This window comes from Erpetoichthys calabaricus, chromosome 2 (assembly GCF_900747795.2).
Source record: "Erpetoichthys calabaricus chromosome 2, fErpCal1.3, whole genome shotgun sequence".
NCBI lineage: Eukaryota > Metazoa > Chordata > Cladistia > Polypteriformes > Polypteridae > Erpetoichthys > Erpetoichthys calabaricus.
In genome coordinates, this window is record NC_041395.2 from 106,900,393 (window position 1) to 106,957,790 (window position 57,398).

General features: G+C 42.0%; 2 protein-coding genes across 3 annotated transcripts; one reads left to right on the forward strand and one right to left on the reverse strand.

Moving 5' to 3' along the window:
• The first annotated feature begins 5,688 nt into the window (after positions 1–5,688).
• Positions 5,689–40,423, forward strand: tmem276b (transmembrane protein 276b). The gene is made up of 4 exons (XM_028794275.2): positions 5,689–6,441; positions 25,671–25,784; positions 32,102–32,239; positions 38,713–40,423. The coding sequence occupies exons 1-4, from the start codon at positions 6,063–6,065 to the stop codon at positions 38,955–38,957; spliced, it is 876 nt and encodes a 291-aa protein (XP_028650108.1). The 5' UTR covers positions 5,689–6,062; the 3' UTR covers positions 38,958–40,423.
• A 453-nt stretch (positions 40,424–40,876) lies between these two features.
• psmc3 (proteasome 26S subunit, ATPase 3) lies at positions 40,877–53,060 on the reverse strand. Of its 2 annotated transcripts, none has more exons than XM_028794274.2 (12): positions 52,977–53,060; positions 51,322–51,402; positions 50,401–50,526; positions 49,835–49,939; positions 43,687–43,749; positions 43,405–43,542; positions 42,703–42,846; positions 42,313–42,461; positions 42,025–42,121; positions 41,549–41,694; positions 41,218–41,299; positions 40,877–41,099 (listed from the first exon to the last, which is right to left on the reverse strand). In XM_028794274.2, exons 1-12 carry the CDS (start codon positions 53,010–53,012, stop codon positions 40,989–40,991), a joined length of 1,278 nt encoding a protein of 425 aa, XP_028650107.1. In that variant the 5' UTR covers positions 53,013–53,060; the 3' UTR covers positions 40,877–40,988. The 2 variants fall into 2 exon arrangements, with proteins under 2 accessions (XP_028650107.1, XP_028650106.1); XM_028794273.2 differs by having other exon boundaries at positions 52,971–53,036.
• Between the last annotated feature and the right edge of the window lie 4,338 nt (positions 53,061–57,398).

A 57,398-nucleotide genomic window follows, 5' to 3' on the forward strand; every position in this document is an offset into this window, starting at 1 on the left:
GATGTAGTCTCTAGGGAATACACTAGAGGACCGTTCTGCTCTCCCGGATTGCAAGGTCAGTGTGGGGTTTTTTTTTCACAAGCCATAGGAGCTCATCCATCAAGTGAAAGACTCCCCAGGCCGGCTGGGCAAAGTTGTCGGGGAGACGCTGTATCAGTAGGAAGCAGGCTACCTGCTCCACCAATTGGTAGGTGGTGATTTCCCACGGCTGTAGCCACCGCGCCACCTGCTCCCAGAGGGCCATAGCCTGCACCAGGATCGACCCCTCTGGATTGAATACCCAGTGATTTAACGCCTTTACCTGCTGGCCTGGGGGAAGCTCATCACTGACTGGGACCTTGGTCCCCATGGGTGGCTCACCTCTCTCATGACAGAGAGCGTAATAAGCCACTTTCATTTCCTCCCCAGTAACCAGCCCACGTCTGTGGGTCCCGTCTGCATTCTCCCTTAGGTAAGACCCAAGCCCAGAATTGCCTTTTTGGAGTGGAGCCTGCACCGTGTCTTTCCTGACCCTCAAACGCACTCTCCGCCCAGAAACTTGGCTCCGGTACTTTCTCACCTGGTTTAACTTAAGATTTTGTCCCGGTTTCTTCTGGGACGCCATCCTGCCAACTATGCCACTGTGAAAGCACAATACTTCAGACATGGTAAAGGTTTGGAGCAGCCACCCATGTAATCTGTTCCTGGCTGCAAATTTTAAAAATTGTAAGCAAGAGTAGTTTACAAGACTGAGTCCTAAACAGAACTGAAATCCAGAGGAAGGGAGTGAGGCTTTATAGGAAGTCTGGAGGAAGTAATGTCATCCTTAGGGTCGGGACTGGAAGTGATGTTGTCCTCGGAGATGGGACCAGAAGTGATGTGTCCCAAGTTGAGGCAATGGTTCCTGGTGGGATTTCCCGGGAAAGGTCGGCAGGAGACTTAGAAACAGACTTAGTGCACCCCGCCGCCCCCTGGGCAGATCTGTTACCATTAGTCTTTAAGCCCTTCAGCTGCCTCCTATTCGCATATGTGTGACAACAGATTATTGCACTTCCACCAGTCCACCAGTCATTGTATCTCCATTCTGTAAGATGACTTGTCCCTACTGCTAATGAGACCCACCATTGTTGTGTCATCATCAAACTTAATGACAATGTTAGAGCTGTATGTGGTCATATAGTCATGACTCAGCAGAGTGAACAGTAGAGGCCTGAGTACACAGCCCTGGGGGGCACCAGTGCTTAGCATGATGGTGCTGGAGATGGTGTTTCTGACATGGACTGTCTGGGGTCTCTTTGCCAGGATGTCCAGGATCCAGTTGCATAGGTAAGTGTTATAGCTTAACAAACCCAACTTCTCTATGACCTTCTGAAGTCAAGTCATTAATAACGCAGATTTAATTCATTATTGCTTTTTGTTTGTTTTTTTAAGTTGTCATCTTCACTGAACACATTTCTTGTATAAATATTCTTTATTCATTTTCTGTTTTACTTATTGGAGCTCCCTTTGATTACTTACAGGGTAGGCATTAATGAAACCTGCCACACTAAAATGCTGGCATGGTGGTGGTGCTACTGCCAGGCCGTAAGGAGAGTAGGGTTCATGTCCCTAGTCCTCCAGACATGGAGCTGCATGTTCTCCCTGTGGTGCCCTATCCAGGGCTTGCTCCTGCCGTGTGCCCTGTGTTTGCTGGGATTGGCTCCAGCTTCCCTATAACTCTGCTCAGGATTAAGTGAACATAGGAAATAGTAGGATATGTGTGTACTGAAAATACATCTGACCCTGGTAGAAGCAACAAGACGTTGAATCCATGGACCCCCCCGGCAACCTATTACTTTAACCCTTAAATGTGGGAGCTGATTCCCTAAAGTGCAAGCACGTGCAAGTGTTCATGTAATATTATGATTTATTTATTTATTGCAAGGCTTGGTAGAGACTTGAATTAAATCTGAAGGCAAGAAAAAAGGGGGAATTTTCATAGTTTTCATAACCCTTCAAATTCCTGCTGTCACTCATTTGGCCCTCGAATGTCCTCTGTCTGCAGTCTCTGAGGGTAGGTTTATAGGATCTCTACTGTCATGTGTAGAAAGCACAGTGAAATCCTCAAATGCTTGAAACTCTGCATGCCTGGCTTGTGCCAGGGTGGAAATGTCTGAGGTGCCACCAGGATGATCAAAAATTGGGCACATCTTTTCTGTCAGCATCATGTCATGGAGATCTGAGATGGTATGAGCTACCCAGGATTGTTTCCACTTGGCCAGTGTGTCATAATTTATTTGTCTCAGTCATCTTGCCCCTCTGAGATCTTCATAAAGGGCATTCCACACTGGACAGGGAGTAAGGGGTTCTCTCGGACCTTGTTGTGGACGAGTTATGCGTGTGTTTGGGTTGAGATATGAATGAGCACTGGGAGCCAGTGAAGTGGGGATGGATGAACTGCTGGGTGTCAAACAATTTGAAGTGCACTGTAACAGTGTAGCAGGTGTCCCCCAGCTTGTCCACCATCATTTCTGCAGGATGTTATTACATCCTTTTATCTTCCTTGCAAACTTGCAGAGATACTGTATTTCTTAAATTAAATCTGTCCAGTGTCACTGCTAGGTATTGTGGAAATTGATTATACGGAAGGGAAAGTATTTTTTAAAAACACTTTTCAGTCAGGGCAGCATGGTGGCGCAGTGGTAGCGCTTCTGCCTCACAGTAAGGAGACCTGGGTTCGCGTCCCGGGTCCTCCCTCCCTGTGTGGAGTTTGCATGTTCTCCCCGTGTCTGTGTGGGTTTTCTCCCACAGTCCAAAGACATGCAGGTTAGGTGCATTGCATTGGTGATCCTAAATTGTCCCTAGTGTGGGCTTGGTGTGTGTGCCCTGCAGTGGGCTGGCGCCTTACACCCTGTGTTGGCTGGGATTGGCTCCAGCAGACCCCTGTGTTAGGGTATAGCAGGTTGGACACTGACTGACTTTTCAGTCATAGCATACATTCATTTGCCATGGAAAACTGTGCTCTTAAGTGAAGCATTTTATATTAATTACTTCTTGCAGTTTAAAATGGTGTTTAAAGGGCATCAGTGAAAAGGAGAAAACAACGCCTTTAAAACTTTCCGAGTATGTCCACTTTTAAGCCAAGAATTTTCTTGTGTATTGATCCATGCCTTGAGATTGCAGAATTCTCTATGTGTGCGGACTCTACGTGTTGCGACATTCTGCCATCTTTAAAGAAGTGTGTGTCTCCTGATTGCTGGACTCCCTTGTTAATATAGTGACTTTAACTAAAATGAAGCCTTGAATTCTCCTTAGTCTTTAAGACAAGTGGACATAAATTAAACTCTTGAGAATCATCCTAATTGGTTCATCTTATTGTGGTAACTTTCAGCAAAAACTGCTCACCTATATAAGTATCTCAAATCAAAAAATTAATATTTATATAATCCATCCATCCATCCATCCATTGTCCAACCCACTGAATCCAAACACAGGGTCACGGGGGTCTGCTGGAGCCAATCCCAGCCAACACAGGGCGCAAGGCAGGGAACCAATCCCGGGCAGGGTGCCAGCCCACCGCAGGACACACACACACACCTATTTGTGCAACTGGTCTATTAATCTGATACCTACACCTACCTAATTTAATCCTGTGATCTCATTTTACAACATTTGAAGCAGGACAGGAACTAGCATGCCACACACACAGATATGGGTCCATTTTACTGTTGATAATTAACAAACAACTTTGCACTGCGAGAGGACAAAAACAAAAAACATAGACACTGGGAGAACATGCAAACCCCAAGCAGGAACTGATCAGGTTGTGATTTGGAGCTGGCCTACTAACCACTGCACCACTGGGCCACTCTAGTTCATTGTGTGTTCAACTCCTGCTACTGATACTGTGTGACCATGAGCAAGCCACTTCGATTGCCTGTGCTCAAACTGGGAAAAAAACAAAACAAAAGAAACATAACCAAATGTATCTCTCGATTATTTGTGTGCTGTTTCAGACAAATAATGATGACTTATATATTATGTTTCATAGCTGCCCATGTACAGGTAACTGCCTAGTGCTTCACATATGGTTGATTTCACTGTGTCTCTCTGTCTGTCTTGGACAGTGCCTTTTTTAAACCTATTTATCTTATATAATGCGCTTCAGATCTGTCCATTTATATTATACCATGCCTTTCATGTCTAGCTCTATTCACTTGTTAATCACCAGGAGCCAGTCCCGTGAATATTTTGCAGAAAGCAAGTACCTCCAAAGTATAGAGCGCCATGTACCACACATGTACCAACTCATGTAAGAGCAACAACTTTTCAAGGTGCCAGTGGAAATCCGCATAGCCAGAGAAAACCTGGGGCTCTGGAGATTAAAGACATTGGTGTTGAGCGCAGTTTCATTATGCCGCTATCTCTCCCTCTCCGGCTTTATATGCACATAAATTAACTTTAGAGGGTCTGCACAGTTTTGCTTTCAATTTGACTAAGTAAGGATTGTGCAGATCAATACCAAAAAAAAAACCAATAATGTTAATATGCCGTGATTCTCCCTGCGTGGAGTTTGCATGTTCTCCCCATGTCTGCATGGGTTTCCTCCCACAGTCCAAAGACATGCAGGTTAGGTGGATTGGCGATTCTAAATTGGCCCTAGTGTGTGCTTGGTGTGTGTGTCTTGCGGTGGGTTGGCACCCTGCCCAGGGTTTCTTCCTGCCTTGTGCCCTGTGTTGGCTGGGATTGGCTCCAGCAGACCCCCGTGACCCTGTGTTAGGATATAGCGGGTTGGATGATGACTGACTGACTGACTAATACGCCCTGCTATATGATATAAAATGTGAGCTGTCCAAGGTAGTTTCCTACACCTCTGTAGAGTGATTCCTTAGAACCAGTTTGGTTCCCAAAAGGTCCATTCACTTGAAGGCACCAGAAAGAACCTTTATTTAATTAGGTTCGTAACAGGCTCTACAAATAACCATGAACAGATGCCTACAGATTTGTGAAATAGATAGATAGATAGATAGATAGATAGATAGATAGATAGATAGATAGATAGATAGATAGATAGATAGATAGATAGATAGATAGATAGATAGATAGATAGATAGATAGATAGATAGATAGATAGATAGATAGATACTTTATTACCAATGAATCAGGAATTTAAAAGGATTCTCAATCCAAAGCAAAGGCTCAGATTTTCTTGATTTGCCAGTGTGCTGTTAGATAACCTACTAGATATTAAAAATGTCTGCTTTGTTCACATATTAGGAACATTTTCAAAGCCCAATAAACCAATTTCATACGCAAAGAACTCTTCCCAGAATGAAATGGTTCTTTGTCAGGCAATGGTTCTACAAGGAACCACCCATCCCACTAAAGTGGCAGAATCGACATTTTTAAGAGGGGTAAAAATATTTCGCCCTGTTACCTCTCCATGCAATATTAATAATTTAGTAAGAGAAGTGCAAATGTCCCATCACACGTTTTATCTCCATCCGTCGCTATAGCCGTGCGCGAGTTCTTCTCGTTCTGGACGTTAAGCTCGGTCTTCTCGGGATCATCTCTCAAAGCCCCCGCCTTTCCTGACCTGCTCCGTGGGTGTCAATACCAGTGTCCACTATTTCATGGCAGATACCTTTTCTCACCTCGCAATGTTCGGCAGCAGGCTGCCCATCTTTTGCGCGCCCCTCTTTTGCGATGTGAAGTGAGATCGCTTGAAGCCCCCATCTCAAAATGTGCCCTCCCCATCCGCCCTTTTCCGCGACGAGCTCCGTGTGTGAGAAAGTCCCGATGTGATGTGACATAAGAGGAAGAAGGAAGAATTGCATCATCAGCCTCTCCTCTCCTCTGCTCCGCTCTCCTCCCTCTTCCCTCCCTCCTCCCCTCATCCATCCTTCATCAACACAGACGATGCGAACACAGCACATCTGCCCAGAGGAAGCACAACAAAGGAGCGCGCTGCGGAGCGGGGCGCCGTCACCCCCTGTCGCTGCCACCCCTTCCTCCACCTTCGTGTGCTTTTGTGCAGCATCGCCTGAACGCACGTTGCCGCCGTCGGGCTTCATCAGAGCTCTGGCTCTCCGGAGAGGGAGAAGATGGCTGCCATGAAGATCCTGACAAGCGCCGGCCTCTTCATGGCTTTCTGCGCGCTGGGGCTGCTTGCCATGGCCATTTGCACTGACTACTGGTACGAGACGGACGCGCGACGCCACCGCGAGCGCTGCAAGAACTACGCCAACAAGAGGACTGACCCGGGTTACATTTACCACAACCACAACCTGCCTCTCCGAATGCCTCCCAGAGACGATTCGAGGAGGACGGAGCCTCTGCCCCGAGTTCGGCGGCATTTTACCGTCGGAGCCTTGGCCACCGAATCGCACTGCAACCGCCAGTTCAACTCGACCATCTCGGGACTCTGGAGGAAGTGCCTTCGGGAAGGCTTCGATATCGAGACCGAGGACCTCATCGATAAAGGTTGGCCTCGGCGCTCAGCGCAGCCTCTTGCCAGGGCGGTGGGGCTGGTGGGGGATGGGAGGTTAGAGCCCGTGCTGTTGTAGTACCCAGAGATGGTGGTCACCTCTGGGATGAACGTTAGTTACCACAGCCGACATGGAATGTTTAGGAACTGACAGCCGCCTGCCTGCTGGGTGGGTGAATATTGAGGCGTGTGTGTGAAATAAATAGACAGGCTTGACTAGGGTGCTTTAAATGGGTGGCGGTCCCGATTCCTCAGTGACCTCGTGGCAAAATTATTCATATTGTTAAGCCTCATAAAATGGTGTCATTAGTTGGTGGCAGAGCGGAAAAGAGCAAAAAAAAAAAAAAAAAGCTTTAAAGGGCCTACACAGTCTTGTCAGCTCGGTGAAGGTGGCTGGCTATGCGATTGATCTGATAAGCAAATGAAAGTTCTGTGTGAAGTGTATTGGGTGCAAGGGAGCCTTACTCTGTTTAACACAAGCTAAGCTCATGTAGGGCCATCTTATGGGAACGCTTTGTATATTGATTGCTTATAATTCGTGTCTAGCTTAGTGCGGTTACTCTCCAGGCAAACAACAGCAGGGGTTACCAGGGTTATCCATTGTGTCTGGTACAGCAGACATCCACTCAAAAATGACAGACGAAAAAGAAAACGTCTTGTCGATGTTGAGCACAATCTCTCACATGCAAAGCTCGGCGATCCAAGCGAAAGCCGCTGTCCGTGGTGCTGAAATCCGGCGCTGGCACGCACAGCGCGCTCCTCAGAGAGTGACGCCCAGGCGAGCGAATGCGTGCTCCGCACACCGAGCTGTTTACCTCCCCGCCCAGGGGGGCTGACGTAAAGTAAGACAACTGTGAAGACAAAGCGCAGGAGACCACCCGCGTCTACACAGGGTGCAAGTCCCGCAGACTTATAGGAGATGGGGAAGGGGGCTGGTGCTGTCCTGGGGGAGCGCTCTGGCGCCCTAGTGGTCTGTTGCATTTCTTCTTTGTAGTTAAAGAGAGATTTCTGCAATTATTTTTTTTAAATGGCCTGACGTGGAAAGGTGAATAGAATTCTGTAATTGTCTCTTAAAAGTTTAGATATGAAGACAGACAAATAATGCGGTCTTTAACAAGTCATACAGATTTCAGCATTTGTCTTTAAAAGTGTAAATATCTAGACAGATACAAAAATTTCTCAAATTGTCTTTAAAGGTCCAACTATTTATAGGCAGTTAAGTTGTCATCAAAAAGTCTCAATAGATTTCTGTATTTATTTATGTAGACTTGTTGGAAAGGGGATTTATGTATCTGTAAAATGTCTGCTTATTCGTTATTAAACCCCGGCAGGGCCTAACTGGTCTATTTAGGCAACTGTCTGTAGTAAGTGTGAGTAGATTTATGACAGATTTATGTGCCCCTCTCTAAAAGCTCAAGATAGACACATGTCTGCACTTCTCTTTAATCATTTTAGATAGACGTGTGTAGTTTTGATTAACATTTCTAGACAGATAGAGAGATTGACTGGAAATGCACTTTATAGGATATAGACAGACAGACTGATCGGCATAGCACTTTATAGGATTGATGAATAATCTAATAAGAAGCACAGGACAAATACAAAGGGTTGGGGCACCAGAGGTGAACCCTGTTTAATTGCTAGAACTTGTGACAAAAAGAAATGGTGTTTTTCAAGTCACCCATGATGAATCCATCTTGTGCTGACATGAATCCAAAACTGACTCGCTATATATATATATATATATATATATAGCCAGCTTGGAAGAAGAGGCAGGACTTCCGTGTGTGAGGCAGAAGTGACATCAGAGTTCCTCTGTTTGATAATCTCTGGGTAAAAGAGGAGAAGAAGTCAGCGACAGTGCCAACCCATGCTCCAGGGTGGAATTACATGTAGTACAAAAGCCCTGAGGATGTCCCCTACTCATGCGTGTCTGACACAAGATAGATAGATAGACAGACAGATTGGAAAGGCACTTTATAAGATAGACAGACAGACATTTTCTTACTACAGTCTTCAACTCCTACCACTTTCTTTTATGTGGACTAGTTCCCTGGATCAGTATGCTGCTGCTGGAGTATGTGAATTTCCCCTTGGGATTAATAAAGTATCTATCTATCTATCTATCTATCTATCTATCTATCTATCTATCTATCTATCTATCTATCTATCTATCTATCTATCTATCTATCTATCTATCATATAGTGTCTTATCTATCTATCTATCTATCTATCTATCTATCTATCTATCTATCTATCTATCTATCTATCTATCTATCTATCATATAGTGTCTTATCTATCTATCTATCTATCTATCTATCTATCTATCTATCTATCTATCTATCTATCTATCTATCTATCTATCATATAGTGTCTTATCTATCTATCTATCTATCTATCTATCTATCTATCTATCTATCTATCTATCTATCTATCTATCTATCTATCATATAGTGTCTTATCTATCTATCTATCTATCTATCTATCTATCTATCTATCTATCTATCTATCTATCTATCTATCTATCTATCTATCATATAGTGTCTTATCTATCTATCTATCTATCTATCTATCTATCTATCTATCTATCTATCTATCTATCTATCTATCTATCATATAGTGTCTTATCTATCTATCTATCTATCTATCTATCTATCTATCTATCTATCTATCTATCTATCTATCTATCTATCTATCTATCTATCTATCTATCTATCTATCTATCTATCTATCTATCTATTTAACAACTGTACAAGGACTTGCTTACTGTGGTACTTTGAGGCTGAGACTTTGTGAGCCGAAACTGTAAGCTGACAAATGACTTAAACAGAACGTTAGCCTTAGCTGCTCACCATAGTGATGCTCAGTTTGTTTATTGCCTAATACCCGGTGCTTGTTTGTCAGTATGGGCCCGAGGAGGATGCAGGTGTCTAAGGCTGAATTTATCCCTGGCACTTTCTTCCGAGCCATTGCCATGAGCAGTGCCTGTAATGAGGTGCATAGCTCTTGTGTTCTTCTCACTCCTGTCTCGTTTATTTTGGTAACAAAAGCTCACAGAGAGGCCATTCCATGTTGGCTTTTTTGTTTCCATGACTGAAAGGGCCGCAGCTGTTTCTCAATGAAACGTTCCTCTTGATTTTGATTACACTGCAGAATCGGATGCTTGAGTGTAAATCCCTGATGACCTGCCGTTTTCATGCCTTGTCTGCTGATATATTTTATACTTACAGACAGCACATTTTGAGCTGCTCACCAGCTGCGGAAATGTAATTTTGGTAATTAGAGTCTGAATGTGATTCTGATGTGATCTTAAAAGCTTTACACAGACGGGGCTTTAGCTTTGCTAAGATCCTTGCAGCCTGCATTTTAAATTTTGACATCATCCACTGAAAAGTGCTGCTGTAAAGATTCAGATGGTTTGCCAGGTTAGGAGTGATGATCTTTCTCTTTTTGACACCAGTCCAGATTTCTTTAATACACTGCAGCCGAGCGCTATGACTTTTGACCCATTTTGGGGCCCCCAGTATGATGCCCACTTTGTAAATAGCTTTTCACACTTTTAACTCATCAAATAAAGCGTGGTGATTGGCAGAGTAGAGCAGTGTGGTGGTACCGATCCCCCAAAGGCTTCAGCCACAAGGCTGCCACAGTTAATTTAGAAATGTCCAAATCCAAAGGAAACTGTTGTTGCTTTTGTGATATGGAGAAGCTCCAGCCTTCATGTGTCATGTGGCTGCGCCTCAGTGGCTCCCATGGGTGGAGTCATGTTTCACTCTTTTTGTGAGCTCTTTGTGCATTGTATTATGGTGGCAGAGACCGCCTACGGTAATATAAAGGGATTTCTACTGTTAATGACCAGACTTAATGTAAGGACCACAGACACGCTGGAGTGATGGACCTGCCTAAATTTTGAAAAGTGATCTCCTTTTTTTTTCCTCCTACCTCCTATTGTTCATGTTGCTCCTGCTTTTTCCTTGGGTTGTTTTATCAGAAAATCAGTGCTGTTCTTTTCCTCCCTTTTGTGTCTCCTGCAAGTTGAAGCTGAATACGTAACAGAGATAATCTGCTCACGGCTAACTTCCATGTGCTGGAACAAAACAATCAGCGTGTTGTGCGGATGATAAATCAATTGAAGGAGCACAAGAGTGGAAGAAACACCCCGCAGGTTTGGTGATGGGTCTGAACACATCAGCCCCCGGGGGAGATTTACAGTTTGATTTTAAGTATCATTTTGGTCCTGTGTTCATGTCATTTTCTCCAGGGAGTCCAGGGTTTCGTCTAGCATTCCAAAAAACAAAAGAAAATGTGCCTGTAAGTTTGAATGATGAATGCATTTCAGCCTGTTGTGAGTGAATGTACTCTACAGGGTTTGGCTTCGGCCCTGTGTCTGGTGCCGCAGGTTAAGCTGAGGTTCTTCCCTGCCCAGTGTTCCATTATGGATGGATGGACCAGGTAGGGGATGAACTCAGGGACCCGTGGTAAAGAAAAAGCTTCAATCAGAATAAACTAAGAAGGACTGGCAAGCCGTTTAGGTTTGGTTCACATCTTGTACCCATTGTTGCAGAGCTCTAGGAGGGGTGACAAGTAGAAAAAGATGGCATAAAAGTTTTAAATGTGTTTAATCCAAGTCGAGGTAGGAGGTGCCCGAGCCTTTCCTGGCAGCACTGGGCACAAGGCAGAAAAATGGTCACGGACAACACTTTAGAGCTTCACAGTTCCCTCTCATGCAGCAGAAAATTTGGAATCATCAGTTAAACTGACCGGTATATAGAAGAAAAATTCCCTGAGTCACAGGGAGAACATGCAAACTCCTCATGGACAATAGATTTCAAGCATAAGGCACTGGATCCTTGAGGCAGCGGTAATAACCGCTGGGCCAGTGTGTACCCCATCATGTGAAATATTGTCCCACTTATTACATGCTCAGCTCTTCTGTACTATTCTGATTTTATTATATCCATCCATTTTCCAACCTGCTGAATCTGAACACAGGGTCACAGGGGTCTGCTGGAGCCAATCCCAGCCAACACAGGGCACAAGGCAGGAACCAATCCTGGGCAGGGTGCCAACCCACTGCAGATTTTATTATATTATTTAAAAAAAAATAAAAATGGGAAAAGCGGTATTTATAAAGCAGAGAGCACAAATAGTTGAATCGAAATTGATGAGCCATGTTGGGATGAGTTGTCTGGAAAACCAGGAGCCGCTATCTGGGTGAAACTCTTCTACCATGTCCATTCCCAGGCTCTGCTTGTCTGTTGTTCTGGGTATAAATGAGGGGAGAAATCCATTCTTATAAAGTATCCTGGCACCCCAAAAGGTTTTTTGGCCTCTTTTGCCATTTTTCTCTCATCCTGCTTTTGCTCATAGCGCACCCATTCCTGTCAGCTCAACCCTCCTCTTCCTCTCAACCTGTCCATTGTCATCTCTGTCCTCCAAGTTTCTCTGTCCCATTGGCTTGTCTCACTTCTGTACTTCACTTCTAGCTAGTGGTTGGGCCTCTTCAGAACATTTGCTTCTGCTCCAGTCTGTGTGCTTACAGACAAATAGAGCAGTTTCCCCCAGCACACTGTGGCGCCATCCTGTTGTCAATAAGAGAAGCCATACACCGGATCCCAGTCTCCCCAGGCTTTTAGTCACAGATTAATTACTTTTCTTAAAAGCTCCCCAGATCCCCCATGGGGTTGGTGGTGCATATTATTTACACATTTCGATTTATTTTGGTCCCTAAGGGACTCACACAGCTCATCCACATCTAGTGGAGCATGCTCCACGGTCTTCAGTAGAAGGAGATGCAGAAATATGAGGAGACCTGGTCTTTAAAGAGCCCAGGAAGTGGGAAGAAAAATGCCCAAATGTAAAGGAGGTCTGCTTCTTATTACAGTTTGGGGGATGCCAGCTGCACACCATTTCATAGTTATTGCTGGTCCAATGGTCAACTGAGTCTGCCAGAAGGAGTTATGGTCAATGGTGACCCTTGCAAAGATCAGTCTTCAGTTTTGTGGAGCATTGGACTTCATGAAGATGAGTTGTCATCCTCACAGTAAGGTAAAAGTCTTTGACTTTGGTTTTCTTTGGATTGTGAGCTTTGGGGATTTAGGGTGAGGTGTGCACCCAGGGAGACTTCTGTTTGCAAGGTTACCACACTCCCAGTCCAATAAGCTGAAGCTGCTAATGCCCATTCAGTGCTCCTTGAAATTCTAGTCAGATAGTTAGGTGGTGGTGGTGGGCATTGAGTAGCCAGAAGCCACTGTTGAAATGGAGTTTGCAAATATCCAGATACCCTGGTTTTCCTTTCACATCATAAAGTTCTGCATGTTAACTTTATTGGTGACTCTAAATGTGTCCAGTGTGGTGCATGTGTGTGTCATGTGTGAGAGTACCCTGTAGTGGACTGGCACACCATTCTTGGTTTGTACCCGCCTTCTATTAAGTCCTTCTAGGAATCCAGCTCACCTTTAAAATAGGTTGAAATCATAGGGAGTTCAGTATAGTGTGAGAAGAATTGATTGAATGATTAATTATCAGTGTTGTCTTTGGCAATACCAGTTGTTAATTAAAAAAAAATAGTAAGACGCCCACCAATGGATGCCAAATTAATGTAGGGATTGTGATGATTTTAACCTCTGCCCAACTCAGAGGATTTCTATTTCATCTTTCAGCCGGGATGCCATACAATTTATAAATGAGGTTCATAAATTGGTGAAAGTCTACTTTAAATGCTTTCACTTCCTCTGTTTTGGTCTGGTTGTGGCAATAGAATTAATTTCAACAAATAACCCAATCATGCTTGTTGCTACAAACCAAATAATACAATTTATTTATCAAACAAGGATGTTAGAAGATATACTTGCATATATCTGTACAGAGATATATATGTATTTCGATATATATATATATTTGGACAAACAACAACAACAACAAAAAGCGCAAAACAAAATTCTGATAGCTTAGTGGATCTCTGCCTTCTAACGGAAAGGTACACAACTTATGAATTCTATCTCTTGTCTTAGAACTTTTCCTCTCCTGTATAAAAAGGCACACAATTTATGAATTCCGATCTTTCAGCTTATCAAAATGGATAAGTTCTTTATCTAGTTATTAAACTTCTTTTGCCTGCACTGTGGTGTTCATTTGCTCACAGCTAGTCTCCACTGGGTCACTACCACCTCCACAGTTTCTGTTTGTGCATGTGAGATGCTCTTCTGAAATTGACTGGATGTAGGAAGAATCTTATACAGTAACAGATTAAGACTTACCCTTCACAAAGTTTATTACTTTTCAGTTACAGTGATACCAAAAAGCAGAATACATTAGCTGGCTTTATCCTAACTATTAAGCTACAATTAATTCTTCTTGGAATCAAATTAGGTGTACTTATGGTTTGGTGTAGGTGATGCTTTGATCGACCTTTCTCCAGCTCACAAGAATGGATGTTTATTGTGCTTTTCTTTCTTTGTTTAGGAACACCTTCAGGTTGTGAGCAGTACTGCAGTTTTCTCTTCCAGGTTTTTACACACAATGTCCTCAATTGCTAGTAAAGTTGCGCCTGCTGGGCAGCTGGTGATCAGTCAGCCTCCATCATTAGCAAGAAAAATACATGGCATTTATTTACAATCACATTCTTGCTTGTGTACTTGCTTCCTTTAGCAAGGTTAGGACTTGTGGTCCTCTCATCTAACTCCACTACAAATAAGATTTCCACCTTTTCAGTCCTGCACTGGTTATCCTTTGAAGTAAAAGGGTTGGCTCCAACTTTTCTTACGGCCACACCCTATACACCATGGGAGTCCTGCTTTGTACAGCATACGTTATCGCCAGGCTGAAAGTGTTGTGGAGAAAAGTTCTTCAGAAAAAAATACTCAGAATCTCCAGATAGGCAGTCAGAATAGACTTTATTGTACAGCACAGAAAACCATTGTAGAGCACATAAAGCCTGTCTCAGTTCAATGAAGTGAGCCCCGTGCTCTGGGCGAGCCTTATATTTATTACAATTCTTACCTCAAAATATCCCTGCTCCACACCATTTCTCATCATCTGCTTCACATGGCCTCTCATGATAATGACCTTGCCCCATACCTTTCCTCATAACAACCACCCAATCTTGTAAACTTTATCATGACAGTAAATTTGCCCTTAGACTTCCCCATAACAATCTCCTTCCCAGTAGACCTTCTCCTAACAATTTCCTTCCCAATCTACACTTTCTCATATCAGCCACTTTGGCTCGAAGGATGTATTTGCCACCTGGAGGTGAGCATCACTCAAGTACCCTTCCCTTCGTTCTCACATTTCTAATCCTGGGCTGTTTAAGGATAATGGCCTTTTAGTTAATCAGTTCTCATCATGAAGTTGGAATCATGGGAACCCACATGTGAAAACTGAACTGCTCGTTTAATAATTACTTGTTGCACGAACATCCCTTAAGGCTAAAATCATAGGCACTTGTGTCAGTAAGCGAAAACGCGCAGCTTCACTAATAAGGGGTTAGGTGCAGACGGCCTTGAGCAGACAAGCATGTTGCTTTGTGGCTGCTTGAAAGAAAGAAAAAAAAAACTACAAGCTTTTAACAATTAATCTTACAAAGCTTAAAGGTAGCTAATTTAATACATTTTGCTGTAACTTGATTTACTATTATAATGATTCATAAAGAAGCATTGACATATAAGCTTAAATGCTGTCTAAAATATATATGTGTGCTGATGTGAAAACCTGCAGACACAGGCAGCTGCACCATTTGGAAGTGGCACACAGCCACACACTGTCTCTGACTTGCCAGCAGAGGGGCTCAGCTGCTGAGAATGGAAGCAGGCGGCCTTAGACTCACAGGCAGCTACTTAAAAAATAAACAGAGAAACCCCAGCCTTTAATAATCAACTCTTAAGCTCTTATATAGCTCAAACTAGCTAACACAATGCATTTTGCTTTAAATTGATTGCCTAAGGTATTGATAAGCCTTAATATATAAATTGAAATGTCATCTAAAGTGTTCATATGTTTATGTGCCAACATTAGAGCTTGCTTAGTTTTCTTAAAATTAAAGGCCTGTGAACACTTGTGGAAGCTTGTTCTTTCATTCGGAAGCCTCAGCAGCTGTCTTCCCACAACGAAAGTCTGCTTGCTCAGTTCCCTCAGACAACACAACATCCTTGACTCACAGAAGTTCAAAGCAAAGCAAGTGAAAAGATGGGCAGGCCGTAGAAGATAGCAGCCCAGCACCCCTTATGCTAAAATAAATGATGACCATTTAAGCTGCTTCAGGCATAAGTTTTTAATAGCTAAGAGTACTAAATCTAATAATAAGGCACATTGATCCTTAATCTAAATTCTCAATAAAAGCAATGAGTTTGATGAAGAGAGCAGATTTGGGGTGGGCTGGACTCTTGCCATTGGTTTCTGGAGTGCACATAAGCCCAACCTTTTGGTTGACTATTGGAGCAATGTTTTGTCCATCAAGGTTGCCAGTCATTAAGTTACGGCTTATTGTTTGAGCCAAATGGTTAAGACAGGTCTGAAATGTCATTTGGTAGTGGATCATTTTATCAGATAAAGCGCAGAGGCTACATTCCAAAGAGAGGCCAAGTCAAGATGAAGCTGATATTAAGAGTGTCCTGCTGCAGCTATGTAAGCCAGGACTTGTGTTCCAGTCATAGCTGAATGGAAAATGCCAGTCTGTCCTACAACTAAATGGACTACTCATGCTCATGTGATGCTAAAGCTTTGGCATACACTTCCAGAAGAACTGTCAAGTGGAGGCATCACCGGGTGCTTCCGGGGATGCCTAATGTGACAAATTGTTTCTTCGGAACAAGCAGGTCATTCATCGGTGGTTGATCGAGAGTTCATGATGGGCGGCAGCTTGAAGCCACTTTGATTCATTTCATTTTCAAGAGCGACTTGTTCACATTTAATTGGCCAGTGCCTGGCACTTTGTAATAAGCCGCGTGCTTCTTATTTTAATGAGCCTCCCTGGCTTCTTGTAACTTAATAAATTAATCATAAATACCTTGGCATGTGTGAGAGCAGAAATCTATAAAGCACTGTCCTCGTCACCATTCTGTGAAATGTCATTTAATCCGGCATAATTGTGCGAAAGCCTGGAGTGTTTTAAGTTGAAACGCTGCCACCTAGAGGGAGCTCAGGCTCTATGAATATGCATTTCAAAAGGCAGGATTGTGCCTGGGTGGGAAGTCGCTCACCCCCTCCACTTGTGCACCCCATGCCTGGTGACATTACCCCACTACATTCTTGACCTTGGGTTGGCGGATAAAGTAATTCTCAACTCAATCGCAGACCAGACCGGTCACTGTGTCCCCAAGAAACCTCCCTGTGTATTTCAGAGATAGCCAGTGGTCTCAGGGCTGAAGGTTTTGATGCCGAGAGGCTCTTAGTTCAAATCCCAGCTCAGTCACCGAAGCTCCACGCATCTTTAAGCCAAGCAAGAATGAAGATTTACTGTAATCTGTTTCCATGGCAGCCTGAGCTAGGACATGATTGACAGCGCGCAGGGCCGCGGGACGTCGAGGCAGCGGGGAGCGAACAGGCAAAAGCAACATGGAGAATAGGCGTTTGGCAGGGAAAACTGGCAGGCTAATTTTCATTCCTGTAATAAGAAAATGGAATACTGTATATTTGGATAGATGAGCAGGTGGATTAATGAGTGCATGAGCAGATGGGAAGATGGATGGGTAGACGAGAGGATTGAGAGGTGAACATCAAGTTACATGAGTTAATGGTAGAGTGCCCCAGTGGATGGGCGGGTCATTTTCTCCTGACTTTTGATTATAGTCCATCTCCTGCTGGCCAGTTTTCATTTATCATTCAGGCCGCCTCACAACTGCTCCACAGTTGTATTAATCTGGTGCCTACTTTCTGTGGGCTTTCTGTTCTGTGGTGCTCATAGAGTTGTCACGTTCTTCTAAATCAGTGCCAACACCTACAAAGCATTTACAGACCCTTAAAGCATAACATAGCAGTCAAGCCTGCTTAATGGCTGGGCTGACCTCAATGGGGTTTGTCCTCTCCCAGCATTCAGGAGGGAGAGAGAGGTTGGGAGCACGCGCTGATTATAGTGCGTTGTTGCACCCACCACACAGCAAACCACCTGGATTGAGATCCAAGTGCAGCCATACAATGGATGACACCCTAGCACCACACTGAGGTTTTTTTACAGTGGCTGGAGTGCCAATTCTGCCACCAACCCCCAAGTTTTCATGTGGACTGGACAGATTAACATCATGCTCAGAACAGAGCAGTTACAGGTTTAGGGCCTTGCTCAGGGGCTGAACAGAGTAGAGTCACTTCTGGCGTTTTATGGGATTCAAACCAGCAACCTTCTGATTGCCGGCACAGATCCCTAGCCTCAGAGCCACCACTCCACTGCAAGCGCATTCTGGAGTGACAGATAATTGGGTGTACTTCTCAGCATCCCCACAGCCCATGCACGCGTGATGGTTCATAAATGTTAAGATGTCAACAGAGCTCTATTTAAAGTATCGTCTAGTTTTTGGACACTGCATCTACCATGTATAGTCACCACTGCTGTAAAGAGGACAGCATGGAGCCCCTAAAGCTTTTCAGCACAGAGCAGAGAATCTTGAGGCCAGCAAATAATTAATTGAGCTCCTGATCTTCATGAGAGAATCCTGAGATATTACAGGATGGGTCTGAAATGATGAAGATGCACAACACTGTGATGAGGCAGAATCCAGTTTTGGGTAAAGCAGAAGGATTGTGACAGGTGACAGACTCTGGTGGCATAAAGCTGCAACATCATGATGAAGTAAAGGATCAGAAAAGGATCGGGTTAGCCAAGGCAGGCTGACAGGACCAGACACCAATGCCAGTGAGCCAGAGCTGGGTGTGACAAGACTGGACTTAAGTGAAGCAACACTGCAGCATACAGGGATGTGACAAGACAGTCGTACAATGGCTATAAAAAAAATATTCACACCTTAGAAGATTTCACATTTTGTTGTTATATAACACTGAATCACAGTGGAATTAATCTGGCTTTTTAGATACTGATCAAAAGAAAGAACCCTAACCCTAACCTGGCAGGATCTAATTAAGCACTTAGACTACTATACTACTCTCAAATGTTTTGCTCTGGCTGTTGGCCTTTCTCTCTTTCTCAGCTCAGGGTGGGGGTTGAATTGAGTTTAGTTTTGTAAAGTTTCACTTGATTGTATGGAATGTTACATGCTTTAACTAAATTCAATAAAAGTTAAAAAAAAAAGAAAGAGACTCTTGCATGTGAAGATGACAACAGATCACTCTGTAACACAAAATGATTGAACACATAAATAACAAACAAACATTCCAAGCAACTCAAGCAAAGGATGGAGACAAGAAAATATTGAAGTCACTGAATATTAAGAGATGGAAAGAGTACAGTACAGCCGGAAATCTGCCTAGATCAGGTCATCCACAAACAAAGTGAAGTCTACTACAGAAGGACAACAAGAGGCCTATAAAGGAGTTACAAGCTACAGTGGCTAAGTTTGGAGCAACTGTGCGTACAGCAACTGTAGTCCAGGAGCTTCACCAGTCATAGCTTTATGGGAGAGTGACAAGAAGAAAGCCACTGTTCAAAAAACCCACAGGACATCTCGGTTAGAGTTTTCAGAAGACACCTGGGAGACTCTGAAGTCAGCTGGAAGAAGGTTCTATGGACAGATGAGACGTAAATTGAGCTTTTTGACCATCAGACCAAACACTATGTGTGGTGCAAGCCAAACACTGCACATTATCAAAAACACATCTGTTCACTCATGATCCCCTTGAAACTTAACGCTTGAACAGTTTTGTAAAGAAGTCAGGAGAGAAATTGCAGTGTCCAGATGTGCAAAGCTGACAGAGACCTGTGCAGACAGACTCAAGGAGATCATGGCTGCCATCTACTAAATACTGACTTGAAGGGGGTGAATACATCATGACATTTTCTAACCTGCTTAATCCAGACCAGAGGCGCGGTTTCTGGAGTCGGTCCCATCTAGTATGTGGTGCAGAGCAGGAACAAGTCCTGGACAGGCTGGCAGTCCACCGCAGGACAAACACACATGGGCCAATTTGCTGTTGCTAGTTCACCTAACCAGCATGGCTTTGGACAGTGGGAGGAGACCTCCTCAAATAAGGGGAGAACATGCAAACTCCATGCAGTGAGGACCCTGGACACAAACCCTGGTCTCCTTACTGCATGAAAGCAGCACTGCTACTGCCTGACCGATCAGTTATTTAATATTATATTTATAATTCATTTAGATCACTTTATTGAATCTTTTCACGTTGATATTAAAGAGCCTTTTGTGTTGATCAGTGTCAAAAAAAAAAATTAAATCTGCTGTGTTTCAATGTTGTGTTAGAATAAAACATGAACACATCCAAGGGGATAAATATCTTTTAACCTGTAACCTGTAGGACACTGACATGTGATGAAGTTGGACATGATTGGATCAAGACAAAAAAATTAAAGGACAATAAAAAGTGACAGGATCACACTGATAACAGACTGCAGGACACTCATGTGTGGCGGGATCAAAAAGACTCCAGCACTTTGACAGAAGACAGGATCAAGCTATATAGTCAAAGTCGATGGGATTGCAATGCTAATGAGATGTGACTGAGCCAGAATGTATTGAGTAAGCAGAATTACATAGAGCCAACATGGTTAAAATATGTTAGGTAAAGATGTAGGCTCCTAAGCTTTAACAGGAAGGACATTGAAGTGTTATGTGGTCAGAAAAGCAGCAGAATGTAAAGGGGAGAAACAGTCAGACTGGGCAGAGTAAAGATTCATGATAATGAAGTGTGACAGGATCAGACCATAGGGCTTACAACACTGAGGTGTAACAGAGCTGACTCTGCTCAGACACAGTATCTATGTAACAGGATCAGGCTCTAGAGACAGTATGGTGTGTGATACAGAGACTGCATTGGATTGGCCTCAGAGTTGGTAATCATAGAGAGCATAATGGTTAAAGTGGAAGGTATGTTTTGTGACAAAATTGGACTACAGTGATGTAGAAATACAGAATATTGCTGTATAACAGAAAACTACCAAGTAGAAGAAGAAGTGTGCCAGGATCAGCCTCTAGTGACAATATAAAGATAGGATGAGACTTTATTCGGCGAAGGTGATAAAGAATGATGTGTAGAAGGACCAGACCACAATGGTGAAGAGTGTGAAAGAAATTTAACAGGCATCCCCCAAAACTGGGTATCCCATATAGGCAGTAAACACAGGCGTGAGAAAGAGCCAATTCTCCTTATTTATTATCTGAGTCTTGCAAGAGGCAACATAGCTTATCTTATTAGCAAGTGTTACCAAGGAAAGGAGCGTCCTCTGTGCTATATTTATACAATTCATTCATTCATTAGATCACAATTGCAAAGAATTCATGACATAATCAGAAAACTTTTAACATGATTGGCTACACCCAGTTGATAATGTGCCGTGACAAACATTGATACCTTAAATAACCACAATTAGTTCCGTCCACCAGGTTGATTGGCAGGCCTGTCAGCTTAGGAGTACGTGACTTTTTAAATGTGTTTATGACCCTGAGATTTTGCACGTTTTTCCTGTTCTCATGGTTTGTCAGATAATCTCCTTCTTCTTTTGTCTGCTCCCAATAGGGGTTGCCACAGTGGATCATCTTCTTCCATATCCTTCTGTCCTCTGCATCTTGTTCTGTCACACTCACCACCTTTATGTCCTCTCTCACCACATCCATAAACATTCGCTTAGGCCTTCCTCTTTTCCTCTTCCCTGACAGCTCTATCCTTAGCATCCTTCTCCCAATATACCCAGCATCTCTCCTCTGCATATGTCCAAACCAACGCAATCTCGCCTCTCTGACTTTGTCTCCCAACCATCCGACTTGAGCTGACCCTCGAATGTACTCATTTCTAATCCTATCCATCCTCGTCACACCCAATGCAAATCTTAGCATCTTTAACTCTGCCACCTCCAGCTATGTCTTCTGCTTTCTGGTCAGTGCCATCATCTCCAACCCATATAACATAGCTGGTCTCACTACCATCCTGCAGACCTTCCCTTTCACTTCTGCTGATACCCGTCTGTCACAAATCACTCCTGACACTCTTCTCCACCCATTCCACCCTGCCTGCACTCTCTTTTACACCTCTCTTTCACAATCCCCATTACTCTGTACTGTTTATCCCAAGTATTTAAACTCATCCACCTTCACCAACTCTACTCCCTGCATCCTCGCCATTCCACTGACCTCCTTCTCATTTACACACATGTATTCTGACTTGTTCCTACTGAGCTTCATTCCTCTCCTCTCTAGAGCATATCTCCACCTCTCCAGGGTCTCCTCGACCTGCTCCCTACTCTCGCTACAGATCACAATGTCATCAGCAAACATCATAGTCCACGGGGACTCCTGTCTAATCTCGTCTGTCAACCTGTCCATCACCATTGCAAATATGAAATGGCTCATAGCTGATCCCTGATGTAATCCCACCTCCACCTTGAATGCATCCGTCACTCCTACTGCAGACCTCACCACTGTCACACTTCCCTCGTACATATCCTGTGCAACTCTTACATACTTCTGTGCCACTCCCAACTTCCTCATACAATACCACAACTGGTCTACCTTTTATATAATCCAGTTGGGTCCATCAACAGGAAACTTAGCCTAAGCATTACAAGACAACAATTATTATGCATTAAATATAACCTTTTTGTCTTAAGCTTTATACAGTCATATGAAAAAGTTTGGGAACCCCTCTGAGCCTGCATAATAATTTACTGTACTTTCAACAAAAAAGATAACAGTGGTAGGTCTGTCATTTCCTAGGAACATCTGAGTACTGCGGTGTTTTCCAAACAAAGATTTTTAGTGAAGCAGTATGTAGTTGTATGAAATTAAATCAAATGTGAAAAACTGGCTGTGCAAAAATGTGTCTCCCCTTGTAATTTTGCTGATTTGAATGCATGTAACTGCTCAATACGGATTACTTGCAACACCAAATTGGTTGGATTAGCTCGTTAAGCCTTGAACTTCAGAGACGGGTGTGTCCATCATGAGATATAAAGGTATTTAAGGTGGTCAGTTGCAAGTTGTGCTTCCCTTTGACTCTCCTCTGAAGAGTGACAGCATGGGATCCTCAAAGCAACTCTCAAAAGATCTGAAAACAAAGATTGTTCAGTATCATGGTTTAGAGGAAGGCTACAAAAAGCTATCTCAGAGGTTTAGATAGATAGATAGATACTTTATTAATCCCAAGGGGAAATTCACATACTGGCAGTTTCAACAGTAAGTAATGTAATCAGGAAATGGAAGGCCACGGGCACAGTTGCTGTTAAACCCAGGTCTTTCAGGCCAAGAAAAATACAGGAGCAGCATATGTGCAGGATTGTGAGAATGGTTACAGACAACCCACAGGTCACCTCCAAAGACCTGCAAGAACATCTTGCTGCAGATGGTGTATCTGTACATCGTTCTACAATTTAGCACAATTTGCACAGAGAACATCTGTATGGCAGGGTGATGAGAAAGAAGCCCTTTCTGCACTCACGCCACAAACAGAGTCGCTTGTTGTATGCAAATGCTCATTTAGACAAGCCAGATTTATTTTGGAACAAAGTGACTTGGACTGATGAGACAAAAATTGAGTTATTTGGTCATAACAAAAAGAGCTTTGCATGGCGGAAGAAGAACACCGCATTCCAAGAAAAACACCTGCTGCCTACTGTCAAATTTGGTGGAGGTTCCATCATGCTGTGGGGCTGTGCGGCTAGTTCAGGGACTGGGGCCCTTGTTAAAGTTGAGGGTCGGATGAATTTAACCCAATATCAACAAATTCTTCAGGATAATGTTCAAGCATCAGTCACAAAGTTGAAGTTACGCAGGGGTTGGATATTCCAACAAGACAATGACCCAAAATACAGTTCGAAATCTGCAAAGGCATTCATGCAGAGGGGAGAAGTACAATGACCTGGAATGGCCGTCACAGTCCCCTGACTTGAATATCATTGAAAATCTATGGGATGATTTGAAGCAGGCTGTCCATGCTCGGCAGCCATCAAATTTGACTGAACTGGAGAGATTTTGTATGGCAGAATGGTCAAAAATACCTCCATCCAGAATCCAGACACTCATCAAAGGCTATAGGAGGCGTCTAGAGGCTGTTATATTTGTAAAAGGAGGCTCAACTAAGTATTGATGTCATATCTCTGTTGGGGTGCCCAAATGTATGCACCTGTCTAATTTTGTTAGGATGCATATTGCATATTTTCTGTTAATCCAATAAACTTAATGTCACTGCTGAAATACTACTGTTTCCATAAGGCATGTCATATATTAAAAGGAAGTTGCTACTTTGAAAGCTCAGCCAATGATAAACAAAAATCCAAAGAATTAAGAGGGGTTTCCAAACTTTTTCATATAACTGTATATTTTGCTATAAAGTCACTAAAAATGCCTTTATCATAGTTAATAATAAATAACACATTAAGCCTGTAAGCATAAGCTCAGAAAATAAAAATATGAAACTCGAGCACAGACTTAGCAGATAATAAAGTTAGGCTTCTTTTAACAATCACAGGTCACCTGCTAGGTGCAATGCGAATCAGGGTGCAAATTCAACTCCTACAAGAGGTGAACCGGAGACGAGAGTAAAGCAGTCTCCAGTTTAAAGAGCAATACAGAATCAGATTATGGGGGTGAAAATGACAATACTGAGGTGTAACTGGACCAGACTGCAGTACTACAGTACTGCAGAATGCTGAGGCATGACAAGATCAGACTAAATGCAGAATAGCATTGACTCGAGTCAAAGACAGCAGCAAAAGAGCAGCATGAGGCAGGATCCACTCTAGTGAGATTTAGTAGTGAGATGTAGAGAGGGAATTGGGTGGGCCTCTAGTCTGGCCACCTATGGAACTCCAAAATGTGGCTTGATACAGGCTGTAATGGATGAAGCTAGGCAGGATCATTAATGGTGAAATGCAGAACACTGGGGAGATGTTTGTTCAGACCCTGTTTGCTTGCCCTGGACACGTGACTGGGCCAAGCTGTCCTGCATACAGTTGATGTGTGACAGATTGAAACGCCACTGCTTGTGAGATGCAGAATTCTGTGGTGTGATAGGATCAGACTGTCGTGCGATAAAGCAGCAGACTGCTAGAGGGTGACAGGATGAGTACAGTAGAAGGATACTGGTGTGACATGATACATGTACAATGTCATAAGTGGGATGTGAGAAGATCCACCTCTGTTGAGTTATCTATCTATCTATCTATCTATCTATCTATCTATCTATCTATCTATCTATCTATCTATCTATCTATCTATCTATCTATCTATCTATCTATCTATCTATCTATCTATCTATCTATCTAAGCTGCAGTTTACTGAGACCCGGCAGGGTCAGATTGTATTAAGCAAAGCTGAAGCAATCTGAGATGTGATGGGGTCAGAATCCTGTGGCGTGACAGGACTGGAGTCTAATGAAATAAAGACGCAAAATACTGATGTGACAGGATCAGACTCCAATAAGAATAAGCTGAACATGGCAGGATCAGGCGCTGCTTTTTAAACTTGCAGGATACCTAGACATGGCTGCAGCAGGCTGTCATGAGTAAAGTTGGAGGATACCTGAGATGACGAGCATAGCATCAAAGTCTAGTGAGGTCCAGCTGAAGCATACTGAGGCAGGATTAGACTGTGATGGTAAAAGCTGCAAAACATTGAGCCATGACAGGATCAGACTAAAAGGCAAAGCTGTGGAAAGCTGACATGTGTAACAATTAAAGTGTTGTTGATAACGTTGAAGGAGACTGCGATGAGACAGGATCAGACTGTATTAGGTAAGGATACGGGGTGTAGGGATCAGAGCAACGAGATGTAATCTGTGACAGGATCAGGCTGTAGTGACATAAAGCTGAAGCCTACTGAGATGTGAACAGAATCATTAAGGCTGCAGAATGAAGGGATGTCATGGGATCAGGCACAAATGATGTGGAGCTGCCATTCACTGAGGTGAGACAGGAACAGAGTTTACAGGCAGAATCTTAAAGGATCAGTCCCAAATGAATGTGAGCTCCAGAGAGCTGAGCCGTGTTAAGATGAAGCTGTCGCAGCATGATGGTGTTTAAGCCACTAACCAAAATGGATCACAACAGATTGTGATGATATTGTGTTTCCCATAAGCTTTACTGATTCTCCACGTCCTTTTGTTTTATTGCAGGTGTGGTGCAGCGCTGCACGCCAGTGAAGTACCACTACTCTTCCTCTACGCTTCCAAGGAATCTTCCCATCAATGTCACCAAGACAATCCGACAGGATGAATGGCACGCCCTGCGTAAGTACACAAGTATATTGGATGCTGGAAGCATAAGGACTGGCTGTACTGTAAGGGGCTCCACTGACTCCTGGGAGTTTCTCCTGCCGCTTAACTCCTCTAACGTCCTGGCCATTTCGTTGAAAGTCCCTGCTGTGTGAGTTTGTAAGTGCGATGCTACTAGTGCCATTAGATGTGCTGGTGCCATCCTGTTCAGAGGCCAGCCGCTTCAATTACATGACACAGACAGACGAGAAGTGCTCAGAATGTGTTACTTTTAAAGCTAGGGTCATCCTTTAGGGGTGGCAAAACCTCAGCTGAGCATAAACTTTAAAAATGACAGGCAGATGTCCTTACTTAATAATCATAAGATTAACAACCCTACCTTGAAACCTTCAACTGAAATAACTGCTTCACCGTGAAAGGTTTGTCTTCCCTACCTGACAAAAGATTTTTTTTTTGGCCCATCCCTTGTCATGAACACCAAAACAATTGACAGGTGGGTAATTCAGCAGGTTGTTAAAGGTTCTCGGAAGACAAATTAGAAAGGACAAACAAAAAAAAAATCAGAAACATAAAGAGTACAAGTGTGGATGTGACCAAAAGCTTAAGAAAATGGAGTCTTCATTGGCAAGTGACAGGAGCGGGTGAGGTGATGACAAGCCTGAGTCCACCAAAGGGAAAAGACCAAGTATGAATGAGGAGGATCAGAGGTTCAAATTCATACACTGGGCTATGACTATTGCAGTCTGTCCTGGAATGAGGAATGAAAAAAGGAGCACAGTGATAACAATTTAGATATAAGTCAATCTAGTTCTGCAAAAAGACAAAGTAGGAGTGATCATACGGAGAACCCAGAGATGAAGAAAAAAAAAAAACGTTAAATTAAATCTTTGGACCTTCTTATATAGATTGGTACTCTGTTTGGCCATAACACATTTATTCTGCAATCATTTTTATTTCTGAAAAAAATCAGACAGTTGTTAGTAAATAATAGAGAGCACTTAACCCATTTACTAAAAAGTGTACATTAAATGTCATGAGGACAATACAATAGTAAGAGGTCAATAACACCCCTAAGCCCACCAACACGTGGTCAGGTCCTATAGTTAGCTATACGTGGACAAAAAAAACTAAGAATGTCACTGCGCTCTGAGCATGTGACAATAATGACTCGGTCAACGTCTGGCCGAGCTACGGTGTAAACAAGGGAGAGGTGGATTATGGGTAATTCCTGTTTGTGCTCTGACTGGCATTGCTGCTACTTGTAGAGTGCAGGGCCCTCTTAACAAATGGGCACAACGGGCACTGGCAGGAGGCCCCAGGAGCATACGAGACTGGAATGTTTCTGATGCCCATCGGTGTTTCTGTTTTGCTATCAAAGCAGGATGGGGCCCAGCACACTACTTTGCCCGGGGGCCTATGATGTTGGTATGGCGGCCCTGGCTAGAGTGCGTTTGTATTCACATACTTAAACCGAGATATGGTGAGCAACTCAGTTGGGGCAGAAATCTGTTTTCTTTAAAACCTCTGTTTACATGCGAGGGGTCAGTTTATGGATTTCTTCCTTGGCAATGTCATAAAAATGTGCATAAAATAAAGCTTAAACATCGTTAAACATGAATCTGATAACATGCATGGTCCGTTTCTCCCAGTAGCTTAGTTACATTGCTCATTACTTACAAGAAACTAAATTTGTTATATGTTACTTCTTATAAAATGTAATGCGCTAAAAACAGTACATTACTTGTGTTGCTTTTTCTTCTTCTACATGAAAATCTGTACGTTTGACTGGACAGAATTTGTTATTAAATCTTAAGCTCACACAGAAAACTTCATGAAACTTACCAGTGCCTCAAACATGATCATTTTCTTGTATTTTATACTAGGGGGCTCTGCCCCCCTGCTCGCTTCGCTTGTCCAACCCCGGGTTTCGTTTACCGGATATACAATTTAAAGCGATTGTTATTTTTATGGGAATTGTTGCATATGCATTATTTTCACTTTTACTTTAAAACTTTAGTAAAAACAATATTTGTAATTAACTTTTCTTCAAGATCGCATTGAACTTTGATTCCATGTTTGGACTTACATCATGACAACGCAATGTATAACTTGAGTGAATATCGTTTCTTTCTCTCTAATGTATAAAAAGACTTTTTCGAATGTTTTTCCACGCTCTTTCTTCTTTGCTTTGTCATTGACGTGTCATCTAGAACGTATAAAATTATTGTTCTGATAAAATTTATAAGAGCTGAGAGCGCAGGAAGTGTGTCAGACAAAAGCATTCACACGACTGAGGTTAGATGACCGTGGTCTTGTTTGAAAATAGTTGTAAATAGGGTGTGACTTGAAAGGATCTCATGTTAAAAGTTTCCATCTCACGGGACTTCATACTGCGCCAGTGTTTTTGGAACCTTTTAATTCTCACTGGCAACACGAATTAGACGATCTACAAGTCTCCGACTTAAAGTTTAAATCTGAACAATATATTCGATCTCTTTTTTCGCTGTTCTGTTATTTCACCGAGTAATAATTTCCGTTTGTTTGCGCTAATGCGACCTTTCCTGTCCTTTTTTTGAGACTTTCAAATTTTCGTACTTTCATTATCTCTAACCTGCTCTGCTTGTGTACCGCACCAACATTTTTGAATTCTTTACGACGTTCTAATTTGTTATCTTCTCTTTGTCCTTTATTTCTGGCCCCAGGCATGGTTAAATCTCTTTCTCGCGGGATGTAAAAGTGTCTCTCTTCTAAGATTTTTTTTATAATAGAGAGAAATGTTTCGACCTTCACGTGCTTTGACATAAATAACATGAATCCTCTGACCTGAGATGCTATGTTTCTGGGAGTTCTCTAGATGCATATTGTCTGTTGCCATTCACATGACCCAGAAGTCACATGGCATGTTGAGCCATCCTTCCTTGCCCATATAAGGTTGTGGCACGCTGTATTTGGTATCCGAGTGCTGTGTTCTTTTCAAAAATATGTGCATCACTTTGTTACGAGGTAGTAAAATAAGGATGATCCAGCGACTTTTGCAGTGTGCCTTAGGTCTACAAGTTTGCCTTTGTTTTTTGTGCCTTCCCTAAGCCCTGCCTGAATTATAACTTCTATTTTAGTTCTCCTCCACCATGTTGTATTGGCATCAAAGCACTGGTGGGATTGCTTTGCATGTTCCCCACCACACTGAGGTGCACCCAAGCTCTCCTCTTGTCTGTAATTCTCTCTCCGGGTGTCTCGTCCTTCCCTCTCTCTAAGCCATTGTCCAGCTTCAAGTTCCCCTGCTAGGATGGGCCTTCTGACTCCATCCCAGGTTTATTTATAGGCCAGTCTTCCTCTCAGGTCGGCAATGGTCTGTGCAACCCCAGAGCCTCTCGCTTAGAGCAGCATCTAGTGGCCGCTGCGGAAAAGACACCCTTAAGCAGCAACAAGTTAACAGGGCAGATTGTGGGCCACATGGCTCAGTCTCTACTGCCTCCTGTTGGCTGTTTGTCCAGGATCTCTGCCTCACTTAGAGGCCTCACTGGTGTTCCCTGCCTTCTTATACTTGAGCTATAAAGCACAGTGTCCTCCTACCACAATGAAGCACAAAAAGGAGTGCAGGCCTCAAAAAAGCACACAAAAGACCAGACCAACCCTCATTTTCTGGTCTGAGTCCATTTGAAAAGCCAGAACCTCAGGCTAGTCTGCTCAAAACTCAAAAGGCAGGCTTTTAGGCCTGCCTAGGCCCCAAAAATGGGGTTAATGCATTTAAAGTTCAAAAAATGAAGCATAATAACAAAAAGGAGAGAGGAAAAACATAAAAAACAAAGTTAATTGAATATTGAACATTTTATTAAAGGAAAATAGAATAACAAAAGACAAGGCAGAAAAAAGAGCAAAAATATGTTTTGCCTGAAAGCAAACAAATCCAGAAAATGAAAAAACACAAGACAGTATCTTATGAACAAAACGCAAGAATCGGATCAAAAACTGAAAATTGAAATCATAAACCAAACACACAGGAATCCAACTTAATCAATGCAGTGGGCTCCACGAAGAGGAGAGACACCAAATAAACCTGCATATTCTTAACATAATATAAAATAACAAAATATTTCATAAGCAATACAATATTGCATAAAAAACATATAACACAGAGTGTATAACACCAAAAAAGACAAAATAGGGCCAAAGACATGCAGGTTAGGTAGACTGGCAACACTATGTTGAATCTACTTAATGTGCGTGTGTGTGTGTTTGTGAATGAGTTCACCCTGTGATGGACTGGCACCCTGCCTTGCCCCCTATGTTTGCTGGGATAGGCTCCAGCCCACCCCACAACCCGTGACCGTGCTCAGGATTAAGAAAAATGCTAGAAAATTATATGATTTTTGAAAAACAATAAAAACGTAAGCAGGAAAAATCTCTCAAGCGTGGAAAAGGACTTTCAGAACCGCAGGCTGCCGTTGTGCATCTCTGTCTTTGTGTCTGTGTCAGAGAGTCAAACATTTCAGATTGTGTTGTGTGTGCTTGACCACTCTTCTATATTTTGATGCATTGACACTTTTTTCAGGTAAATGCAAGAAAACAACGGTACACCACCACATGGGCATTCACATTCTGCAGACGGTGACCACATTTGCGGGTTAGCAGGACTAAACCATAAAGTGCAGTGGATTTAAATTGACTGGGACACTATGTGCCCAGTTATTATGAAAAGGCATTCAGAAGGTTGTGGACACCATTAAGAAGTGTCCATCCTCCCCTCTGTAGTCATCCGTTTATCACATCATTGTCTCATCAGAGCACACCCAGTCAGGAGGGCACATTGCATCAACAAACCCCAGGGGTTCACTCGCTAATGGGATACAAGGGGTCAAAGGTACTTCTGCTTATAAAACTTTGGAAAAAATGGGGATCAGTAATAAAGGCATGTGGAGTGTCATTTTAGGCTATTTTGATGTTGCTGATGTCCGAGTAAAATTCACAATGCCAGTTCAGGACGGGTAGAGTACCTTTATTGACATGTGTGGAGTCACGTGGTACATGGAAAGAGGTGGCTGAACTACAGCTGTTGATTACATTTGATTACAAATGCATTGTTCATTGCACAAGTTTGTGATTAGCTTCATTTCTCATATCCTTGCAAGTTACTGATAAACAGACCCTTGGAGTCAGAATTCTGCTAAATTAGATTATACTGGTTCTCTTACCAATACTTAATCTTGTGCAAAAGTAACAGCGGGACTACGTCACAAAACACCTAACAAGGATATAAGTCATTCAATATAATTTGTATATATAAAATTCAGTGTCTGTTGGTCTGTATGTATGTATGTCTGTCCTCTTTTCACGAGAGAACTGCTTAATGGATTTACATTGGGTGTTTTTCTATAATTTGTTTGAACATTCCGGTTGATTTTGTGACTTCTCTAAGTATCAAAGTTATTTGCGTGAATCGGAGAGAAAGGCTGCGGGCCGAGGGTGGGGTGGGGGGGGCCTTCCTCACTCACCGCCTGCCTCCGTTCAAGTCGGTCTACCTCTCGCCACGTGTTGAGCATACCTTGCCTCCGCTTAGCTATCGACACCTGTTTGTTCAAAAGACATTATCATCTAGAAATTGTTAAGGAGTAACGTTTGATGTTTTTGAGAGAGAGATCAGAGCTACGTGTGTTTTAGAGGGGAGCTGCTGATTGCCAGAGAAATCACGGCAATGTGCCTTTCTCCGCACGTGGGGAACACTCTCCCATCAGACCTGAACATGATCAGATACAGTGCCAATGTTTGACATTGGAGCATACCTACCATCCACTTGGCAGAATTTTTTAAAAGTTTGTTCCGTTTCACTACTATGTGGGTGGAGCCGCAGGGGACAGCTAATCAATATATAATCAAATAGTGAAAATCATATTTAACAGAAAAAAACCCCACTCCGACACTGATCACAAATATGGTAATATTTTTGATATTTGATTCTTTACCATCTCTGCAAGCCACTCCCAGAAAGATAAAAATAACACATTACACATTTCAAACATAAGCATGTGGGGTAACATTTTAGACTACTTCAAGGTCAATGATTATAAATATGATGTTATTTTTGATTTTTGACCATTTACTAGGTGTCTAGTACCATGCGAGCATCGATCAAACAGTGAAAATGACAAGTTTCTATTACTTTCAAGAATATTTAGACTGGAAATATTTAAATTCAAGCACACATTTTACTATTTCAAATATCTGACATATCTATTCTTGTTTATTATGTTCTTCTACCTTAATAAATAAATCATTGCATTTCTTATGAACACCACAAATTAGGGCACTAATTCAGACATTTTACCTTGTTGTAGATCTGCGCCGGATGACAGCGGGATTCATTGGAATGGCAGTCTCCATCATCTTGTTTGGATGGATCATCGGAGTGTTGGGGTGCTGCAAGCAACATGACTTAATGCAATATGTGGCTGGCCTGCTGTTCCTCATGGGAGGTGAGTGGAGTCTCCATTCCAGATGTGTACATTGGCAGGTGCTGTGCATTAGCAGTGTGGAGGACAAGCTGATGCATTCACTCTGGAGTTGTGTCATCAAAGTGTCTCCCAAATTCCCATCCATTATCTGACCCACTGTTTCCAATACACAGCTCCTCAGGACCTGAGTCCATTCTGACATCAGTGGGCCTTGAAGATGAGGCACTGAGAACAGAGGGGCGAGCGCCTTGTAATGGAGAAAAGTTGAGAGGCCTTTCTGAGTTGGCATATTGGCGTTACGGGGTGGCTGTGTGTGAGGAAAGCCACAATAAACACAGCGAGAACAAGAGAGCCTGAGCTCTCACTGAAGTCCAAGTGTGATGAGGTTGTTCCTTTCATTTCTGAGATAAAATGCTTAAAAACACAGACTGTGGACCACACACTGCATTGTTCCCAACTTCAAGGCTCAGAGGTTTGCAACAAGTAAACTCTTATGTCTGTTTATTCACCCAGTAATGGAGGAGTGTGTTTGAAAAAAGGGAAAATGGGAGACTGAGCATGAAAGAGCAATGAATGCTCTCAATGTGTACTCCGGTTTTCTTCCTGCATCCCAAACATGTCTGCGTGTGTCACTTTAAGTGACAGTTCTACGCCGTCTGTGTGCAGGTGTGCCCTGATGCCACGGACTGAGCCCATTGGTCAGTGTGGTGTTCAGAGATGTCAACTGAAAGGCGAGGGTTAGCCACTGGCTTTATCATAGGAGTACCTGAAAATATTTAATTTGCATTTGGCACTAGAAATTAAAGTGAAGATGAAGCAGAGAATCACATCTTCATGCAAAGAGTTGTGGCAGTCTTGAACAAACAATCAAGCCATGTAGTTGAAGTAGAAACCTTGACAACCTTTGAGAAGTATCTGGAGGAGATACTGGGACTGCATAGCTAGAAGCTAATCAAACAAGCCTGATGACGTCAATAGTCTCCTCTTGTTTGTCAAACATCTTATGCTCAGTGCTAAATATATGCTACTCTCCTTATCTGACTTCTGCTGAGTGAATCTGCAAGTGAAGCACCCATAACTGAGCGTCTGGGAGACAGTTAGTGGTCCCAGCACTGGGTGTCAGTGACAAGTCCTCAGTAGATCTGAGCCTCAGTGCCTGTGTATCAAGGAGAAGAGCAGATGCATCTATTGGCATTACTGGAAGACAAAGTCGGAGACCAGGACACTGAGTTACATGTGTGTCTGAGGCTGAGAGTAACTGTGATCTGGAGAGTCTGTGGGACAGTGGAGCACTGGGGCCTTTGTAAGGTGGAGTGTCACTGTGCTCTGTATGTGAGACACTCTGGCATATAGTACACTTTACACACTATCTATCTATCTATCTATCTATCTATCTAATCGTGTCTTATCTATCTATCTATCTATCTATCTATCTATCTATCTATCTAATCGTGTCTTATCTATCTATCTATCTAATCGTGTCTTATCTATCTATCTATCTATCTATCTATCTATCTATCTATCTATCTATCTATCAAATCGTGTCTATCTATCTATCTATCTATCTATCTATCTATCTATCTATCTATCTATCAATAGCGCCAGGGAGTGGTGATGTGTTGCCTGTTACTCCGACATGCAGGTAGAGTGTGTCTGCCCTCTCTAAACATGACAATATGACTGCTTCTACTGCTACTGCTGCTAACGTCATTGGCCCCAAGCATCAGGCTGTCTGTGATGTGCTGCCAGGGCTCAATGGTGGTTTCACTCTGCTCTGCTGTGGCTAAGCTGCTGTCCTCCTGCTAGTACAACACTGCAGATCTGAAGCTTTAATTTTGTCACAACATTATTCTACAAGTGATTCTTCAAATGTGATTATCTGCTGTACGGTATCCACAACATCTGTGATGTTCTGTGTCTGCTTGGCTCCATGGATCTGAGCAGATGTGAGCCGCCTGGTGTTTGCAGTTGAGTCACAGTGACAGCGGGGACTGAGAATTGTTGTTGTTCTCTGACTATCCATGAATCTGGATGTCTTTTGCTGAGTATCTACACTGAGCCTTTGCGACACACAATCAGAAGAAGAAAGTGTTACTCACAGGATAGCCCATCACCCACAATGGGCATTCATCACATGGCCACTGAAATCTCTGATGGTCACTCTGTTCCTCTCCGAGTATCTGGAACTCATCGTATTGAATGTGGAAACCCAGCGTGTCCAGCTCCGATCCTGGAGGGCTGCAGTGGCTGCAGATGTTCATTCTAAGCCTAATCTTAATTGGTGCTCAGTTTTTAGTGCTAAGCAACTCCTTTGCTTTACTTTTACATGATTTGCTATTTAAGACTCATGTGCCTCAATTGTTTCTTTTTTCCTTAATTAGCAGCCAAACAATAAAGAGACAAAAAATGAGCCAACACACGTTCAACTGACCCGTGCCCATCATATAATATCTGAAAACAAAGAAAGGTGAGGGTGTCAGTAATGTTGATTTGCTCAGGTCCACAAAACATTTTGATTGACCTCTTAAAAAACATCAGCCTTTTTTGGAAATGTTTGCTGTGGCAGAATGAGAACATTAAAAAGCCATGACATTGAATAACAGGTTTAAATTAACAACAAGAATTGACTTTGAAGTAGGAAACTGGAATTAAATTGTTAAGAGTTTGAGGCCTCGATTTAACTGGTCATCTCATTTTTGTTTGGCTGCTATTTAAGGAAAAAAGAATCAATTCAGAAGGTCAAGTCTTAAAAACACGGCAATTAGAAAAGCAGAAATTGGTCAAAGATGAAGAAACAGGAAGAAAAACCTGCAGCCGCATTGGCCGTTCAGAATTGGAGTTGGCCACCCCGGTGTCAACTGGCCGAGTTACTCGGTGATTGGATGTCATATCTTAGTATTCATTGGCTGTCCACAGTACGCAGAGTATTTGTGGCGGTGCACCTGCTGCTCCCAAGTGTGTTCGGCTTGAAATTTGTGAGTGCAGCTGTCTTAGTCTTTGCATGTTCTCCACAGTGACTACATGTGCATAGCACGTATGAGCGTTTAGCACTGAGCATCTGTAGGAGTACAAGTACTATGTGTCACTCACCGAGTATCTGCTACTCAACACTCAGAATGTACACACAGACTAAGGGTCCTTTACCTTAAAGAGCAAATGCAGCATTGAGTAACTGGGACTGCTTCTCGGGACTCACTGAGTACCTGTCGTGTAGAGTATTAGTGACTAGCTACTCTTAGCATACAGGTATGTAACTCCATGTACTTTTAACTGATTGAGTATTTAAGATTGAGCATCTGTACGCTAAAGTACTACAACAGTGACAGTGCATAACTCAGAATGTACATAAAGACTAATTTGGTGTGCTCATGAAATACTGAGTGAGACTGCGCTCTTAATACTCTCTGAGTACAGACTCTGCACGACACTCTGAGTGCTACTCTGTAACTTAGTAGTTGGGGTTCTGAGTGTCTCCAGCTTTAGAATCTGCTCTGTAATGAATATTTAACTGATTGAGCTTTTAAGACTGAGTATCTGTACACATAAGGACTATGTAACTGTTACTGACTGGGTGTGTGCAGTTCACCAAGCATCGAGATGCTGAGGATCTGCTACTCATAGCTTAGAATGTAAAGATGGACTAAGAAAGTGCTGCTTGGTGTGCTCGTGACATACCGACTAAGTGAGACTGTGTTCCTGGTGCTCTCTGTCGTACTCGCTGTGACCGTCTGTGTGTTACTCTCTGTGTAATTTAGTAGTTGTGGTTCTGGATGTCTCCAAATTTTCACTGTAATGAACATTGTAATAAAGAAAAAGGACAACCAAAAAGGATTGTGCAAGCCTTGCCCATAATTGTTGAAAACAATAGGGGAAAAATAATAATCTTTCAGAAAGGAACATCCATCCATCCATTTCCCAACCCGCTGAATCCAAACACAGGGTCACGGGGGTCTGCCGGAGCCAATCCCAGCCAACACAGGGCACAAGGCAGGAAACAATCCTGGGCAGGGTGCCAACCCACCGCAGCAAAAAGGAACAAAAAAGTAATATATTTCCAGACGGGAGTTCAAAGCTGAACTGCCTAAAATGGCTGAACTTGCAGTCTTTGCACTTCCGGCGGGAAGGAGCTGGTCCAGGAGGCCAGACACCAGATGTGACATCAATCTTCTGGTCTGCAGAGGGACAAAAAGAGAAAAAGAGAAGTACACAGCGCCAACCTCTGGTTTGGTGGGTAATTACCATCAACTGAGCCCTTAAGCTGTCTCCCAAATGCACAAGCGTGACAACATGTCACGACTGAGTATTTAAGACTGAGCATCTGTGCACATAAGGACTACCTAACTATCACTGACTGGGTGTGTGCAGTTTGCCAAGTACTGAGACGCTGAGTGTTCTGCTACTTATAACCCAAAATGGACTAAGAATGTGCTACTTGCTCTGCTCCTGAAGTACCGAGTGAGTGAGACTGTGCTCACCGTACTCTCTGAATGTCTGTAGTAAAAACTCGGTGCATCCCTCTGTGTGTGACTCTGTGTGTAACTTAGTGGGCACCTCTGACTGTGCTCCACAATGAACATGTCACTGATTAGCACTGAGTGTCCATCGTGTGTAACTGTCACTGATTGAGTATCCACTCCTCACTTCCTGCCTTCTTAGTTCGGTATTTGTGGCGTGTTCCTCTCAGTATGTGTAACTTTGTATTCGGTCTTCTGAGTGTCTCAAAGTTTGCATCTCCTCCGCAATGACTACGTGTGAAGCATCACATCTTCAGCACTGCCTCCACAAGTCCGACGTGCCTCTCACTCACAGAGGATCTGTTGCTCACTGAGCATCAGTACCACTCTTTGTTTCTAGTATTCTATCTGTAAAACGCTATAAACTGGCTCACCAAGTAAATGTGACATTTTTTTTAAGCATCAGGAACTGAAACTCTGCAGCTGACTGCCTGCTCCTCACGGTGAATGTGGGATGGAGCTCACTACGCATTACATAACTGCCAAGTGAATGACTGAGACGCTGTGATCAAGATCAATGTAGGTGGGCTGTCAGTAGTTAAACGTTGATGTGATTGTTACTTGCCAAGTATGTCTGTGACTAAGTACTTGCTACTCAGAAAGTACTCAACATTCACTACAAACTCTGAAACTCTGGTAATGTCCAACGCTCCAGCTTACACCAGCTATGGCTAACCCACCAAATTGTTACTACCACATCTGTGGCCACACTTGGTCAGATCTGAACTTGCTGTGCGCATTTATGTCGCTGTGGCTTCCTCAGTACCTTCTCATCAGGGTGTTGTTGACCCTGTGGGTCAACATTCAGTCTCCTGACTCTATTGGAGGTTGTAATGTAATATAATTTATTACATTATAGCAGGTCACTCAGGAAAAGTGAGAGGGGAGCTTTGTGAAGTCTGCATTGTGACATGGTGGCAAACACTACTAGATGATGGAGACGCGGCTCTTCTGTAGTTGCCATTTTACACAGATCACTTCTTAGGGCCTACTCTGCGGGACCCAGATATTAATCAGCCATGTGGACTGTCTGCTGGAAAGCCACGGGTTCTTCCAGGTAGTCAACTAAGGTATTCAGTTAGTTAGGGGCTGATGGTACAGGAGATTTAGGCAGCGGGTCCATTAAACAGAGGTTTGTGCATTTATAGGGTCACTATTGTCACTTGTAGAGTACAGTGGAATTCTTACTTGTATGTGCTAAAGAACTTTCAGTATGCCACCAGTCTCCAGCACCGTGATTAGCGATAAGCACAGATAATTTTCGATTAGAAGCAGGCCAGGGTGGGTGACAAATATGAGGAAGATGCCGAGCTTACCATCTCTGGGTAGAGGCAGGAATGGTGCAGAAGGCTGTCAATGGTGACGGTGTCCTTGGTGGCCATGCCACTCTGGGTTAGCCAGTATCTGGGCCAAAAAGTGAAGTGGAGCAAATTGAATGGGCCTTGAGCATGGGAAAGGTGCTATATCAATAAAATGTAATATTATTATTTTTAAATGGGAGTACCTGGTCAGTAATTGAAGGAATTCCAAGGTGGTCTTAGCATCAGCAGCCATGAGGGACAAGGTCAGACAAAAAAAAAAACATCAGCTATCAACATTGGCAGTGGCAGCATGAACAAGAGAACTGAAGAGATCCTGTTGATGGAGGTCAGTGTCAGCTAGTAGGCAGGTTGGACCACTGTACGTATACTGTACCAGGATAGCAGAAGGGTGCAGGGCTTTCAGGGGTCAATCATGTCTGAACTGATTAGTCTGGCCCTTGGACCCTCGGCTGTGATGGCACGTCACACTCCATCCCCATCTCCAGCTCTTACTACCACTGGCGAGTCAATATGTCACAGCAGGTGACAGACGGGATCTCCTGGTGTGCTTGTCATGGGCTTGTTCTGGGTTTAGAGCACCAGCTGAACAGTTGTTGGTACTCCTCAGGTGAGTCCTCTTGTAGATATTCTGACCCTCCTTCTCTCTTTCTCTCCACAGGGACCTGCTGCATCATCTCTCTGTGCACCTGTGTGGCCGGGATCAACTTTGAACTGTCACGATACCCACGGCAGATGTATGGACTTCCAGAGGACATCAGCCACGGCTATGGCTGGTCAATGTTCTGTGCCTGGGGTGGGCTGGGCCTGACCTTGCTAGCCGGCTTCCTTTGTACATTAGCCCCATCTCTCAGTGCCCCTCGTACAATGGTGCAGAAACCGCGGCATGAGAATGGCACTGTCTGACACTTGAGCAGCAGCCGAGTGGCCACAGCAGACTGACGCCAGGCCATCCAACACCACCAGGATGCGAAAGGCTGTCCAAACAGACCTCAAACTTTTGCCAAGCGCAGGCGACTACACCAACGAGACTTTCATTATAATGGTGCTCTAAGAACTTTTCCCACTTCAGTATTTGGACTGCATTGTCTTGTGCGTGGACTTGGATGGACTGTCCTGTGTGTGTTATTGGTTTAAAAAAAAAAAAAAAAATTAAAAAAGCAAAACACAGCAAGCAAGCAGGGAAGCAGAGCGCTATAGTGGGGTGAAGCCCTGCTACTCTCGAGACGACTGTCTCCCCCAATTTACAGACAGACCTTTTTCATACTTTCTGCTGCACCCCTTTGGCGAACTCTTTGGAAATGTGCTTGTTGGATTAATGCAGAAGAGCAGTGCAAAACACCGATGGAGGGGACCTCTGGGAGCCCTCTGCATGCCGGTCCACCCTCCCTGTGGCACTGACAAGAAGCTTGCCATTCAGGCCTAAGCAGGCAGGATTGCAACACGTTGGACATGTGGAGTCCCCAAGGGTTGGTAGAGCCTTGTCCCGACAGAGTGGTGTCTACGGGGCAAAAAGGTTCAAAATAGTTTAACCTTGGTCTCGTCACCCACTGAGATTCTACTAGCCGACGAACCATTAAGTCTGGGACCCGCAGGAATTTAGTGCAAATCCAAATCCTGCATTGACAATCTGTCCAGGTTGCCCACTTAAGTCCATATGCTGCCACAACTGAGGAAGACAGACTGATGTCTGTGTGAGCCATTCTCTCAAGTAGGCCAGCACACAAGCTTGGGTTTGACATGAGAATGTCGGGAATCAGTTGCACAAAAGGTTTCACATCATAATAACTACAGCATTTCCAACTGGTGGCGCTGTGTGACCACCCCACCCCTGGGGTTTTGACGCTGCACATTCTGCCAAATACTCTTCTTCAAATTCTTCCCTCAGCTTTGACGCCACTCACTATGCCATCACAATGTGTGTGCGCTTCGGGAGTGTATGAAATCGATCTAAAGAGGTCAAAAACTGAGAATCTGAAGAAGTTACTCCACTGGTAACGCGGAAAGCACAATTTTATAAACAATGCAAAACGACTGAAGGAGAAAACGCCAGCAAGTTCATTTCAAGGCGCCGGTGTGCAGATCACAGAGGAGAGTATTTTGTACAGAACTGCCTAACCGTTTCGCATTTATATGGTGTCATGATGCTTTATTTGTACAAATATTTCAGAAATAGATTTCTTGAAATACCATAACATAATTTGAACTTTTTTTTTTATTTATTATTATTTATTTATACCATTACTGGAAAAGGACATTGGCACTGCCAAGCATGAGAACATGAGGAAATTTTATTTCAATGTATTAAGAGCTCATTTTTTAAAAATTTTTATTTAAAGATGTACATTCTATTAAAATGTTAAATTAATGTGCGAGTGTTGGTGCAGCAATTGTTTCAAGGAGGATCTCCAATTCTGAATAAACACCAAAAAAAGGGGAAGATGAAATCAAGAAAGAGAGGCTGTCATGGCATAGAGGGTCCCAACTCTATGTAATCTTATCCCCCATGGGACAGGAGAGATAAGTATCAGAAAATTCAATCCTGACACTGCAGCCGCCACCCACAAGCCCACAGTAGTAAGAGCTGGCACACAAAGAGTAATTTGGTTTTATCCTTTCAGAGGAGAGAAGGGACAGCGAATCTGCGTTGCACAAAAGCATCTTATTGTTCAGCAGACACTTGGCTTATCTCAAAGCAGTCTAGCTGCTGAACTCCTTAGTGTGGTGGCCCTCTCTAAATCAGCAAGCATAGCTGAGACAGAACAGATCTGCCAGCTTATTTCAAAAAAATAAACCAATGTGTGCAGTATGCAAAACTACACCAGTAAATGAAAAAAATTTATTTCTGAATTAATGATAAACAATGACAGAACTATACAAACGAGACACGAGCGTCCCCAGGAACAAGGCCAAATGACTAGGCCGTGGCATGGCTGCTTAGGCGTAGTACTGCAAGTTGGCTTTCTTCTTGGCCTGTACTTCCAGTATACCTTCCATGTAGTCCTCATGGGTCAGTTCAGTAGCACCTCTGCGCAAGGCAATCATCCCCTAAAAAGGAAAAATGTTACCTTCTAGCTCAGCACTGTGCCATTTTTTTTTCTTATTAAATATACAACAAAATCACAAAACACAAAATTCCCCAAAACAATGCCTCAGTGACACTTACAGCCTCCACACACACAGCTTTGCACTGAGCTCCATTGAAGTCATCTGTACATCGTGCAAGCTCTTCATAGTTGACATCCGGGCTGGAAGACAAAGTCGGACAATTTACTGTTGAACTGTGGGCTTTCAACATAGCACTGTATGACCAGATAAACTGGCCAGAGAGGCCACCATGATGGGGAGGGCCAGGGGGAACAGTATACACAAAGGCAAAAGAGCTTAGTTCCCTCACTTAGGGGTCTGTAGTCATACTGTGCATAGATGATTCTGCAACACAAAGGTTAACCAAAATGTACCTGAAGATTTATACCACGCTTCACAGACAACCATACCTGACATTCATCTTGCGAGAGTGGATCTGCATGATTCGAGCACGTGCCTCTTCGTTTGGCATGGGAAACTCAATTTTTCTATCCAGTCGGCCAGACCGGAGCAAGGCAGGGTCCAGAATGTCCACTCTGTTTGTTGCTGCAATGACCTGCATAAAGAATATACACTCTTAACAGGGATGTACAAATAGCAATTCAAAGAATGCAAAAAACACAATAAGAATTTTACACATTTACCAACGGTGTCACACACTTTAGTTCTGTTGAAGCAAAGCAGTAATGAGTTGGAGAGTACAAAGCATGAAAATGGAGTTCAAAGATTAGTAGTAAATAGCTGCACAACCTCTTTTGAACAAGCTGGTGTTTACAGTGTGCTGGGAGAAAATGAACTTGCCTAGATACAGTACATATTCGACCACAATGGTGAATTCCACAGGACATATGGGTAGGATCTCCAGTTCCAGTACAGACGGACTCACCTTCACTTGAGTGTTTGGCTGGAAACCATCCAGTTGGTTAAGCAGTTCAAGCATTGTCCTCTGCACCTCACGGTCTCCAGCTTTCTCACTATCAAATCTACACAGAGAACAGAACCAATCAAAATAGCATAAGCAGACAGACAAATAGCCACACTAAGCTCATCTCCCCAATGTATTCATAGTCTTGATCTAAAAGTCAATGATTAATTCAAACTTGTTTAGTTTCTTAATGAGCAAGAAAGCCCAGGAGAGGCAATCACTACCAAGTGAACTTTATGCATTCCTTACCGTTTAGTCCCAATGGCATCTAATTCATCAATGAAGATAATGGAAGGTGCCTTCTCCTTAGCCAAAGCAAAGGCATCACGAACTAGCTTTGCTCCATCGCCTATGAACATCTGGACAAGCTGTGGACCAGCCAGCTTCAGGAATGTGGCCTACCCAATAAAAACAGGACTGGAAAGTGATTCAGGAACACCAGCCAATTAGCCAAGTACTACATTAGGGAATGTTTGGTGCTGATCAGTTTAGGTGAAAGGATCTATTTTCATACAAACAACACCTTTGGTATTCTTTAATAAACCATTAGACTCGGGATGTAAGTTGGCAGGGAGAGAACCGCTAATTGAAAACACTGCCGACTTCCTCTTTGGAAACCCCAACATTACCCAGCCTTACTTTGGTTTGGGCAGCACAGGCCCGTGCTAACAGCGTCTTTCCAGTCCCTGGAGGTCCATACATCAAAACTCCTTTTGGAGGTTGAATTCCAAGATTTTCAAATTTCTCTTTGTGGTTCATCGGCAGTACTATTGCCTCCACCAGCTGAAAGAAAGCAATTTCTTGGTCAGAAATCAGTGACTTCCTACATTACACAGTTTCAGGACCACAAGCAGTCCATGAAGCCCTGCAAGGACACTTCGTACACACCTTCCAAGTATTAACAGACACTGGAGGATGCAAACCGCTTACATAATGAATTGCACGACTAAAAAATAAAAACCAACTAGGCTACACTAAGTTTGCAAGATATTTCTTAAACCCAAGGTATTAACATTGCTGATTTAGTAAATAAGAAATCTTGCAAACATTTTCCACAAACATCAACTTTAATACAAGGTGTGCAACTTCTCATTTAAAATAAAAAAAAATAAAAAAAGACTGACTTTGCTACCTAATGTAGGCCATAATTTAGTTTTAAATATGCCTTCATCTGAAAAATACATTCGGGAGAGTGAGTAAATAGGAACAGACACATTGCCAGATGAAGGGTCTAAACACGTGCTTAACAGAAACTTGACTACAGACGTTTCTCTGAGACTGGGAATTCCTAAGTGTGTATTCTGGGAAATTGACCCAAATCCTTAACACAGATGAACTAACCTCCTGAATCTGCTTATCCAGTCCACCAATGTCACTATACTGCTCAGTGGGTCGTTCGTCTACTTCCATGGCTTTGACACGGGAATCATACTCTGTGGGAAGTGTCTCCAGAATCAGGTAGGAGTCCTTATTCACACCCTGATGAGAATGAAGGGGAACACTGGTAGGGACTACTAGCACACAGTATTTTGCATATGAAAACAAAGCACAATTTAAAAAGGTGAGAAGAAACTCATAGCATTTCCATCAGGTCTGGTAATAACATATTTTACTGCTACTCACCACTAGATCCCCTGGTTTTAATTTCTCGGCATCCACTAATCCAATCACTGGCAGAAAATAAGTCTTTAAAGAAGAAGAAAAAAAAAAAAAAGACAGAAAACATTAGGGGAAAATGATAGTTCCAAAAACATCAAAAGACAACTTCTTTGAATAAAATCTTAAATTGACAGTAAAAAATAAAATTCTGAGTGCTTTATCACTTAAATACCCCAATCTAATCATGTGCTTTTTACAGAGTATCTGCAAATGTGTTACTTGTATTGCTGGACTATCCACTTAAACAATATCAAATATTTTAAGTATTTGCAATGTTTAGCAACATTTTAATTTGGAAAAATTGTATGTTTGCAATGTGAACAACTGATTACATTTCTTTAAAGACAATAAATAAAAACCTACTCCAAAGTTACAAGTAATTTGTGGCTTCTAAGCCTGTTATTATACAGTGCTATTTCAGCAGAAGAGCATGTATTTAAGTTTGGAATACTACTTGACCATCCCGAAGACAAAAAAACAAGAAATTACATTTGACATATATATACTGAATAATTTACAGAGTACTTCTTTGAAATTAAGGAATTATTAAGGAAGGTATTTGGGCATCAACAGACAAATGTGGCAACACCCCTACAACACGACCGATTCCTGACTTTCTAATTTGATCAAGGCTGCTGCTTCTGATGCCATAGCTAATACAGTGGAACCTCTAGATACGAGTTTAATTCGTTCCAGCACTGAGCTTGTATAGCGAATTTCTCGTATCTAGAACAAACTTCCCCATTGAAAAAAATGGAAATCCAGTTAATCCGTTCCGCACCCCAAATATATTAACATAAAAATCAATTTTCCTAACAAATAACACTGATAAATTATATATACTGTAGTCTACCTTTAATAAATAACACTGGTAAATAATATAACTGATTATTAAAAGAATCAAAACAGGTGTCCAAAGTGCAGTAGAGCATTCAATAAATCTTTAAATAAATAATCCTTAAAACAGTTGTGAAGTGGAGGTTTAAAATACACAAGAATAACAATCCTTTAACACGAGGTTAAAACGTCAAAAGGATGCAGTCTTTAAAAAACAGATGACAATCCCCGGTGCTTCTTCTCTGTTAGCATCTCACCTGCGGGCTCTGCAACAGGCGAGACACTCTTAATGCAGCGGACCTTATCTACACCGTCCTGCTTCAGCTGTTTGGCTCGCCTGTTCAGCTACACGCGAGCCTGCACACACTCTCACTCACTCTCTCTCTCTCTCTCTCCTTTTACTTTTTCTCCCCCTTAACCGGCTCGCGCTTCTCTATATATGCGGGGAGGACATGGCAGCTGCAGCCCATCAGCCACAGGAACAATCATGGATGTGGGCAGTTTCCCACCTGTGCACTTAAGTGAGAAACGCAGACACCGCAGATCGCGGCTCGCAACTGCTACCACGCCCCCTCGCTAAGCCGCGAGCTATACCCACAGCCTGGCTCGTGGCTCGTTACGCGAGCCAATGCTCGCATTTAGATCTGAATTTTTCGCTCATACTTTCCTCGTATTTTGAATTTCTCGTATACAGAGGTGATCGTATCTCGAGGTTCCACTGTAGTAGATAATAATAAATTAATAATATACAATAATTATAAATTAGGTCATATTTAACAAGAGTTCCTCTCAACAGGTAAAGCCAACATAAAAAAAAAGTTAAAACTAAAATGTGTTATGAAATCCATAAGCAAAAGATTAATATTTACAAGTCTCTGTTATTAAAAGCAGATTAATAATGTTTTCAAATTGCAAATGATTGGACAGTCACAATGTAATTAAACCTCATTTTATGTCAAAACATTTGCTAAGGTAAACAAACACAACATATACAAACATTCACATCAATATAATGCAGTTCTATGATTGCTCAAAACAACTGTAACCCTGTTCAGCTGGTGCTACACCAGTAGGTAAGCTCTTTACACAGCATCACAGAAAAATAGTGTTACACCTGAAAATGTACAAAAGACAATAGTTCTTCCATATGTATACTTTTACATGTTAATTTAACACTGGTGACTTTGCTGGGTATGTCCACAGGTGCATGAAGCAGAAATGGAAACTGAAGCGCACTAGAGGACAATAAATACAGTAAATGAGACTACTAATTCAGTGTGGAATCTGAAATGGAATGGATCAGAGCACATGCGGGTGGAGGTATTGGCATTCTCAGGTAACAAGTTACAATCACTTTGTTATTATTTAATATTGTGACTGCAACCTAAACTCACTTTTAGCAATCACTTTGGTGTGCTGTAACATGCATATAACTTTGCATGTTATACATGCAAATATAGCACTTTAAGCACATTATCTATTATGGATGTGAAATGATAGTTTTTCTTGCCATTCAGCATTGATCTGGAAGGCAAAGGAGAATGCAAAAGCAAAACCAGTAAACTGTGCAATTGCTTGTCACACTGCATAAGGTAATGCTTTCAATCATCTACAAAGATGTAGGCCCTTTGTTGATCACCCAGTAACACCTAAGACTATGGGCCAGCAACTAACAGCGTAGGGACTCCACTCACAGCGCCTACAGAGACATTTGTCACTAAATGCACCATCACCAATGGGGTCTGAACTGATGTTAGGCTTCAGTGCCCAGAACTGCAATAGACCTACATCAGGCCATGCTCAGTAGTTATGTCTCATTAATTTCTTAGAGGCCATGAATATTTGATTCATAAAGCAAATAACACAGACAACGCTGCCCTCCGGATAATATTTTAAAAAGATATCCTTGTAATACAGCAGGTGTGACAACATGGAATGACATTATCTGTTATAGGAGGTTTCTAGCCTTGCTGGGGCAGTGCCATCACACGATGATATGCCAAAGAGAGTCCTTTCACACTTTAACTACTTGTTAACATAACAATCTTGTCAGAATTTCCCATTTTCCAAAGGGGCATTGTCCGACCCACGTGGCTGCCATATGGTAGGAATTCCCATGCAATATGAGCATTCTTCCCTGGCCAATGTGAGCAGTCACATTTCTGCATGTATGGCACACTTTACCACACAAGGGGGACCCAAACATTACCAGAATTGGTGGTCAGTAACATAGGAGTAAGTTTTAAATTATTGGATATGCTGCTAGGTATCATACTCCTATAGTCTGAGTAGTTAGAGTTGATTGATTCTGTATTTCTGGCATTTATTCTACAATCACACAGGTGAATTAGGCAATTTTCTCTCCAAACACCAGAGCAGATTTTCAAGAGACAATGATGATTATTATTTTCCACAGGGACATGCTTTTTTTCCATGAAGTATTTGTTTCCTATAAACAGACTGTTAATATGTGTCATTACACTGAAGTGTTGAAACAACAGCGGGAACACATCAGGAAAAAACATCTAGAGAAGTGGAGCATCCAAAACTGGATTCTGTACCATGGCTGTACACTTGTATACAGTGCATTATCAGTCAACTGGTTTTTGATCAAATAGGTGTTGTTTCATGACCCCTGTATTTGTCTGATCTTGCTCCCTGTAACTTTGTTTTGTTCTTGAAATTAAAACTGAGACTGAAGGGAAGATGATTTAGTACCGTAGAAGAGATATAGGAAAAAATACAGGATGTTCTAATCATGTTTAAAAAAAATGTTCAGAAAATGTTAATCAGAATGGGGTAAACACAGAGATAAGTGTCTTGCATCATAAGAAAAAGTATTTGGAAGGTGACTAAGAGAAAATAGCTGTAAGTAGCAAAAACACTCCATATTCTTCATGAGCCACTGTCTCTCTGAAGAAAGAGTTGCTTATTGTTTGGCTAGATGTGGCATAGTACACCAGTTAAAACCGGTGACTCTGTAATGCTTAGCCATTTGCCTTGCTAGCCATGGAGGTTTCCCTAGCACTCACAACACCAATGCATAGCTCCACTCAAGTTCAATAACCTGTTCTTTTGTCCACTTGTTATGGAATCATTACTTTGTTCAGTATCACCTTCTCTGTGTTTTCTTAAACAAACTGAACCACATGTGGTGAAAGTAGCCAATAGAATGTGAAACTGCAACTCCCAGCAGTCCCTGCAGTGGCTCTGATTGGTCTTCTGCTGATGGTGCTGGGGCTGTTTGGGGTCAAAAGATGTCAGCGTGGCTTTTAAAAAGGGGGCTGGTGACCAAAAGCAAAAAAAAAAAAAAAGTATTTGTAATTTGTGTTTCAAGTTCCTGTCTGTCTGCCTTCTCTTGGGTTACCTGTACTTATTCGTTTTGTCCTGGATCGTTTCGAGGTTGGCGTCTGGATTGTCTGCTGTCTGCCTGTGTACACGAGGACTGTAAGTGGATTCATGGCCATCCTGCAAAGAAAGGAGCACTCCTGAACCCGTCCACCCATCTTTACCATTTCAGGAACTAGCGGTAGGACTATCTTTACAATCCCATTCAACGTACGGATCTCTGGACTATCTATTTTCATCATTACATTTCATCCATTGTTTTTCATGAACGTTTTTCATGATTTACTGTGTGTGTTTTGTTGTATTTAATGTGTAATCGCCATAAGGGGAACAGGGGTAGTATCGTTGTTTTCATTCGATTACCGGTTTGCTTTGTTTTGTTTTTGTCTCTGCGAGTGCATGCGGGCTGGGCCAAGGCTGGGTGCGTCCCTGGAATCTTCACCATAAAAATAAATAAATCACCGTCTTCGACAGTGTGAATCTTAGCGGCACCGGACCGCTGCAGCATTATTCGTTTCTCCTTGGTGCTGATCGACTGTGATGCATCCCCAGCTGAGTGTTCTTGTGTTTTCCGTTTTGTTCCTCTTAACCCTTAAACTGCCACACCCAGTTATAGTCATTTCCCAGTGCCATTTGCGAACACGTAGACGCTGATCAGTCAGTGCCGTACATTCGTTAAGTAGCCAGCTCAAGACCACTGCCAGCCCCTTGTGAGCAGGGGGGCTGAACACACCCCTAGAAGACATAGACGCTCCTCAAAAAAACCCTCTTAAAAAACACGATAGACTACTTTCACATTGCTCCGTTACTTGCTGGGCTTACATGCGGCTGCTCTGTTGCGTCATATGCTTCTCACACAACTCTACACATACTTAAAAGCCAGAGCAACACCCGTCCTTTTTGGCTGATTGCTTTGTTTCTCTCTCCTCCCCCTGACATCCTCTGCTCCTGTTGGGGATCCCGCTCCCATTGTGCTCCTCTATGATGTTTGGCTATTCTTTTAATTGAGAACTAACTGCATACTGAGCTCATTTTACTTCTGAAAGAGACGTGTTTATTTGAGTAAAGTTCCTGTCTCTACAATCTCCTGTGTTTCTGTGCAATTCTGTGACCCAAGCGTGACACCCTGCAGCCTCACTGTCCCTGGGACTGAGCCGCTGCACTAGACGAGCCTGCCAGTGTCAACGCTTACCTCTGTGTACTTGAGTGCGGCCAGTTCAAGTGTAGTTGGCTCGGTGATTTACTGAATTTCATTCATGGCATCAGTTGCACCTTGTACATATTGTTCCAGTAGTTTTTTTTTTTTTTTTTTTTTTTTTATAAATAGTTTTTACAGTTCATTAGCAGTGTGTAAAATGATCAGTGTTTCAGTAATTGTGATGCTCTTTGCATGAAAAAAAAATGTGTTCCATTAAAATTTCACTTTTTCTTTGTGAATTGTGACGTTTACTTAAAGTGCAGCAAAAACATATTGGTTTGCAGCAAAAACATATTTGGTTTCCAGGGATGCATTAACCCCCAAGTATGTGGCAGTTTAAGGGTTAAAGCCCCAAGGTGCTGTTGAAACGCCCTGCACCGTCTAAGGCTTCTGGCAATGAAAACGAGCTTGCATGAATTACAGTACATATAGCGGTAACCTCGGTATTTTACATAGCATGACATAGCAGTACAGTATACAGGTTTACCTTTACATTCTTTTTTTATACAATGTATTAAGCTGAGTTTGAAATTAAAGTGTTTTGGGGGCATATTTAGGGTTTAAACTCTAAAAATGGGCATTTTTTTAGCCACATCCAAAATTCAGTTTTTCACAATTCGCGGGTGCTCTAGGAACGTAACCCCCTGCAAATTTTGGGGGTGTACTGTATATTGTGAGCATGTGTACTTCAAATGTCCAACCCAAATACTTCTGTGTCACAGCACATACCTGTCTAGTTGAGGTTTTTATTACTGCACATTTGCCCTTCCTCTGGGAGTCTAAATCAATATTTGCTCCATCTTCTTCTTGATCATTTGGATCCACATCTAGTAGCTGGGAAAGACAAGACAGTTTTATTTTGAGGCACTTCCTTTAAGTAAAACATAATTTTGAAGAGTAAGAAGCTCACAGTCAGGATGGAAATATAACATTCTGAAACCTGCTTAGTCAAACTGAAGTTTGAAGGGCCAGAGCCTATCCTGGTAAAACTGGGTACAAACAGGAAACCACCCTGTTGGTCCATCACTGGACCCACCACATACACACACACACATCCACACTAGCACTGGACCAGAAGGGAAACCAGCACAAACAAGGGGAGTACATGCACTCTTCATATGGACAATGAAGCTGAACCTGTGAGGCAGCTGCACTATCCACTAAAAGACACTGTGCTGCCCAGGATCAAAACAGCTAACAGAAAAATTTAAAGAATGAAAAAGGAACACAGTTAGTACAATTCTCAAACAGATGTCAGTTTTTCACCATTTTACACGCTGAACCTAATGACTCACTTCAATCACATTGGAGACCAGGTATGGGAGAGTTTTGTTCACTTTAATTTTTTCTGTGTTCTCTTTGATTTTGTCCTTCATAGCCTGAAGTTCATGAGTCACTCTCAGTACCTCACTCTTCATAATCTAGACATAAAGAAATAACATACACAAAATAAGCTTTTCGTGAAGTTTCAAATGATCCAGTTAACCCAAATATTGGGGAAGGCCACCATCCCTCTGAAATATCGAAATATCTTAAAATTCTGCATTCACAAATTTTCATTGCACAAACTAGAAAAAAATGACATTTCCAAAGATATGAATCATGTATTTTAGATTTAAATCAGTAATGATCAAAATATTCCTCATGTTTTTGTTGGTGATACTAAACCATATTGGAGTATTACACATACTAGAACAGCTGTACTTTTGTAGAAGAGGATATGGAATTAAAACTTTACCTACTGTATGTTGGAGACAGAAGCATTTATATGTGGACTGGGTTTTAAAAAAACATGCCCTACTGATGACATTTTTTTCTGTCTTTGTAGTGTCATGTGTGCTGTCATTTATACTATTCCCAAAAGTATCAGTCTCATTATTTTTAAACATACAATGGTTTTCTAATAACTACAATGGCACTATAATTTGCTTGGAATAAAAATGCATGTGACCACCAGTGAGGAGTATTTTGAGAAGGCTAGAACATTTAAGTAAATGAGGTTTTATAGTTCTTCCACATTCCACAAATCAGTTGTATCCAGTGTTGGAGAATTATGTTTTATTTTTTTAAAGAGCAAAAAATACTAATGCACAAACAAACACAAAAACTTTTAAAACAAGTGTGAACAGCACTATACTTTTGCATTTCTGGAAAAGCATTTGACGCCATGCAATTGTGCCAGTCTCCAAAACAGAATACCCGTTTGACATACTTGCCTTGATTTCACTATCCAAGAGACGAGTCCTCTGAATGATTTCTTCGGTGGACATTTTGAGGACTTCCTCCCCAATGCCATCCTAAAAGGGGTGATAAAAAAAGAAAACAAGAAAAAGTACTTCTGCACGTTGACATGGTGAGCAGTTTTAAATATTGAACCACCTTCATTCTCTTGCTACTCATTTTAACATACTTAACTTTGAATTTTTTATCAGAAATAAACAAATTAAAATACTAAAATTCATAACACATTCCTCCAATGATGGAAACGAGTACAACTATAAAAATAAGATATTTGTCCTGTAAAAGTGATTAATGGATTACTAGGGAAACATTTTAAACTTAAAGAGGCAAATCTACAACACTCTGAAAAGTTAATGAGTGTATTTTATTTAAATACCATTTGCAAAATTAAACATTAAAACACTAAAAACGGCAACATTTATGATTAAGTTAGCAGTCGTTGAGGGCACAAGTGTGTCGATGGTCTTATCAGTGCCGTTGACTTAATACGGATTAAGTGATCATTAACAGGGTGAGTCAAAATTATGTTAAAACTAATGGTACTGCTATGTATATACTTATATACAATTTTTGTGAACAATTTATGTGCCACATATGGTACATGTGTTGAACATGATGGCAAACAGGTTGAGACATTGTGAATAAATTGTTTCCACCATTCAAATGTTAACATCATTCTGACTCACCATGTATTGTTCATTCATTGGTGTATCAGACGCACTTATCTGGTGTTACAAGTGAATGAAGATAGTACTAGGGTGTTGTACCGTGTTAGCCATTATGAATGTAGAGAAAAGCCAAGCAAAATGACACCTTTTATTGGCTAAATACATGAAAAAACAAAAAGGTACTGAATCAATTACTTGCATGGTAGCATCCATACATCGAACGCAACGGAAACGTAAGGAAATCGTAGAGCATTAGAATGACTGAATGGAGTGACTACTGGAAACTACAAGAGACACGCGCAAACACTTCATGCTTTCTGAGGGAGTTACTGCTTGTATCACCATATACTTTACACAGCTTCAGAAAAATCGCGCTAAGCGATCTTCTGCCCCTTACAAAATAGATCAGGCAGAATAATTCGAAGATCGTAGCCTCTGATATATCGCCACACAGCCCTGTTTCACGGGGCTGTAAAACAAAGAATTTTTCCTTTGAGAACGATAGTTTGACTAAAATACAATCAAAAATGTAAGAAAAAACTTAACGGAAAGGTGGTGAAATCGGTAGAAGCACATTTTAAACAAGATGTTCTGCTAGGATGAGGAGGGAGGCCAGGCACCCGGTAAATACAAAACACTATTACTACTACTAATACTACTAAAGTTCCAATCGTCACGGCAGATAACGACTTGAGGTTCCGAGGCCAACTGGGTTCTGCTCGGCACGGCAAAGCAGTTGGCCTCCGAACGGCGAAGCAAGCGAAACCTCGGCCGTCTCTTTTCCCTTTGTCATTCTCTTCCTCCTATGCATTGGTGACAGGCCGACAGTGCTGCAAGGCGCAAGACGCGGAATATCATTTAGAGGTTTTCCTCCAAATAAAATAATTATATTATTCATTTAAAGCGAAACTCATTTTCTGCATTTGGCCCGGTGTCGAGTGAATAAAAGCACAAACCTCTACCTCATCCCAAACTGATCTGTCATTCAGCGTCGCCATGATGGAAATGACGCAGGGCACAAGGAACCGCCACAATATAACTGACTGATTCGTCACGCGTTTCACCACCTCCAGATACATTTTTTTTTCACGGTACAGTTATATTATATTACTACTATTAATATTATCAATTTAAACATATTTTGTATTATTTATTTTGTTGTTTTAAAAATTTGAACGTCGTACGATGGATGGAATCTGCTGCAGCCTCACTCACAAATAAATTTGCTCAAAGCGCCTCGCTCCGTCACTACGTATGGAATATCCTGTTTACCCCAACGTTAGGTTTTGTTTCCATCCAAACGAACAAATTACATGAGTCTGCGTCTCCAAAGAAAAACCAGTAGAGGCGACAAGACAAGAAGAAAGAAGATTTACGCTAATTAGCTGCGGAGCCCGCTCTACGTTTGAGCTTTCCGTTATTATTATCCCACTTTTCATGTAGCGTTGTGACACTGGCCAAGTCAGTTCTGGTGAATGCGATATTTATTTGTGAAGTGATTGTTATTTTAACTTTTATTGATTCGGTTAATCAATTTTACCCCAACGGCGTAGAAAGCGCAGTATTTATTATTAGTTTGAAGTGCTCCTGCTGTGGCGTTCCGCTTCCATTCACACATTCAGAGACCGTGTTGGGGATACAGTAGCTCCTCCGTTAGTCCGTGTTAGGTGCCGTGTTGACGGTTCACAGCCGTAGCAGCGCAAGAGTTCTTACTTTTTAATCTGAGGACTCAAATTAGAAATCGGTACCGTAATGGGACTCAAGAGGAGGATTATTATAATGACAGCGGAGTCCTACAGAAGCAAATAGTAATGGCCATATATTTAAAGAGTAAATGTATTCGTTTTTTTTCAAGCATATTTACTAACATGAATATTATAAAATAGAAAAATGGGAAAGAAATGTATTGATAAACGATACTCCATCTGTCCATTTTCTTAACCCACTTATCCAGGGCAGGGTTGTGGGGCAGCTGGAGGCTATCCCAGCAAGCATAGGGGTGTTGGGTGGGAACAGCACCTGATGGCCAGTCCATCACAGAGTGAACACACACACGCGCACACTGTAGCATCACTAATCCAACTAGCCTGCATTGTCATTCAATTGTGGGATGAAATACATGTGCACATGGGAAGAACATGCCAACTCCACAAAGGGAACGCCTGGGGCTTGAACCTAAGAGGTAATACCGTTCAAAACAAGAAAAGATTCCCGAGGTGTGTCACTGCCAGCAGAAATGCTTAGTTTAGTAAACGTGAGAGAGAAACACACTTGTAAGGATGTGATGATTTTTTTGAAAGCATAGAATGAAAGGGCATTTAACTAAATCCCCTGACTCATGGCGCCATTTAAGGAACGAAGTACTGTAGTTCAAAAATAATTAATCGATGCAGCTTATTTACCTAGCCTTAAATAACTTTTTTTTTTTTTAATGTTTTTCTAAAGAGCACCTCCATAAATAATACTTTTGTATAAATTGGTTTAAAAATAGTTTAATGTAAACCCATTTACATTTAACAATTCAAGTAACCAGAAAAGCTAAATTATTCTTTCAAAATGTGTGCACTATTTGTAGATTATACTTGTGATAGGATAACATTTGCTGAAGATTTTTGCCAACAAACCAGTTTGAAACTGTACAGACTGATATTGTGTCTACTGCTTATCACACCCTTTTGATATTTACTGGTGTTTTTACTGTTAGCACATCCTTCACACTACCAGCTGATGGACATTCCAAATTTAAAATAGTGTGACGAGAAGGATTTCAGCCTCACTGAGGCATGTTAAGCTTAATGCAAAACCATCTTTGGACATCAGTTCCAGATTTGAATTCAGTGTATGTTGTAAATGTGAACACACAATGAGGCACACCACAACTGTTCATTGCCATTGAAACTACATTTAGCATACACACTGCCATGGCACCATATATACCTCCACCCAGTCAACTTGCCTTTCATAACATTCTGAAAATGTTACTCTCATTTTGACATTTCAGTCTTTCACCTCACAAGCTCGCCTGTCATTTCCTATTCTCCCCTTCTCTTATGCGTGTCTTTGCTGTCGGTCTTCTCTGACTGATTATTTAATGGTTGTCAGAAGGGAAGTGGTGAATGCTTGACATATTTTCCTGCCACAGAAATGAAAGCTATTCTTGAGCGTTGTTTCCATATAGAAACTGTGAACTGCATGATTAAAAAAAAAATATGGTTAGAACTCTTTTCTTGTATAGAATTATCACTTGGATGAACTCTGTAATTATATTGCACAATCATGTGATGACCCAACAGAGACTGACATGCTTGCGACCCATAGTCTAAGAAACGCTGCATTAATGTTTGGGCCTAATGTTATCTCTTATTATAGTTGCATATCTATTCAAATAAAAAAAAATATTTATAAATCTTTCAAAATCCAATCACACCAAAGTATTTTTTTCTTGTCAAAGTGAAAGGCATTTTTGTTAACACTAATTAAAATTCACTTACAAATGGGAAGGGAAATAAACTGAATGTCACTGTGTTGAAGCTACATATGACATACCATCCTCTCTGAAAACACAAAGGCCCAAATCTGTTATAATTGTGCCCAGTGACATTATATAAGAGCAAACAACAATGGTAATGGCATAGTTTATAATGTCTGAAGTGCTGCCCTGTGAGTTTCACTTACCGAGTGGTCTGAATATTACTAATGTGTGTGTTTCCCATTTCTAAATACGACTGAATCTGCCCTCAATTAGGTTTTCACCCAAATGCCTGCACGTTTTTGTGATACATTGCCTCTTTCCATATCCTGTATTCCAGCCATTTGCTGCTATTTGTTGTGCCAAAGTGTTACTAAGCTGTGCACCTTGCCACTTATTTTAGAGGTTTGTTAGTACGAATTGAGTTGGTGACTTGTGAATATCACACAAATCTGTGACCTTGGCCTATCCATTGACATTTGAGTGCTTGCAGATATTCCAACATCCCTAGTAGTACTGTTGGTTGAAAACCCATTGCTAAAGTTAGCAGAGCTAGCGGTGAGGTTTAAATCTGGGGCATCACTGAGAGTTTCAATGCCGACATCAGATTCTGGAACTTTGTACAGTTCTATTCATTTCCTTTTGCTAATAAAACCTAAAAGGAATGTTTTTTAAGACATTGTTCAAGCTTGTCTTGTTCATGTTTCTCAACAGGAGATGCTGTACAGTGCCTTCAGACAGTTACTCAGACCCTTTCACTTTTTACACATTTTACTATGTTGTAGCCTTATGCTAAAATCATTAAATTGAAGTCTCCTTGTTGTTTTTAAGTTGTTTAGTTAAATGTTATGGCTGCTCTTGGCCCACAAAGCCATATTGTTGACTAGGTCACCATGGTGAGTGGCCATTATTTGTGTAAAATCAGACATATTGGCAGATTATTTTATTTTCTGTTTTTTTGAATGGTGAAAATGTTAAAAATGAATCAATAGCAACCAGCGCTGCAAGCAGTAGCGATTAAAATGATCATTCCTAAAGAAATTAAATAAGGAACAATTAGTTAAACTGCCTCACTACTCCACAAGCTTTCCAAAGCTCCAAAAACTGATTTTTCAATGATGATTGGTAAGTTTCAGTTACACTTAAAGTGGTTTTTGCACACCCATGTTCAAAAAATAGATTGCATCCTATTAGTAACCTTGGGTAAGAGTAATAAAAAGAAGTGACACTGAAGATAGATATCATTTCAAACTGAAACATACGTTTTGCAGTTTGAATTTACTGTGTCATATCTTCTGTGGATTAGAGGCATTAATATTTTATATTACAAACAAGCAATTGAGAGAGTACAATACTTGTATGTTTATAGCTGAATTTCTAACTTATAACAAACGCTCACTGACATCACATGTCTGCATTAATGGGTGCAGCTCATACTTACGGTAAAGTTTGGCACATTTCAGCTTTAAACCATACAATGAAGGAGAGGTGACACCTCAAACAATGCAATTTTTTGGGATTATGAGCAATTTGTGGACACATGCACCTACAACACCGTAAGCCTAATGCTTTTGCTTAGTCGATGTGTTTCACTTCTTCATCGTCAGCCTTACCCCGATGGGGCGAGACATTTATGATGTAGTTTTATATGCCATCACAATGTATAGCATTTGTTTATAATATTTTAAGGTAGTTGTAGTACAGGGCAAACTGTTCAGTCTCCTTGAAAGTCATAGCCATTCTGTGAATTACAAAAGATACATAACACTGTGTAAGTTTTCCTTCCCTGCACATCACTAGTTAGTAGGGCCTCCTTTGGCCGCGACAATGGACTCAAGTCTTTTCCAAGCTACGGCAGAGGAGGGATTTTGTCCCATTCTTTCTGTTAGATGTTCAGCAGATCATTCAGGTTGGT

Excerpts from the sequence above, each read along its gene's own strand:
- tmem276b (XM_028794275.2), top strand. The coding sequence starts at position 6,063 with ATGGCTGCCATGAAGATCCTGACAAGCGCCGGCCTCTTCATGGCTTTC. Across the intron at positions 6,442-25,670 it reads CGAGGACCTCATCGATAAAG|GTGTGGTGCAGCGCTGCACG; the intron begins GTTGGCCTCGGC and ends GTTTTATTGCAG. Across the intron at positions 32,240-38,712 it reads CCTGCTGTTCCTCATGGGAG|GGACCTGCTGCATCATCTCT; the intron begins GTGAGTGGAGTC and ends TTCTCTCCACAG.
- psmc3 (XM_028794273.2), bottom strand. The coding sequence starts at position 53,012 with ATGGCGACGCTGAATGACAGATCAGTTTGGGATGAGGTAGAG. Across the intron at positions 51,403-52,970 it reads CAGTTTGGGATGAGGTAGAG|GATGGCATTGGGGAGGAAGT; the intron begins GTTTGTGCTTTT and ends CACCCCTTTTAG. Across the intron at positions 43,543-43,686 it reads TAAAACCAGGGGATCTAGTG|GGTGTGAATAAGGACTCCTA; the intron begins GTGAGTAGCAGT and ends CATTCTCATCAG.